Below are 72,089 nucleotides of genomic sequence, written 5' to 3' on the forward strand. Positions count from 1 at the left end.
CTGACAATATCCACCCAAGATTTTCTAGATTCGAGAGTGTAAATCCCATTTGTTTGATCATAGATACCTATAAGAGGTCCACTGAGCTACCCAGATCGACCAAGATTCGTCTTACATCAAAGTCATTGATTCCCAATGTAAGGATAAAGGCATCTTGGTGTGGTTGTAATATTCGGTTGGGATCTACTAGGGGAAAAGTGATTACCCCGTCTATTGGGCGCGTGCTTTCGCTGGTCAATCCAGGTCGGATGGAGCTAACATGCTCCCATATAGATGCAACTCGAAGCATCATTTTTCTCTTTTGTTTGGAGCTATATTCTTCATCGAGGGGTCCACCGTGGATATAGTTGATCACGGCTCTAGGAGCAACTGAAGTCGTGGGAGCCACAACGGCTGGACCCTAGGATGTTTCTCCACCTTTGCCTTCTGAGCGGACATACTGTTTCAAATGTCCAGCTTTTACAAGTTTTTCCACTAAGTAGTGGAGACTCTTACATTGCTTTGTGGTATGTTCGTGCTCTTTGTGGTAGGCACATTTTTTATTACGATCCCTCTTGGCTGCGTCCATTTTTAGGGGCTCTGGCCACCTAAAGTCGAACAACTTGCAAATCATGGGGAAGAGTTTCTCATACGATACATTAAAGGGAGTGAGACTGAACTGGTCCGGCTGGTGCTGTTCGCCTTACCCCCTACTTGATCGCCTTCGCGTCGTTCTTGGCCGGTTGGCCAATGACCAAGATTTGTTGTGTGGCTACGCGGACATCGTCCTTGAGCATAGAATATTTGTTCGTCCGTCTGAACAAGTCATCCATAGTCACGAGGGACTTTTTAGCGAGGGACTTGAAGAATGGCGTGCTCGGGCAAATACTTCGCTTGAAGATTTGGAGGACAACGTCCATGCTGCAAGATTCTACCTGAAGTACAGCTTGTCCGAATCGTTTTACGAATTCTCGCAGTGATTCATGCTCCTGTATTTTTATATTTTGCAAGGTGTTGATATTTTGCTTATGCCTTGCTGAGCATAGATATTGTCCCACCAAGGCCTCTAATAGATTCTGAAAACTATCGACGGAATTCATCGGGAGGCGGTGGAACCATGAGAAAGCTTGACCTTGGAGGCTGGCTGGAAAGACTTTGCATAACAATGCGTCATTCCCTATGTCGAGGGTCATGAGTTGTCTGTAGTGCATGATATGATCGATAGGATCGTTGGATCTGTCGTACGAGGAGAATTTTGGCACGATGAACCCTCTTGGGGGCTCGTAATTGACAATGCGAGAGCTGAAAGGCGTGGGGAGCATGTCATCCAGTCGCCTGCTGATAGAGCCGGGAGGCCTCCACTTGCCACATCCCCTCTGATTTGTTGTAGTGGTGGGTGTGGAGGATAGTCTGGTATGATGGGTGCAACTGAGGGACCAGGATACACCTTCTAGGCTGTAGTTGCACGTGGTTTCTCCATACCGGGTGTTTGTGGTCCCAACCTTGCGCACATCGCATCCGATAACTGGGATTTCCCATCGCGTCGTAGTTTTTATGAGACACGAGTGGAGTCCGAGCTTTCATCCTATGGCGCGTGATAGGCTGGCAGGGGCCTTTCATCAGGCCATACACCGTGCACATCAGGGAGGGGCTCTATGCTTCTAAGGTGCGTTGTCTCCTAGTTCTACCTGGAATTCGTTCATTGGCTTCTTGGTTGCCGGTCACGAGGAGGGCCTGATGAAGACGCCTGAATCCTTAACACGTCATTCTCCTCCTTGAGCCTCCTTGTTTCTTAGAGTAGGGCCTGTACTTGTCGCTCGCTTTCTAGGTATTATTTGTGTTGGTGTTGGAATTGCTTATAGAAGTAAGAAAAAGTTGCCATGGTTGGGTATCACCTGCTCTGATACCAAAATGGGATTTAGGTTGAAAAAAAAAATCAGAGAAAAAAAATGAAAAAAGAATCAACTAAAAAAAAAACAATGTATGGGTAACACTTTATTTAGATGAAAGTTTGTGGTAAAAAATTGTACAGGTGGTAGCAGCAAGGCAACTAAAAAAAAAAAAAAAACCTAACTAATTACACATTAATAAAGGTGGACCACTGAAGCAATGTTTTATCAATAAAAAATATAAAAGAAAGTCAAATATAATTAAGATGATCAGTAAAAAAAAATTTATATTTTAAATTATTTATTCTTTATAGAGAATGATTAAAAAGTTTGAAGTAATATATAAAAATAATTTATTGATTCTAATTCTTTTATTTATTTTCTTTCATTTTTTTTTCGTTCTCTTTTTTCAGCCCATTTTCTCCCTTAGCATTTTCCTTCAAACTTTAGCCGTAGGAAATATCTTGGGTATTTCAAAACTTAACTATATCAATAAAATATTTAAAATAAATAAAATATAAAAAATAACTACATTTCAAGCACCACAAAAAGAAATTTAAATAAAAAAAATGTTATAAATTTAAAAAAAAAATTATTTTATAAAGTTAATTCAACTCACCTCCCATGAGGTTTAGATTGAATATGCTTAATTAATATTAGTTTGAAATTTGATGGAATGTCTTCCCTTATTTAATTTATTTGTTAATTTCACTTGTTTTCATTTTTCACTCAAGATAAAAGAGTATTATTGAGTATATTTAATTCAAACCTCAAGGGATTTAATATATTTAATCCAAATGAGTAAAATTATGCTTTATTTCATTAAGTTAAATAAAATTAAAAGAAAATAGAATATTTTACAAAATCTACTTAATATCATCACTTATTGTTTCATTTTATACTATTTTTATCATTTTTTTTTCTCTTATCTTGATTTTTTTTCCTAACTAATAAATTTTTTAAAATAAAATTAATTTATTTTTATCATTTTGTATTTTATATTTTGTTAAATAATTTTCTCCTGGTATATACTCTACCATCATTTGAAAATTTAAAATTTATTCACATTAATTGAATTTATATTTTGTCTTAGTCCTTCAAGATAATGTAACTAATAAAATACTTTAAACCATATATAAATGATAATGAATATCAAATTCTTAGTAACTACTTATACTTTTAAGTTAATATGTTAGAGATATTATTATATAATAGATAATTTCTAATTAAAAGATTTCATCACTTTCAAAATTTAATTGATTTTACACTTATTTTATTAAAAATTTATTGGAAAAAAAAATTAATAGATTTTTTTATGAAAAAAATTGAAAATTTTCTAATCGGACTTCTAATCACTTTAAAATTCTTAATTTTGAGGTTTTTTTTATTATTTTTTTGCAACTTTTATTTTTTGGCCAACATTTTTGGTTAAACGATAAAGAGAATATTATATTTTATCACGGTCGGGCTCCGCCATTGTTTGTGTTATTTATGCTTTTGAGGAGTTTTTAATAGAGATTCAAGTAGAGAAAGAAAGGAATACAAGAAGAAAAAACGTAGAATATAACAGTAAATTAGAAGATGATCAAGAACACTTGATATTGGAAAATGAATAAATAAATAATTGTACATGAATGGTTATTTATGTTGACATGGAACAAGTGGTATGTTTTCCCACCATATCCTTTGCCTTGGAACAACGAGTCCCAAACAAGAAAAGAAAAGAAAGTGTATCATAGGGTTTACAGTTGATATATGAATCTCCATTTGGAGCTAACTAATCCATCAGCTACATCTACTACATGCACCTTCCCACAAGGAGCACTGCTTCCTCCACCGTCTCTAGCAACTGATTCCTTTAGAAGATGATCAAGAGCTGGAGTTTTAAACGTGATCATTAGGCTCAGGAAAAGCAGGTGGCGCACGAGCAACACCCATTTGATCAGGATCAGGATCAGCCAAAGTGCATCGTCCGTGGTTACGTTCCGGGATGTAAGTGCATGGGGAGCTGCCAGAGGGTGGCACTGGGCCTCTCTGAAGGGACTGAATTTCCATTACATCTGAAGCATATCCCCCTATTAATGGCCTTATTGCCACAAGCCGTTGAATATTGTCTGAGACGGCAAAAAGAAGAACAAGGATGAGCATTATTGTTGTGGAGTTGGAGTTGGAGTTGTTTCTGTGAAAACCCATCTGGGAAATTAATGGACTAATAAAAGGATTATGGATTTGGAGGAGATGAGGGCTGTGTTTGAAGATTGAAGAGGGAGAAAGGGTGGTGGGGTTTGAGAATGATGTGAGGATTTGGTAGTAACATTATGCCTATATTTATAAGCCATAATTTCTTCTTCATCCGTGTTTCCGTGCCTTTGAAATCAAAGACTTGAAGCTCGAGAGGACCCCGTGACCAAGGTAGTCCTTATTTTCACTACTTTGGAATAAGTCCATATGTGGGTTTTTACGTACTTTTTACCTACTCAAGTATATACATAATTTTTAAAAATATTTAAAAATAATAATAATAATTTATCCCTTTTTAATAAGTTAAAATAATAAAAAATTACTTTATCATAAAAATAAATTATAAAATTTATTTAAAATATAAAATTCATAAATAAAAAATTAAGCTTGTGGATTTAAATAGTAATGGGTTAAAAGACAAAATAATCTTATATTTATAAATCAACCCTTCATATTTTTTTGTAGCTTACAAATACTTATTTTGACAAAAATTACTTTATTTTTTTTATAAAATTAAATTCCCTTCTAAAATTTAACATACCAAAAATTAAATTTACAAATTTAATGTCATTTTATCCATTTTAATCAAATAATATTTTAGCATAATTGGGGTTTGATAAATAATATATCATTATCAATCAATGTGTGGACTTATTCCAAAGTAATGAAAAATGAAAATAGAGACCATTTTTTCCTAACCTCTATAGTTTAGCTATTCAAAAAAAGTGTTGGCAGCAGACTTGTGGCAGGAAGGTAAGGGAACTCCAGTAATTTGTTGCCTAAGTTTAGAAAGAACTTTCAGGATTAGGAGTTGGTCTCTAAGTCTTTGCTGCACGTGGACTTATTCCAAAGTAATGAAAAATGAAAATAGAGACCATTTTGTGGTTGAAGGGTTGGTGTCTTTGATATCAAGAAGCGGTCAATTGATTCTTTTCAACGGTTGAAAGGGCAAATTCAATTATTATTATTATTTTTCACTTTCTTTTTATTTTATTTTTCTCCGTATTTTCCTTCAAACTTTTCAGAACTAAACATAGTCTATATTTCAAAGCCATATAGAAAATACCCGAGAATAAGTTTAAGCCGCTATAAAACCAATTAATTAGTTGAATCTTAATCCACTGAATTAATTGGGGGCAGACCAAAGAAAAAATATCCAAAAGGACAAAGGCATCTCCCTCATTACATAGACTTATTCCAGAGCGAAAATATGGACCCAGTAATTGGTGGTTCAACTTCAAAGTTCCGAGTCATTAATTTCAAACCACATGGCTCGTCAACTCAATGCCCTTTTAACTAAGAGTCATGGTTTGAGCAGGTCTAGGGTTGGGTGGGTGATTCAAACCAGGTTGGCCAATTGACCGCCGTGAGGGCTCGCACCCACCCCTTGGGTTTTACTTTTCAATGTTTCAAAACCAATCTTGATTGCCAATTTTTTATGATTTGAATAACATGAATTATTCAAACCATACCCTCTGTGGTACTATAGAATTGACCCAGGAGACCATAACACGTATAGTCCACATGACTAAGCCCAGGATGTCACAAATGTTTCTAGGCCTTTTTCTCTTGTAGCTGGGCCTCGCTCGGCCTGGCACGTGCCCAACATGAATTCTTCCCTAATTAAAATATATATTTTGATTACACATATTTGCAAGGATTAGTCTATCATTTTTAATTAAGTTTAAGGGGAAATTTTTAAATTTAATTATATTATATACTTTTAATTTTAGACATGGTGGGAAGTAGCTGTTAAACGACACGTGTCTCATTACATGGGACCAAGATGCTATGAAAGGGCATGATGTACGAAATCAACGAGTGCCTAACCATGATAAAAATAATTAAGGGAACTAATAAAGGAAAATAAAATGACAATAATATTTATCAAAACTATCAGTGTGTTTGGAAAAACGTAATATTTATTATTTAATTACTTAAATTGACTTTAAATTAAATTATACTTAAGTTATTGACTCAAAATTCATTACTTAATTTTATTTTAAGTATAAAAGTTATTTGATAAATTTAACTTAAAATTTTTCCTAAATCATCAAATTGATATATTTATCTTCATAAATTATAAATACGGTAAAGGAGGTCAAGTAATTTTAAGTCTTGGAATAGTAAATTAAGTCGTAGAGATAATTACAATAAATAAGAGTAAAAAAATAAAATAAAGATATAAACTTAAAAATACATTAATTGTTTTTACTTATTACTTAAAATCGTGTTTTACTTTAAATTATATCAATAAATTATTTTACCAGATATATTTAATTTACTAAATAAATTAAATTAAATCATTAAGTCATTTTAATGATTATTAAGTCGATTTATCAAATCTCAACTAAGAAAGGAAATAAGAGAACTTATAAAACATATAAATACATGGAAATCCATTGGCATAGAGCAAAAGTCAAAGAAGTGATGTCCTACGTTTATGCACCACCTGCCAAGATGTTATTATGGGACTCATTTCACTATAGCATAATAAATGCAATTAAACCACCACCATCATCATACCATAGAAGGGGTGGACCCCCTTGGCTTGCAAATTTTGATCTCACATAGGGGACGGTTCAATTTTTTAATCACAAAATAGTCACAACCCTTACACTAATCATATAGAGGCCAGAACTTTAAGGTTTATTCCATATTAATTACATAATGGCTAGAGCCTTCGCGATTGATGTGATAGAAATCATTCTAAGTAGCGTATGGCCGACACCTTCATTTATTACCTTCCCGTAAACGATCCTCTAAAAGCAAATGATAAAAAAAAGGGTATCAAGTCCATAACAAACTACAAAAAATAATTCATCGATTACCTATTGTCTTTTCTCTATGGTTAACTTGATTATCAAATAAGGGTCCACCTAATGGATCTATACCTTTTCATATTTTTTTTGTTCTTATTGATATGCATGAGGAAAAGGTCACCCAATTTGACCCAAATTGAAGGAATATGTAACAAATTGATGTCGTCAATGGGAATTCAATGTACCAGTTATTGCCTAATAAATTTAGCCATACTCCAACTTCGAACTAATAGTAGATACTCTTGTGGTGACTCTATACTGTTATGAATCAAAAAACTGGTAAATAAAATGGAACATATATTTCAATGAGAAAACGAAGAGACAATGTGCTAATTTGAAAAGTTAAACAAATATAATGAAAAGTTCATTCATTACAATAATGTCCACTAGATCAATGGGCGTCCAAGCCCCCAATCAATCAATTGATATGATTTTAGTATAATAATAAAGAATTAAGAGAATGCTCGCATAATTATCTTTAAAATTGAATTTCAACACAAACTGTAACGATTCGCTCCCAACCATATAGATATTGTCTGTTTTAAACCTAATGGGTCCTCACGGCTTTAAAACGCGTTTACAGGATTAAAAGAAGCCTCTATATATATAGTGTCACCTGTAGACGCGTTTTAAAACCGTGAGGACCCCTTGAGTTTAAAGCGGACAATATCTATACAGTTGAAAATGGATTGTTACACAAACATTTTGAAAGTTGAATTTATAGCACTAACATATATTATTTTGGTTAAATCTAACATTCTAAATCAGATATATGATATAGATAATGTTAGTTTATAAATATATGAAAAAAGAAAAAAGAAAAACGAAAAACGAAAATGTAATAATAAATGATTAACCCTCTCAGAATAAGTTGGAGCAACAAAATGTTTTCCAAATCAATAGTATCCCACGTAAGGAAAGTGAAGATGAGCATATGAATGAGTTCATGGCTTGGGCATGAAAATGTGAAAGGAGTGGGCCAACACACACCAAGAGGTTCACATGGCAAGTGCAGAATAAGCAGAGGCATAATTACAATATAGAGAGAGAGATGACCAAGGCAAAGGCATATAACATGAAAATGGAATGTGGGTGTGACATTTCACACCCAAAAATACATGTGAAGGGTGTCATAAAAATCATAATTCACCATAGACTTAGCTGTCATTTTTTGACTGCAAACCTAGTCATATATATATATAATTTTTCATAAGGGTTTTGGGTTTTGGCACCCACTTCAATGTCCTACATTGGGACCCATCATCCTCAAAATAATAACTTTAGTACCAAAAAAAAATATGAACCTTCCTATTCATCTCACATTCCAAGCATAGATTAGATGCTTTCATATTTTACCCTTTTCATTTTCAGCCATTCACCAATTTTGCCTTTCCATCACCACAAGTTTGAATTCATTGAAGATTGAAGTTTAGTTGTACTTGTTCCAAGATTTCCATGCCAATCTTTTTGGGTGAGGAAAGTTGTGGGCATGGACATAGATTCGGTTCCCCACCCCAACTACTTCCATTTTTTTTAATTAATTAATATTTTCCTTTTATTTTTATGGAGAAAGTAATAAATATAATTTAAATTTTTATTTAAAAAAAACATTTTAGTGTTTGAGAGAAAAAAAAAAATCAGTATTTGGTCGGTTTAAAAGTGATTGGATTTTTAAAAATATCTCTAAAATAATTTTTGTGCAATTATATTTTTCTATTGCAAAACATTAAGACATGGTTGTTACTAAAAATAATTTTTTTATTTTTTAGATTTAAAAATAATTTTTTGCAAAGTGCTTCAAGCAAAAATTGAAGATAGAAAATATTTTAAAAACTTAAGCATACTCTATTTTCATATAAAATAATTTCTATATTAAAAAAATTATTTTTCATTCCTAAAATTAATAGAGAACTAATGTTTGAAAATTATTACCAATTAAGTCCTAATATTTTCTTTTGAGCTTCTATTTAATCAAATCGGGTTGGAATTGAAATTGGGTTGTATAGTTATACTTTAATTGACCCTCAAGTATACCCCATTGATCTAATGTTGCCTTAAGTGCGAGTAAATCTATTATAGTTAGGAAATTAAAATTTGAAAAAAATTATTTTATGTATGCACAATCAAATTAGATTTTTAATGGTTTGAAGAAGGATATTGGTACAATCTTTATTTTATCCTCTAAGTTTTTTCTTTTCTAACTATTATTGGAGGGCTTAAAGATGATCTTAAATAACTTAAGTTAATCTCTTGCTTAATTTAGTTTAAGCATTGATTTGGGTTTTAGTGTAATTGAAATTTTGGTTTGAGTTGATCTTAGCATCACTCAAAAGTTAGTATGACTTAGACCTTGTTGTGACTTAACTTTGATATGATTTAGGTCTTGACATGACTTAATTGGTTTGAGTGTCACTTGAACATTAGTTTGACTTGGATTTTGGTGTGATATAAACCTTGACTTGACTTAGGTTTTGATGTAAATTGAGTTATGTTATGTGACTTGAGTTTTAAATTGATTTAGACTTTAATTTGATTTAGTCATTCACATGACTCGAACTTTAATTTCACTTGGGTCGTGATCTGATTTGAACGGTTTGATTTTAAGTAACTTGATTTTAAATTAAAGAAATCTTTTGTAGATTTCAATTTTAAAGTTTTTTTTTATTTAAAAAAAAATTAAAGACTTGTTGAAGTCTTTTTTTTTTAAACAAAAAATAAAAAATTTGAAGAAGTTTTGGATTTCCCTTGAAAAGCTTTCCTCCAACTCATATTTTGAAATGTTTTCTCACTTGTCTTTTGACTTATCTTAAGAGGTTTAGAATTAGTTATATAATATTTAGATAGTTTTATAATTTCTTAGAAATATTATTTATTTAAAGATACTTGAAAGATTGTATTTGATAATTAATTCTTTAAAATATTATTCTTGAATTAAAATTAACATTTAAGAAAATTTTGAAAGAGTAGATTAGATAGTGTTTAATTTTTTCTTAACAAGAATTAACAAAGAATCTTAGATAGAAAGTGTGCTTAATATTTGGACATGGTTTAATGTAGCCTATCATAAAAGAAAAACTTTAAGACTAAATTAAGACAAGCATAAAATGAGAAAGATAATTTATATAATTTATTTTAAATATTTTTAAGAAATTGTGGTAGATACACGTGCACTTGTTATACTCTTTTACCATCTTTTTCTATCTCAACTTGCTCTAATATCTCTCCTTATAACTTAATAAATAGATGTTGAACATGAAATTCAACCCCATCAATCAAATATATGACCTAAAATCAATCTTGAGGGGGTAGCTCAATTAGTTTGATCTTGGGTTTGCTTCCTAAGATCACCAGTTTCAGTCTTCTCTGGACCACTAAAGATTTACCAAATCATTAACTTTAAGCCCGGATTATAAAAAAAAAATAAAAATATATGACCCAAAATTAGCCAACTTTGATAACGTTTTTCATATATACACATTTTTTCCTTTTCACATGGGAAGAAATTAATTAAATTCTCATAGGATATGACAAAAATATTGACCCATGCATGCCTTCACAAAGATATTTAGGATATAGTAAAAGAATTCAGGGATACATCACCCACTATATACAATACAATTATTTGGTTAGTGAAAAGGTCCAAAAAGGAGGGGCCCAAAGGATGAGAAATGAGTAGAGAAATCAAAGAGACACCCCAACCACCCATCATGTTATGGTAGCTGGGAGCATCACCTACCTTTCATGATTTCATTCCACTTTTGACCTTTTCTTTTTCTTTCCAAAGTCTTTTTGGGTGGGGGAATCCACTATAATTAGGGGACCCCCACCCCCCTCCCCTAAAAAGTAAGACACCCAACCCCCTAACCATGCCATGTTGTTCCATTCAATTTACATCAGACCTCCATAGGAGACAGGAGATAGCTAGGAGAAAGGACATAGCTCCTCCTCCCCCCAACCTTATTGGGTAACAGCTATGCCTATATTCAATGATATGTCTGTGTCATCACTTTGGCCTGATATATGAATCAAGCATGGGAACATGGATAGGTCACACCAAGTCTAGGGCACTATCATTAGCTCTTGGGACCAATGGGGTTTTAAAAACATAATATATATGTATATGAAGTTACACTAAATGAATCTGATTAATATCATTATATTATATTTATTATTTTTAGTCAATATTTTGTTGTAGTGGATTTTGAAAAGTTATTCTTCTTTCTTCTGTTTGAACAGAAGAAGTGGTCAGGTGCAGCAAGACAAGAGTAAAAAGCTCTTCTCACTTTATACCATTAATTAATTAATATTTTATTTTCTTTATTATTGATGTAAATGGTAGGAAATGATTTTTTTTGTATGAAGGATTGTTAAAGATAAAACAATTAATTAATATTGTTAATTTTTTTTTACTTCTTAGTTTATGATTTATTAAAAAAAAAAATCATATTACTTTTTGTAAAATTCTATTTTGAGTAATATAGAAAATTTATACAACTTTTATATCATAAACATTTTTTAAAATGATGACTTAGAACTTGTTTGATAATTATTTTTTAGAATAATTTTTTAGTTTTTAAAATAAAAAAATGGGAAAACAAGTTTGATAATAAAAAAACTGTTTTTATTTTTCTATTCTTAAGAATATAAAATATGGTGTTTTTAAATAATATTTTTAATTATTATTTTTAATTGTTTTCACCTATTTTTTATAATTGTTTTAAAAAATAATTACATAAATATGTAGAATAATTAAAAATAAAATATTAGATATAAAAATTAATTTTAAAACATACTTCAAAATATTAAAAACAAATTAAGAACATTTTAAGTTTCTAAATAGATTTATATAACAATTTTTAAATCTTTTTTTGAAAATCCGTTTTTTAATGATTTGTAAAGAAAAAGTCTATTTTGAAATTTAAAATATTTTTAACTTATTTTTAATGTTTTTAAAAATAATTTTTATGTCTAGAAAATTGTTCTACAATGATTTATAAAACAAAAGTTTGTTTTAAAATTTAGAATAGTTTTAATTTATTTTTAATATTTTTAAAAATAATTTTTATGTTTAGCGTTTTATTCCTAATCATTCTATATATTTGTATAATAGAAAACAATTGATAGATATGAGTTAATTTTTTTTTTTTTTTTTTTTCTGTTCTTAAGTACAAAAAAACAAAAAACGTTTGATTATCACACGTGTCTTCTCAAATTCTTGTTCTAAAAAACATAAAATTGTTTTAAAAAACAGCTCTCATGCTCTTTCATTTTAACTTTATTTTTTAATTTATTACTTTATTTTTTATCATAGGAAATCTCTACTAACACTTTTGCATTTTTTTTTTGAAAAAACAAAAGCATTAAAAGGCAATATAGATATATAATATAATAATTAATATGTCCGAAACAAAATTGAAAAAAATAATTTCCAAAATTGATGATTTTCAATAGGAAAAAAACGGGGAAATAATAAAAGTGGAGGATTTTGTCCTTGGATGTATTGTTGTGCTGGGTATGACTCAGAGGTTGTGTCTCTATCATCAATCACGTGACCCACTGCATACAGAGAGAAGAAAACCCCAAAAACCCACTGATCAGCTACAGAGAGTGTGGTATTTGGGGAGTGGGTGTGGTGGTGGAAGAGGAGGTGGTGGTGGAGGTGGTGGCAGTGTCATTTGTAAGTGTAAGTAAGTAGGGAAAAAGCGAAGGCATCTCTATCTCTCTTTTAGTCTTTTAGTCCTTTTAGTCTTTGTTCACTTTGCAGTTTGCAGCTGTTGTTTCTCGGCACCTCTGTTCTCTGCTCAACACTTAAGTGTGTGTGTAGAGAAAGCTAGAGTGAGAAAGTGATACATATAGAGGGATATAGAGAGAGAGAAATGCAGCAGCACCTGATGCAGATGCAGCCCATGATGGCAGCCTATTACCCCAGCAACGTCACCACTGATCACATTCAGCAGGTTCCTCTTCTCTTCTCTCTCTTTCTTCTCCTTCTCTCTCTTTTTTTTCTTGCCTTTTTTTGGGGGGAGGGTTCTTTGTTCCTGTTTTTCCCTTTCTTCCTGTTTGGTTGCTGAGAAAAAGGATATGGAGGAAAAGAGAAGAAAATGAAAACCTGGGTTTTGTATTTCTAGTTTGTTTGTTACTTCTTTGTTTTTGTTTTGTTTTGATTTTCCTGATGAGAAGCTAAACCCAACTGGGCTAAGTAGTCGTGTAGCTTCTGTTAGGGTCAGATGAGCGGGGGCAGTTATTTTCTTGGGTATATCCATCCTCAAATGTGAAAAACTTAGAACTTACCTAGTTCTGATTTCTTTTCGTTTCTTGCATTTTCTCAGCAACCAAACGTTGCCTTTGGCTTAACTTCTGGTTCGTTCTTGATTTTTCTCTATTTTTCTGAGTTTTGTCAATTATTGTTTAATGGGTATTTATAGTTTTGGTTCTTCCTCATGGCCCTGGAATGCCCTTTTCCAAGTTTTTGAAGTTTTCATGAGTGCTAATAAATGGGTATTGATGGTTTTGATGTTTGCTCATCATCCTTAGTTGTGATGTTTCGTCACCATCACCAAATGGGTTTCTTTTTCCCTTTTTCCAATTGGTGTTTATTGTTGAAAATTTTTGTTATTTGGTTTAATTTGGCGCTTCTTTCAGATCCTTGTCTCTTTCTTAGATTTTGGTTTGAGGGAGAGATTAGTAGCTCCTTTGGATTTTGCTCCTCTTTTGCCCACTGGTTACTGTATTTTGTTTTGGGTATGCGCTCTTTGTTAATTATTTTTTATTGTTGATGAATGTCATGAGCATTATCTCGATATTTTATGTCATCCCTCCTTTATCTTTTGTAGCTTATTTTAATAGGATGAACTTAATAATGTTATTGTCTCGACCAGCTTTTTTGCTTAGTGTCATTTTGATTCACTTCCTACTCATGTTTTTTGTTTTTAAAATCTGAAAATAGTAGTAACTTTTATATAAGATATACGAATTCTTAAAGGTTTATATTGAAAAAGTAATGGTTTTAAATGCTGTGTAAAAAAGTTGAGGTTACTACCTCAAATTTTAAAAGTGTAACGTAAATCCATACTTTTTGTACAAGAAGTTTTCCTTCCATATAGAATTTGTTAATACTTTTCATTTTTAAAAACAGAAAATAGGAAGTGTGTATATAGATAACTTGTAAGAAGTTCAAGCTTTTGAGTGAGCCAAAGTCTGATTTAGCTTGGTTCCAATCATTTAATCATTTGTTCTTGTTTTGCCTCTGTGCCATTTATCCTGTTTGCTTGATTGGTTTAACTTCACAAGGTTTTATACATATATTTAAGACTTTAATTTAGCTTAGGTCTAGAAGTCAGAGTTTTGAATTGCAACCATGAGCTGCAGGATAGATCCCAAATTACCAAAGGAGACTGCAAAACTGGGATTAAACCGGCAGCATATGCCATCCCACAGGGCCTATTAGGCAAACTCAAAAATCAGGCTTGCAGATTGTGAGCATGGATGAAATCAATCAAGGAAACTACCTATTGATTATCATTTTGTTGCTTCCTGCTGTATTTTCCAGCCAGATTTTGCTATATATTGGGCTGCCTCACCTCATTGTCATGGATTTCTCCAACTTTGCATTAGTTTTGTCAGGACCGTGTGCATGCCAATATGGAAATTTTGGGTACTTTGTTCTTGATAGTGTGGATCTCAGCTGTTATCGTTAGTCATAATTTGATGTCTCATATATGGTGTTATTACTTTTATCATCATAAGATGGTACCTAAAATCTCTTGTAGCATATATGGACAGTGTTAGGTTAACTCTCCTTCTCAACTTTTTCACATCAATGTTTCCACAATGAGAGAAATCTTTTTCTTTATTTCCATTTAAAAACAAAAGTATCACTTTTTCCTACTAACTGAGCTGGGAAGTGCTTTGTTTTAATAAATTAATTTTTTTTAGGCTCTTATTTTTACAATTTTCATAACAAAGCATTTTCCTTCCATTAATGAAAAAGACAAAAAAAGTGTCCTTTCCATGGATATTGTTTCGTTCATTGTCTTATGTAACATTTGAATCTACATGTTGGCACTTGGCAATACCTATCAAAAAAAAAAAAAACACATATTGGCACTTGGCTATGTATTGGCAACTCATTCCAATTATTAGATGAGAATAGATGAAGTTCATTTGTTGATATCCTAAGAATGCTCTTAATTTAAGCAAGTGTCATGGAAGTGGATTCATCTAAATGCAATAAACTGAAATACACAATGAAGTTGATTCAGATCCTGTGCTGCTCAATAGACACAATTTAATTTGTCATGGAATTTCCAGTCCCCATGAATGAATGCGTATACCATCAAACTCAAGCAGCACCTGCAGTTTCATGGCTTAAGCTTGATAGTTTATATAAGATTGTCCCTAGACTCTGGCATGGCTGATGAGGCATGTGTATGATGAGCCAAATAGATTTGAAAGTAAAAGTAGCCTGAGTTACAACTGTAAGCAAAGGTGTTTCTTGGTCTTGTTTGGTGAGATTCTGAGGCTTTTTGGAGGGATCAAATACTGACCTTGTGAACTGATTTGGACCTTCCTCTGGTCGAATGCTATTGTCAATTTTTTAATTTTTTTTCTTCATTACCATATGAAAATTTAGTGAAAACATAAATTAAATCTTCATTGCCTTGTGAATTACCCTTTTAACAACCTAAACTTCTTTCTACTTCCAGTGATGGATGAACACGTTTGCTAATGTGAAAATGGTCTTCTACCTCTTCATCTTTGTTCCTTTCCTAGGCTGGGACAACAATGGTTATTCCTCAGTTCCATGAGTTTGAATTGTGTACCACGAATAGAATAAGTATTCTTACCTGTCAACTGGTCTTCTCAAGACTCATGGTAGCCTTCTCTCCTGCTACCAGTTGGCCTACCAGGAATGTTGGATCATTTCTCAGTTGACAATTTAAGTAAAATAGTTTCATACTTTTTAATTCATAAAGTTAAGGCCAGATAGTCAGGATAAATTTGGTAGTTCTGGTTCTTCTAGTCAAGGATTTAAATGTGTTAAAAAGATTTTGGATTGTCAAATGTATATTAGATGTTGCAAAATCTATGAATAGAAGATTAGGTCATACAATTACCCTTCCCATCTAAGACATACCAATCAGGATGATTTCATGATTTTAGATCATTTGATTCTGTAAAAAAGCTCATCTGCTTTCAACCCTACACCATGCTGTGGGCCACATGCATGGTTAACAGTGCTTAGGACTTATGTTTTAGGTCTAATCTTAGATATGATATACTTTCTAAAAGATAAAACTAGAATTATAATTAATTTGATAAACATCTAGAATCATTAACATTTCTAAAAAGGTTTCATTTGGTATGCTTGTCCATAGTTTTCTGTATGTGACATTTATATCTGCCTCAGTTCAGTGAAGCTTGATGGAATTTTTTATGTTTTGTTATATCTGCAGTGGAAGCCTCACTTATACCCTTGTGTGATCCTAGCAATAGTAATCCACAGTTAGGCGGTTGTAAAATTGTCTTTTCTACTTTCCCTCAAATCACTTCCCTGTGTGTAAGCTCCCAAATCTCATCCAGATCCAAAATATTGTGTCTCAAGGAAAAATTTTGTCAATTTTAAAGCTGCAGTTTATCAAACAGAATCTCAAGATACCAAGGAGATATCATATATGTCTGATCTTCTCCTCTATTTCTCTCCTAGACAGCAATAATTGAAAATTTTGTGAATATATGGATGTGAAGGGCATGTTTCTCGTCCTTATTCAGCTGCTTTCCAACCCTTTTTCAGCGCTCTTTGGTAGCTCTTTCCTCTTGTTGTTTCCTCTATTTGAGGAAATGGATATTATGTAATATTTTAGTGCTAATTCATATGGTACTTTTTATTGATTGATTTCTATATATGCTTGTTGGCATAAATTTTGACTGTTTCCATTTTTTTTTTCAAAGGCAGCATCAATTTTTGACTCTAAATAATGCACTATTATCTCTATTAACACTTCCTGAAATTTTATTAGATATTGTGATACTAATTTTTGTCAACTTTTTCCAATTCAATCACTATCAAGAAATTGTCATTCCTCTCGTGCTATCTCCATGCTTGAGATCCTGATACCTCTTTAAATATGAGATTTAAGTCTTTTCCTTGGTCCTAATTAATAAGCAGGCTATAGCAATTGATTGGGTCTTGTAAAATAAGTTAACGTAAAAGTGCATATCTTAAACTAACAACTGCCTTTTTGTGAAGCCTCAGTCATCGCTATGCATGATTCAATTCACCCTTTGATTCCTTGTACATGCTGAGAATAACTGTAAATGCTACTAAAGTTTAGGTGTGATGAATGACCTAGCATTGAAATAGGCATTTCTCTACTGTTACCTCATGTTTCCTGGAGGCTATCTTTTAGAGAAGTTTGAGCCATAGTAGGTGTTTCCTTTAAAAGACTAATTGAGGCTTATGCTTTGATGCTCACCTCTAGATGAGACACTATTAATTACCCGGAGGCTGTAGCCTCACAACTGGGTAATTGAGGCTTAAGCTTTAACACCCTGTTGAGGCTTAGGCATCAACACCCTGTTGCGACTGATAGCATTGAGGCTATAGCCTTGAGGCTGTTAAGACTTAAGCCTCAAATATTCAATGAATTTTAACAGGTGTTGAGCTTTTGTGGGCCTTTGGTATATCTTTTATAAAAGACTTAATGTCTTAACCTTCTATTTTTAAGTGATTTTAAGCTTTTATTCTATAGCTCTTGGGTCTTGGTTCTAGGATTTGGGTAACTTTTTATGAAATAAGGGCTTAGTTAGCCCACCTTTGAAAAAAAAGGAAAAATTCAGAATAAGAAATAGAGGAGTTGTTAGGTGTTGTAGTGGATCGATTAATATGTAATCTTTGTCTTACTATTGATATAAAACAATAACAGAAATTAAATTAAAAACTATTGAAAATGATAAAAAAAATTTCTTACTATGAATTTTATGGTTTTCTTATTATTCTATTTTATGTGGTTTTATAAGTATTTTTCTGATTTTTTGAGGGCTTTTTTTTTTTTTTTTTTTTTTTTTTGCGTTTTCTTTGTTTAAGTTGAGGCTTATGCCTTGTTCTGTCTCAAGACTTACGCTTTACCTCATTTGGGCAAAATGTGTGGAAGATGTCTTTAGCCTTTTAAAACATTGCTTGGAAGTGGAAGTTGATAAAGGTATCATTCACTAATGATTATAGCATTTTATGAAAATGAGGATACTTCTTTTTTTTGATAAGTAAAAGACATAAAATTGTATTGAAAAGAGCCGCCAAAACAGCGACTCAAAATCAAGATACTAATATGCAAACAGGGAAGAAAATCAGGATACTAATATGCAAACAGGGAAGAAAATATTGCCGAAATTAGGCGATATATCGCCGAAAGGGTGTTGATACGATATTTCATGGAGAAATATCGGCGAAATTTCGGGAGAAATCCCTGAAAATTGGCGATATCTCGCGATAAATCGCCGATTTTCCCCGATATATCACCTAGTCAACGCGGGTCAATGGGTCAAATGCACTACAGTGAAGTCAAAGCTACAGTCCCCCCAAAATGGCCTTTCTCTTGATGAGGGGAGGGGAATCGAACCCCAAACCAAAAGGTTTGGGGTTCACACCAATTACCATCCGGGCAAACTTGCCCTTGTTAAATAATATGGACTAAACCTATATATAATTAAACTCATTATATAAAGAAAATATTAAAAAAATATTTTAAAGAGCAAATTAATTATAATTATTTTATAATTGAATGCAAAATTTTCTTTTAATTGATTACCAAAAATATAAAAATTATATAATTTTCTTGATAGTGTTTTTAATATCATTAATAATTAATTAAATATTAAAAAATTGTACATATATCATAATTTATTTATATTATTTAATACAATTGAATTAAATGGATCATAATTTTAATATTAATATATATTTTAAAATTATACATATTATAATCAAATATCATAATATTAGATGTAATTTAATAATAAATGTACACTTATAAAATTCATATTTTTATCGATGTATACAATATTATTATCAAATATGATAAATCATATTATACATATATCAAATTATTTAATAAAACAACTTAAAAATATCATTATACTTCTAATTACATTTTTATGAAGTTTTTTTTTATATTTTTATAAATTTTGGTCAATTTTAAGCTTATCGATATTTTTTTCCAAAATATCCACCGATATATCTCCGATATATCCGTAAAATCGAAGTATCGATATATTCATCATTGTATGCAAAACAATTTAATTACACTAGTTTGTTTGATGAAACATCCAACTTCTTAGGGGATTAGTATTCCTTTTCTCTTTAAATACATTTAAAATTATTATCGTGTCAAAATGCAAGGTTAAATGCATTATTGTAAAATCCATCAATGTTGTGGTTAAATGCATTTTTGTGAAATTCATAACTATTCAGATAAACATGAGAAAATTGACATGAACGATTTCATTTTTCTTCACTTAGCAAAGTGAGCTATGTAAAAGAACCAATATTTCTGTTCCAAAGGGATAGACTACTCTGGTACATGTCTTTCTGAATGAAGTTCTGTTGAAAACTCATCTTATTAGAGTGATACGTTGTAACACAATCCAGCCACTTGCATGTGTTGCTGTAGTTTGTGAGGAATTATTGAGTTCATCCAGTTATGAAATCAATTCTGATGCTTTGATCCTTTACTGCTTGTTTGATATTGTTGGTGGAGTTCCATCAGGGTTTTCTTAGGGTCCTTTTGAAGTGCCTTGGCCTGGGCTTTGTCATGTGTAAATTGTTTCATTGTGGTTTACCACTTCATATCTTTGTAACTTGGTTGCATAATTGAAGTTAATAACTAGAATCTATCCCTCTATCCATATTCTGCAAAATTAAACTAATTAGCTGCATAACAAAATAAGGAACTTCATTTTTTAACAGTTCTGGGAATAAAATTAACCAACTAGGGACATCTACTCAATGAATGATTCTGGCTAATATGTTAGAAATGCTGCTGTGTGGTTTGGGCAGTCCCTTGCTTCAAGATCTTAAGGTGGCTGATAAGACTGCTACCTCACTAATGCTTTTCCTAATCCACCATTTTATCTATTGAAAAATATGATTGAGATAATTTTCTTTTACAGGTATGGCAGGACAATAGCAATTAGATTACTTACAAAATGGAATAGCTAGTGGCAGATGTGCTTCTTCTCTTTGTTGAAAAACAATTGTTGGAAACACCTTGTGTCCTCTTTCTTAGGAAAAAGTTCCTCCAAGTTGATGGACAATTGGCCTTCTTTTGTAAATTTTATGTTATTTTTCAGGCAAAACGCTCTGAAAATTTCCCATCAAATTTTCCATAGCAGCTGAGCATAAGCAATAAAACATGTTATAGAATTTACATTTTTTGTAATTTCATATACCTGCTGTTATATTGAGTTGAACACTATGATTTGCCTGAGTAGAATAATGACCTGAGTGTTTAAACTATTGAAGTTAAGGCATGGACTAAGGTAAATCATTCAATTTTACTAAGGGATTTGTGAGTTTACATGTTTTGCACTATTAATTTAAGATTTCCAGTTTTAATATTTTGTTAACATGGAGAAGAAAAAAATATTAGCTCTATTGCTGCATTTGTATGATTGATGTTTTGGGGGATTTTTCAGTTAGTTCTAATAGTCACATCTTTCCTCTAAAGATAAATATCTGTCTAAATCTTTTCTGCCACATAACACCCATTTAATCCATTATTAACTCTACCATTGTATATGTCTTCTAGCCTCATTTTAATTTTTTTTTAATATTGGCTTGCAATTTTATTTTATTTATTTATTTATTTATTTATTATTTATTTATTTTTGGGTGTAGTATCTTGATGAAAACAAGTCATTGATTCTGAAGATTGTTGAGAGCCAGAATTCAGGAAAATTGACTGAATGTGCAGAGTAAGTATGCCTTCTTGGTTTTCATTTCCTTGTATGTTATAGTTTACTTACCTCAAAAAAGATTGTAGGTTTGCATAAATAATCAATCTTTTTCTCTTGGCTTGCAATTTTTCAGTGGCACAATGTCAAGTAGGCTCCAATGTTGTATTACCCTGTCTTTTGATTTGAATCTTCCTTGCGAATTCTCTGGTCAAAGGCATGACTATTGGTGAAGTAGCAGACTTGACATAGCCTGAAAAAATAACAAAGAAACAAACTTGTAACCACATTATTTATGCTTTCAAAGAGAGGGAAGTTGTCCTCTTAATCTTTCTCCTAAGATATAAAGTATGACCCTATACCTACACTACAATCCTTGTTGATTTGAGATTTGGATCCCTATGGCTCCCATTGATCCAGGATTTCCATATTCTCCTAAAAAATCCCTCCCACTCACCATGTTTATAAAAGAAAAAAAAATATAATTAAAAAATAAAGGACCAATAACACATAGCTGTCCAGCATCAGGCACAAAGCATTTTGACATGATAACATCCACAAGTAATTATAAAGTCTCCAACAACTCAAGTCCCCATTGTAATCAAGAAGAAAATATCCCAAATACAACTACTTTAAACCATAGAATCCAGGTACAAGAACACAGTTAAATATCCTGAGATTCTATTCCATCAGTTCTTGCTTGAGCTATCTATGCTTGAAAGGTGTTCAACAAAGGATTAAACTGGAAAGGCTCATAAGAGAGTAGTAATATAGTGCATAAATAAATAGAATCAAGTGTTTAAATTAAAATTTGAATGTCAGGAAATATCCTTCTTGAGATCATAACATATCAAAATGTTCAAAACATGCAATGTATTTCATGTAAGAAATTCTTGATTTTAGAAAAATAAGAATCATATACATATTAAATTTGAAAATATGCAAATTATTGCTCTGATTTATGATGATGCCAAAGTTAAGGTGTAAGCTAGCTTTATCATATTGCAGCTGGAGCCAACAATACTAGTACTAGTAGCCTTCATCTTAACTTTGTTGAGGCTGGGATCTAATTCATCGTATCTCCCATTAAAGGGACATGGAGGTGAACATTTTAACTCTTGTCAACCAAGGCCCTAACTAACTGGAGTTTAGAAAGCAGTTTTTAGATAGAACATGCTTGGTTTTAAACATTTCATTTGATAATTTCATTTCTTTTCAAAGTGTCTACTACAAAAATATTACGAATCATGTAACTCACTTGATCCAAGTAAAATGAATGAGGATTCATATCAAATTACTTTGGCTCTTTAAGGCCTTCATTCAAAGGAGGTTTTTAGGTGCAGCTTCAATGCCACTTTCCTGGCTCTCATTCCTAAGAAGGGAGGGGTGGATGAAATTAAGGATTTTAAGATAAAATCTGGTGGGTATATCTATAAGCTTGTTACTAAGGTGCTGGAAAATAGGATAAAGAGGATGCTTAGGAAGGTGGTGCCAATTTTTCAAAATGTCTTTGTGGGAGGTAGACAGATCCTTAATGCAGCTTTGATTGCTAATGTGATGGTTGATTCAAGGAAGAGAAGCTCTAGGGTTGGGTTAGTTTGCAAATTGGATATAGAAGAGGCTTACGAACATGTGGATTGGAATTTTCTCCTTTTGTTGATGGAAAAAATGGGTTTTGGTGTTAAATGGAGAAATTGGAGTCAGTTTTGTGTCTCTTTTGTAAAGATGGCTGTTTTAGTTAATGGTTCCCTTAGAGTTCTTCCAGACTGAAGGAGGCTTGCGCCAGGGTGATCCTCTCTCATCTTATCTTTTCATGTTAGTTATGGAAGCTTTGAGTTGTCTAATCTCGAGGATTGAGTAGTGAGGGTTTATACATGGCTTCAAGGCTGTGGATAGTTGGGAAGAAGGTTTCCAAGTCTCCTACCTCCTATTTGGGGATGATATTCTTCTTTTTGTGAGCCCAGTTTGAATCAACTAAGATAATGAAGATGGATTATTATTGGCTTTGAGGTCATGTCAAGTTTGAAAAGTAACCTTCAAAAGAATGTGCTCATTCTAGTGGGGGATATGGAGGAAGTGGATAGTTTGGCTTCTTTGCTTAGGTGCAAGGTTGGGCGGTTTCTCACTTCTTATCCCCATGAGCCCTTGGGAGTGCCTCACAAGTTGTGGGATGTTGTTGAGGAAAGATTTAGTAGAAGATTGGCCTCTTGGAAGAAACAGTATTTGTCTAAGGGTGATAGCTCAACACTAATTAAGAGTACCCTCTTGAGCTAACCGATCTACTTTATGTCATTTGCTATTTCTAAGAAGGAGAAACATATTAGGAAAGATTCAAAGAGATTTTTTATGTGGAAATCCTTGGAAAGGCAACAAGATGCACTTAGTGAGTTGGTTTAAAGTTTGCAAGGAGAAAAAGTTTGGAGGTCCGGGTATTAGAAGATTGGAGATTCTTGATTGAGTCTTACTTGGAAAATGGTTACAGTGGTTTGCTCAAACTGGTTATGGAGGTTTTCTCTTGAGCGGGGGAGCTTATGGATGAAGATCATTAAAGGGAAATTTAGGGAAATGGAAGGTGAGTGGATCTCTTGTGAGGTGAGGGAGTATTTTGTTATGAGTATATTGAAAGACATTAAAAAAGGTTGGAAGGATTTTAGCCACATAATAGTCATTTCGGTTAAAAATGGTGGAAGAACAAAATTTTAGAGGGACAACTGGGTGGGGGAGATCAATCTGAAAGAAGCTTTTCCTCTACTGTTTAGCTTAGCTTGTCATAAGAATGCCACAATTGCAAACATATGGGAAGGAGGCAAAGGTTAGTGGTTGTTGCAGTTTAGAAGATCTTTCCATGATTAGGAAATGGAGGGGGTCTCCCAATTTATGAAGCTTATTTATATAACAAAAGTCCAAGATGTAGGAGAAGATATCTTGATTTGGAAAGAGGTTAGGAAGGGCTTTTTTACTGTAAAGTGGTACTACAATTCTTTGTGTGTTGAATCTAGAGTGGAGTTCCTTGTTAAGGAAATATGGGGTTCTCATGCTCCTTGGAGATCCTGTTTTTGCACTTGGGAAGCTGTTTAGGGAAAGATTTTAGCTATTGACATGTTAATGAAGATGGGGGATCGATGGCTAAAAGATGTGATCTTTGCAAAGAGAGAGCAAAGTTTGCTAATCATCATATCTTGATTCATTGTGAGAGGACAAAGAGGTTATGGATGTTATATATATATATATGTATATGATTTCAATTTTGGTTTGAAATGGGTATTTCTAGCGCTTTTGAGGAATTTGCTTCTTGAGTTGAAATTTATGGGATTGGATAAGAAGAGATGCCACGTTTGATAGATGGCTACCCTATATTTATTTTATTACATTTGGAGAGAGCATAATTGAGGAATCTTTAATGGTGGGGCTCTTAGATTACAGGTTGAAGGAGAACCTCATTAGAGCTTGAGGTGGTCATAATGAAATATTCCCCATTTTGGTACCATGATCATCATTATCAGATATTGACATGAGCCACTCGTCTAGAAAGATACCCCTGATAGCCGTGTTATCACCTACATGAACCATTCGTTTAGATTGATACACATGGATGCCTTGTTTGCGATAACATGACCATGCAAGCCCAAAGAGCATCTTTTCTATTATGGGTAGTTGTCAATCAATCCAATGAGAAGACGACACGTGGAAAATTTATGAAATATAAATGTTTGGGAATATTCTAGAAGGGGATTAATTGGAAATTCAGTGTACTTACAAAGCCCTCTTAGAATGAACAAATGTTTCACTAGATTTGGAAGTTTTGTCAATGCTTGGCTTTTTAGATAGTCTTGGCTATGGGTAGCTGTGATTTTTTTATTTTTTTTTTGGCTATTTTTGGTTGTTACCTGTTGGTTCTTTGTTTGATTTTTTTATGTATACTTTCTATATACATGGGGTATGCCTTCTTTTTTTTGGTGCTCTTTTAATAGATTTACTCTGTTTGCTTATAAAAAACAAAATATCGAATTGCTTTCAAAATTAGAGGAAAAAGATGATGCATTATTCTCCTCTTGAATATAAACAAATAAAGGCTAAAAAATAAGGAAAATTAAAAAAGGATTCAAATCCACCAATGGAAAGATCAAACAAATCAGATAAACTTTAATTGTCCTTGGATTAATGTAAATTTTATTTCTTGTCACTTAATATGTTCATCTAAGGTCTAAAGTCTTTAGTAGTGGTCATTGAAATCTAAATCCAATGTTTTGGAGTTAAGAGAACAAAGTGGAACAAAAAATTTCTCTTTCTGATCGATTGAGTGGGACGATCAAGCTTTTTGTTGGCGAATGGATCCACATGTAGGCTCGGGGATCAAGTTAGGCCTTTTCAACCTAATTGATTCATTCAAACTCTTTCCCATCTTTGTTTTCCATCGCTGCCTCTAAAGATGCTTGGGTTTGGGATGTGTGGGAGGACTCAAATGGGGTAGGGCCTTGAGACCCTTGCTTCCTAAGGCAATTTCATGATTGGGAGTTGAAAAGGTCAAGACTCTCCTCAAAAGGCTTCAAGAGGGATCAATTATGAGAATTGGTGGGGATATGTTGTGGTTTGGAAGGGTTCCAAAAAAGGGAAGTTTTCTTATTTTGCTTATTTTGGTGTATTTGGGGAGAGTGCAACCAAAGGATCTTCAAAGACGAAGAATTGTCAGACCAAAGGCTGAGGGTTCTCTTTTTTAGATCCCTTGTGGAGTGGTCCAAACAGTTGTTGAATTTGGAGATCCCCTCTCATCTGATTTTTCTGTTGTCTCTTTATTGTGACTAGTTTTGCATTTTCTAGGTTTCTTCTTTCTTTTTTGGTGCTTGGGTTGTTTTTTTTGTGTATACTACTTGTATACGTTGGGTGCACCCCCTTTTTTTGGCACTTCTTAATACAAGCTTTTGTCTATCAAAAAAAAAAAAGGGAAGTTTTTAGTCAAAGCTTTCCAAAATTGGAAGACATGTTTGGCAATTGCTCTTCGTGTGTTCTGAAATTGGTGTTTTTAGAGAACAACTTGAAGTTGTTTTCCCATGTTTTCTACACTATTTACGGAGAAAAAAATATGGAGAACAATGAAGCCATTAGTGTGATGTGAAGATTTGAAAATTGAAAAGATGAGACTTGTTTTTTAAAAAATAGGGAGAAAGGGGGGGATTTTTGGCTGTGTTTCTTTGAGTGAGACGAAGAAGAAGGGATAGTCTTTGATGGCTCTGATTACTTTTTCAATGGGGTTAAGAGCTATAGGCGGTGGTAGATCTAAGGAGTGGGATGATGGATGTGGGAGGACTCCTAGGTTTTCTCGCTCGGATGGGTCTCTTTTATGGTTTATCAAATGAAAGGAGAACTTGTGCGAAGTGAATGAGCCACATGGACAATAGGATTGGGTGCCTAATGGTGTAAATTTTTTTGAGATGAACAAAAATATGAATTGAAGATAAAGGTAGAAATGACATAAGATAAAAATAAAATTTATTTTCCTTTTGCAAAGTAGTGTTAGTGGGTTTCCATATTAAAAAGAAAAAAAGAAAAAATGTCTTCACTTTCTCATTTGGCTCATTCTCTAGAGAAATTAAGGGTTTGTTTGGTAACTATTTTCGAAAACAGTTTTTTGTTACGAAAAAATAGGAAAACACGTTTGACAATAAAAAAACAAAAAACAGTTTTTTGTTCTTAAAAACAAAAAATAGAGTGTTTTAGATGATATATTTTAGTTGTTTTCTCTTGTTTTGTGAGGGCCGTTTTAAAAATAATAATTATACAAATATGAAGAATGATTAAAAATTAAGTACTACGTTTAAAAGTTATTTTTAAAACATATTTAAAAACATAGAAAACAAGTTAAAAATATTTTATGTTCCCAAACAAACATTTGTTCTCCAAAAAATCATATTTGTTTTTGAAAACAATTATCAAAGAGGGCCTAAGCCGGTTTCCTCAATTGATCTGCCTTGTGCATTTCACATGTCCTTGCCTGTAAAGCTTCTCGCCTGTGCAAAAGAAGGGAATAAACTTAAGCTAGATATATGAAGCATTGATTTCTTTTGTTATAATCACAGCTGTTAACTTATCTTAATTATAACCTGAAATTCCTCTCTTGTGTGTATTTTGTGGATTAGATCTGTCTACTCTTTGGGTCTTTTTGTCTCACACAAGTAGTAATTGAGAGCAACTGTGCCTTTTCAGTCCTCATGTCCAATTTTATATTTCACATAATTTGTAAGATTTTTGTTACTCGAGTTCTCTTAGTAAAGCTTCTCATTCTCTCAGGTCCCATGAATGATCTATACTCTATGGATGATGATGCTTGTGTGCATTGTGGGTTCGTGATGTTATCTAAAGAGTTTTGTTGTAAATTTTGTTGTTCTTTATAGGCTGTGAAGAAAACAGGACAAAGAAAGAAGCTTTGGAGTTTTTTATATTGTGCTCTTAGCTTTCCAAACAGGGAATTCATGAACTTTCTTTAATAAAAACTCACTTCTAATTTTAGGGGAGAAAAATACACAGAATGATACTGGCAAGCATCAGCTCAATGTTGTTTGTCATCATTGAACAATCTAGATGCAAAAGAGGAAATTCAGTTCTTAAAAAAAATTTCATTATTGAAGACAGATTAAATAATAATCTTCACCTATATTAGGCTCCTTATCTCCTTAATAAACTAGGATGTAGTATAGAGCAATCTTCAAATACTGAGATCTATTCAACTTTCCCCTTTTCCTTACCAAATAGTTAAGCACTCAAATTAATTACCCGAAGAAAGTCTGAAATTGAAATTAAAAAAAAAAAAAAACACTGAAAACAAATTAAATTAATAAGTGAAAAAAAAAAGTTTCAGGGTTGGTGATATATAATTATATCGTGTCGCTAATTGTTTCATCATTTGGATCATAGAACCTAATAATTTTGATCAAATGACACTCATAATACTCTTTTGAGAGATTGTTTTTTATCTGTTGATGCCTGCTTCCTCAAACATGAGTTCTAATTGGTGTTGTACAGGTGCATCTAAGACTAGTTCCCAATCTGTCCGCATTTTGGATTAATTCATGTGGTGCAAATTTTCTTATGCCTTACTGCATTTGTGTTTCCTTTAAATCTGATGGTGGTCTTATTTTTAACTTCTAGGCAACACACGATGTATGATCTATCAATTTGCACATTGGCTAAAGAATGAAACAAAATAGTAGCTTTATGAATATAATTGAAATAGTGGAAATTCTATATGTAAAACTTTCGAGATTTATGATTTCCAGAACTGCATTAAAAATAGACTGCTTGTACTATTGCTTAGAGGCCCACCTGCCTAACTTTCCTGCAGATTGGGACAGAATTTAAAATGCATAGGTTGAACCTATTAGAAGAGTTGCTGAACCTTCTTACCTTTTTTCAGGAACCAGGCAAGACTACAGAGAAACCTCATGTACCTGGCTGCAATTGCTGATTCTCAACCCCAACCACCCACCATGCATGCTCAGGTACGTATTTCATTTCCGGAATGTAAACTTGTATATTTAATGAAGGCTGTTTGCCGCATGGTTAGTGAAAGGATGCTCAACCATATCAACTCAAATTTTATTTACAATTTTTTCATGTTCAAAACTGCCCTGGATGGATTTTCTAGTTTCCTCTGCACTTATGGACTGGATCATGGAGATTACACTGCTGGAAATTGTTTTTCAAACCATTCTGATAAACTTTTGTTCTCCTCTTTGCTAACATGTGAATCTGTTTCAGTGCAATTTTGAGTGAATGTTGGTAATCAAATTTTATTTCTTTTTATAATTTAATCATTTAAAAGCTTTTCATGATGATTCGCATGGATTTTATCTTTACTCCCAAATTGCTCATAATTCCATATTGTTCTGAGTAGTTCTGAAGAACAACTCATGCTTCCTTCTTTTAATATCAACTGCTTGTCCACTGTCGTACATTTCACTCTTCCAAAGTTATTCCTGAAATATGTGGTGGTTTTGTTCTGTCTTATTAATGACTTGGTTCTTATTTTGTCACCTGACTGGTTCCTAAATCATTGATGCTACTGTGCTCAAAACTATGAAATCCCTAAAACAATCCATTACTACCCTGCAGTTCCCTTCTAGTGGCATTGTTCAGCCAGGAGCTCACTACATGCAGCACCAACAAGCTCAACAAATGACACCACAGTCGCTCCTGGCTGCACGCTCCTCCATGCTGTACACCCAACAACCATTTTCGGCCCTGCAACAACAACAAGCCATCCATAGCCAGCTTGGCATGGGCTCTGGTGGAAGTGCAGGACTTCACATGCTGCAAAGCGAGGGGAGTAATCCAGGAGGCAATGGAACACTGGGGACTGGTGGGTTTCCTGATTTCAGCCGTGGAACTTCTGGAGAAGGCCTGCAGGCTGCAGGCAGGGGAATGGCTGGTGGGAGCAAGCAAGATATGGGAAATGCAGAAGGGCGAGGAGGGAACTCAGGAGGTCAGGGTGGGGATGGAGGTGAGACTCTTTACTTGAAAGCTGCTGAAGATGGGAATTGAGAGATAAGAAATGAAGCTAGTTGTCTGTTAACATCTGAACCTAGAAGAGTTTAGTAGGAAAAGACCAACTGATAAAAATGATGCTTGAACAACTTATGTGATGCAAAACAAGGTGGACACTTACCCTTTAGACCTTGGGTTTGATGTTTTTTTAAGTCGTGAGACAAATGCATCTTGTGGTAGTGCATCATGTAAATTGTAGGTTATATCCTTGATGTGCCTTGATTTTTGTTCAGCTGATTCCTTATGTGCCAAAGTTATCAAAAAATGCCAAGGAAAGGCGATCAATCGACCGATTGGCCGGTCGCCTGGTCGTCTGGCCTAGGTATATATATATAGTAACTACAAGAGATGGGTGATGCTATATTTTCTGACCAAATAAAACTAATTGTTTTCATAGTATAAATTACATTGCAGGTTGGGTAACTTGTTTAGATGTTTGAGTAGGGCTTTTGTTAGGGGAGGGGTTTTCTCCGATTCAATCAAACCCTAACAGGTTAGTGAAAATTATTCTTCTTAATTGTGATGAAACTCCACGTTTAGATGAATTTTTAATCTCTGTCCCTAATGATTAGATCATATATCATCTCCTTTGTTAGTCCATGTTATAACTTATGAACCATGGATGCCAATCTTAACAACTCTTCATAAGACAACTTGGATTTAAGCATGGCCTCAAAAAGAATGATCCTACCCTTTTTATCAACTCAAATCAAGTTTAAATTTGATCTTCCAATCCAATATTTAGGCATAAATCCCCTTTACTATTACTTTATACGGATTATGCCTAAAGAAATTATTGTTCAATATGAAATTTTTGTTAGACTCGTATCCATAAGTTGCGTGCTCTATAATGACAGTATTAACTTACAGAAAAGTTATCAATAATATATGAGTTGGGTAGAGCCTCGTAACCTGTGCATGTAAGCTCATGGGTTGAGAAAGGTTGGCTTAGAGAGCATCTCAATAGGAATGGCAACGGATGGGTCGTTCTGTTTATTCAAAATAATTCTCATCCCTATCACATTTAAAAAATTAAATGAAAAGCGAGGTGGGTATAATAAATTTCTCATACCTGTCCCGTTTAATTTTTTTTAAATTTTTTTAAATTACTTTTAAAATTTTTAATTACATTAAAATAGATATATTTTATAAATAATTAAATTATTATATTTTTTATAATTTATTTTATTAAAAATATTTTATTATTATCTATATATTAAAAATAGTAAAATAAAATTAAATTAAATTAATTTTAAAATTTAAATTAAATTAAATTTTATATATAATCGGATCGGGGTGGGGCGAGACAATACCCAAATCTGTCCCGGGTTTTAAAAAAAAAAAATCTTAAACCCGTTTATTAAAATTGAACCCTTTCCTATTAGGGGTAGATCGGGTATCTGAAAAAACCTGTCTTATTGCCATCCCTACCTCTAAGCATCGCACATACGCAAAAAGTTGAGGCCTAGAGGCCTTGTGTGTATGACGATAGCTTTACAAATGATGAGATTTGTTCTCACCTCCGTCATCCTTGTGTTTGGAACTATTTTTAATTTGCATAATATTTAAATACTATTTTTGTCCCCATATGGTATAAATCATTGATGTCTAAATAAATAAATAAAAAACAACAACAACGCTTGCCGTATCAAATCCCTTGATTACAAGATTGGGGAGAAAAGCAAACAGTAGGAGCTAAAGCAGATAAGTTGAAGCAAAGCAACATCAGAAATGCAAATAAAAGATCAGAATCAGATCATGCAAAAACACAAGGAAATTGAAATCCGGGGAAGCCATCCGAAGCTTCTCTCCAAATGAAACCTTGATCCAAGATGGGGGTGGGGCTGATGGGATTGATGGCTGAAGTTGAATGAGCTGCATCATCAACAATATTAACAACACTCCATGCATCCATGCTTTCAGGGTTGGAGTTACACCCAGTGAGCTCCTGAACGATTGCTCGAAACTCGGAAGCGCTGCTAGCTTTCACCTTCATTGGGCTCGAAATGTATGTTACCTTGATGCCCTTTTTCTTACCCCTGCTGCCTCTGTGGCTCCTGGGCTGGTTCTGAGGGTTTCCCATTTCCATAGATGTGGCTCTAGTGGCTCTGCTTTGGCATACAAGGAGTCTCTGCTCTGGAATTTATATACTTAACAGTGGTGGCCTTCCAAGAAACAATGCAAGGGAAGAAAAAGACAAACATGGAGAAAATTAGAAAGGAAGATGAGATGAAGCGACTGCATCCTAGGAACTTTGGACTAAATTTCTATAATGTCTGCGTGACCCCACCTATATATATATATATATATATATATATATATATATATATATATATATGTATATGCATGTGGTCCAGGTTGAAAGCTTCATTTAATCATAATATTGAAAATCAAAGTGATTTCTTACCGTTCACTTCAAAATCTGTAGTAAACAATCGTCTCTAGTTGTAGCAGCCCATCCCCACCTCTTATCTTTGCCGCTGACGAGGATGATAATGGCCAAAACCATTTCACTCCATTCTGCTTTAGACAAAGTCTCTGGAAGTAACCAGGAAATTTGAAATAGAATATAATTTTTATCCTACAAAATATCAAATCATGTACAACTTTTGAATTCTATATCACCAAAGTTTTCCATCGATCCTTATTTTCTTATTTTATTTTTACTATAAATGCGACTCGGTCAGATTGATTGATTGATTGGATTGATGACTAACTTGAACCTAATCAATATGAGTTTAACCAAATCTAAACTCCAACTCATAAACTCAACCTAAGTTTAACTCGACCTCACTTATCTAAATTTAGATTGAGTTCGGATTGGTTAGGTTACGCTTAGATTGGTTAAGTTGATCCAGTCATATCATTCAAAATCCATTTGTAATATGTTTTAAAAAACTTTTTTTTGTATATATTTATATAAAAATTTAAATAATAAATAAAACAAAATGTTAAAGATAACAAAAAAAATTATATATTTTTCTAGAAGAATTTAAAATATATGATATAATATAATTTCATATTTAAAAAAAAATTAAACAAAAAATGAGTATTATTATATAAGATGATATACCTTATAAAAACATTAAATCGAGTTTGAGTTAGACTTAAGTTATTCAGATCTTGGTTTGTACTTAAGTTAAATTCAACTTGGTTTAGAAAAATCTAATTCAAACCTAACTTTATTTTTTAAAATGATTATTTGCCTAAACGTTAAATTAGGTTGGACCAGCGTGCCTAAATTACACATCTAATTTTTAATATGTTCTTCACGCGTCACATGTTGATGTGACATGGAATAGAAGCATTCAATATGATACCCAAAATAAAATTAACTTGTGACATTTATCTTGTAATTAATTCCAATAATATGGACGTAGTGGAAATGAAGAAAATTCAAATTAGAGAGGGTATGGACTCCAAGTCAATGAAGTTGCAGCTTCACTAAAAAAGTAAAAACTAAAAAGCACGTGCTAGAAGCTACAGTGGTCAAGGGTCCTGGGTCCAAGCTGTCCCCGTCACTTTCTCTAGAAAATGGTGACTGGAAATTGGTAACTAACAAACACAAACATCACTGATGCCAGCAAGTGCCCACCAACTATGAAGAAGAATCCCAGAAAATTAGATATAGAAAAAGTTCTCTCTTTATGCATATAACCTTTCTAGGCAGCTCTAGACTCTATATTATATTAGACTACCATCCAAATTTTATAATTATATAACTTAGTGTCGGTAAACATTTGAATACACTTCTTATTTTTTATTTTCAAAATAAAAAATAATAATTAATTTTATATAAAATGCAAAACTTTGGTACACTTATATAAAACAAAAATTAATGTCAGTGATTTTAAAATAATTCTATACTTTTTGTATATGTTCAAATTTATATAGAAGTTCTTTATTTAAAAAAAAAAAATCGAGCCACTGTATTCAAAGGATTGTTTAGATTTATTTTTATTTTTTTATTTAAAATAAAAATAAAAGTAACTTTTATATAAAATATATAAATTTTTAAAGGCTTTATAGATTTAGGTAATTCAATAAAGACTGTAATACACCACCTTCTAATTAGAGGGATGATTTATCCTAAATGTTGGGATAAGTTTCTCATATTGAGTTCATTAGTATATGTGATGCATACTCGACTAGATCTATGATAAATCATGATGCAAGACTACCAAATATCACAATTTATTTATCAAGCTCCTATACTTCATGCATTCTATATATATTGTAAGGATATTAAGTATGTGCTGAAATTAATAAGAGATTTTAACTTCTAGGTGAATCCTAAAATGGTCATATATCCCAATAAATTAGATTGTTATTAATGAAGGTTGGTAACAATAAACATTTTTAATAGAGGCATCATGGTATTTCTTGGGATTGAGACAGTGTATTCATTTAAATAATCCAAAAGTACATATGATTTATTAAAATAATTAAGGTATTAAAAAAATTCTTACGGTAAGTATATACTTTTTATATAGAAGTTTTTAATTTTAAAAATAAAAAAGAATATATTTGGACAAAGTCTTGCCGTCGGTTTTGGATATAGAAAATAATAATAATTTTTATAGAAAATATATAAAATATAAAATATATAATAATAATAATTGTTATTTGGTTTAATTTGGCGCTTCTTTCAAATCCTCGTCTCTTTCTTAGATTTTGGTTTGAGGGAGAGATTAGTAGCTCCTTTGGATTTTGCTCCTCTTTTGCCCACTGGTTACTGTATTTTGTTTTGGGTATGCACTCTTTGTTAATTATTTTTTATTGTTCATGAATGTCATGAGCATTATCTCGATATTTTATGTCATCCCTCCTTTATCTTTTGTAGCTTATTTTAATAGGATGAACTTAATAATGTTATTGTCTCGACCAGCTTTTTTGCTTAGTGTCATTTTGATTCACTTCCTACTCATGTTTTTTGTTTTTAAAATCTGAAAATAGTAGTAACTTTTATATAAGATATACGAATTCTTAAAGGTTTATATTGAAAAAGTAATGGTTTTAAATACTGTGTAAAAAAGTTGAGGTTACTACAAGGGTCTCCAAAAAGCCCGCGGCCCGCTTTAGGCCCGGCCCGGCCCAAGCCCGCCGGGCCTGAGCCCGTTTTTGGGCGGGCTAGGCCGCGGGCCTAATTTTAGGCCCGCCCCTTTAAAAAAAAACTACAAAAATAAAAAGTATTAAAAAAAATATTCATTTCAAAATTTTATTCATTGAATGTATAATTACATTTGAAAATGTGGGAAAAGTTTACATCACTACAAAATAAATACATCCCAACTAGGTTGACATCTATTTATTTATTAATCATTTGTATTTTTCAACCACAAAAAATAAAAATATAATATACATTTACTCATTATTTTCTGGCGGTGATGGCGAACTATCATGCATCCATGAAGATCTTGATAATTTTAAAGATTCCATATCGGCAAGCATCTCTGTTTCTCGAATGGAATCGTACATCCTTTTATCTGCTATTTCCCAATCTTTCACACATATCCCTGCTTCAATAACATCTGGCGCTAAGTTGCATCATTTTTTACTAACTACTCTTTCACCTGCACTAAAAGCAGCTTCTGATGCAACTGTACTCACAGGAACTATTAGTACATCATGAGCAATTATAGAAAACACAGGATATTTGTGTTAATATGATTTCCACCATATTAAAATATCAAAATCTTCTTGATCTTCAAATGAAATTGTATCAGTATTAAGATATTTATCTAAATCAGATGTATTATTTGGAGAACTATTTGTTGTCTTTTTTCGACTTTTCAACATTTCTAGAGCTCTTTTATAAAAAGATGAGGAGTTTGTAGATGTAGGTGGTAATTTAATAGTATTAATATCATTACCATATTTTTCTTTATAATAGTTATATAAATTATATAATAATGAATTTATTTCATTTTTAATTTCTTCAATTTTTATTTGGTCATTAAAATAAATAATTGTTAACCATTCATCCAAAGCTTCAAATTTCAATCTAGGGTCCACAATTAAAGCAATATAAAAAATTAAAGGTATTTCTCCCCAATATTTTCTAAATTTTTCTATCATTGCAAATATTGTATCATTAAATATTTCAAAACTTAAATATTTTTGAAGTACAATAAAAATATTAGTTATTTGCGTAATAACTCGATTTGAAGTTGGATAATATACACCACAAAAAATGTTTGTTAAAGTATCAAAAATTTCAAAAAGATCTCTTAAAAGATCCGCAATATGCCAATCATAATCATTTAATGCATAAATATCTACTTCACAATCATTGTTAATTAATTGTATTTTATATAATTCGACTACTTTTCTATATTTTGTAATATTTTGTAAAAGTTTATATGTGGAATTCCATCTAATGGCCATATCCAAATTTATATTTTTTCTTTTCATATTTAACATTTTGCAACAATAAAAAAATAATTCATGTTTTGCTTGAGAACTATTAATACTATATGCAATGCCTCTAATTTTTTCCAATATACTATCAACATTTTTTAATCCATCCTTTACAATTAAATTTAAAATATGTGCACAACAACGCACATGAAATATTTTAGCATGATCTTCTTTTACTTGCCAATATAGTTTTAGTCTATATATTGCTGCATCATTATTAGCAGCATTATCTAATGTTATTGTCAATATTTTATCACGAATGCCTAAATCTATAATTTCATCATTTATTAAAGATGCTATATTTTTACCACTATGTGGAGCATTTATTAATTTAAATGAAATTATTCTTTTATTTAATTTCCATTCATTATCAATGTAGTGAGCAGTTATACATAAAAAACCAGTGTGAGTTAAAGATGTCCAAATATCAGATGTTAAACAAATATTTCCTTCAAAATTTGCAAAATTTTTTTTAAAAATTTCTTTTTGTGTATAAAATTTTTTCATAATATCTCTTTTAACTGTATTTCCAGACCAACCTTTAAATTGAGGATTAATACCTCGTTGAATTGTTCCTACAAAATCATGAGTTTCCATCATGTTGAAAGGTTGTTATACTCTTATTATATAATCAATCATTTCTTCACGACAGTTAGATTCATCATAAGAAAATGTTTTTAAATTTCCACTTTCATTTTTACCTAATTGCATATAATTTCTAATATCTACATTATTTTTAGTTTTACAATTTTCATGATGTCTTTTTAAATGACTTGTGCCTGCATTTGAGCCACCAGTAAGAAATTTATTACAAATTTTACAATTTACTTTTATTTCTTTTTTATTATTTTCTAAAATTATTTCTATTCTATCAGAAAAATTTCATATATTTGAAGTAAATTTTTTGTTTGATGATATTTCATCACATGGACTAGATGAAGAAGCACTTGTCATATTATAATTATTGATAAAATATTATGCCAAAAATAATAAAGTAATAAATAAATAAAAAATGTAACAAAAAAATAAAGTAGTAGGGGTGAAGTATGTTGCTCAATTAGAGAATCGATGCAGAAATTCCTAGCAAATTTGAACTCTTGGAGCCACCAATGCTTGTTTTGCACTACCAACAATATTGTATAATTTGAGGGAAAAATAAAAGAATTTGAAATATTGTAGAATGTGAGAGAAATAGAGAGAGAAATAGAGAGAATTTGATGAAAAAATGAAAAGGAAGAAAATGTATTTATAGGAAGGTTAAAAAAAAAAAAAAATCAAAATAATTGGCCATGTGCCTTCAATGGTCACATGGGCTGGAGCTAGGCTCCAACGGTCACATGACCGTTGGAGCCTTTAATTTTTTTTTAAAAAATAATATACTTTATTTTTATATACATATAACTAACTCAATTAATAAACATAAAAAGAATGTAGTTTAGTTGGTTAGAGCCTTAAGGTTTAAGCATGAGGGGAGGGGTTTAAATTCCCCCCTCTCCCTTCCCTTGGTTTCATTTTGGCTTAAATAAAAAAGCCCGCGTTGCCCGGCCTGGCCCGCCCGTCAGCCCGCCAACCCGCGGGCTCATAGGCCGGGCCGCGGGCCTAGCATTTTGGCATGGCCCGGCCTGGCCCGGCCCGTTGACAGTCAACGGGCCCATAGGCCCGGCCCGAGCTGGGCCGCGGGCCTCTTATTTATGGCCCGGCCCGTCCGTTGGAGACCCCTAGATTACTACCTCAAATTTTAAAAGTGTAACGTAAATCCATACTTTTTGTACAAGAAGTTTTCCTTTCACATAGAATTTGTTAATACTTTTCATTTTTAAAAACAGAAAATAGGAAGTGTGTATATAGATAACTTGTAAGAAGTTCAAGCTTTTGAGTGAGCCAAAGTCTGATTTAGCTTGGTTCCAATCATTTAATCTCTTGTTTTGCCTCTGTGCCATTTATCCTGTTTGCTTGATTGGTTTAACTTCACAAGGTTTTATACATATATTTAAGACTTTAATTTAGCTTAGGTCTAGAAGTCGGAGTTTTGAATTGCAACCATGAGCTGCAGGATAGATACCAAATTACCCAAGGAGACTGCAAAACTGGGATTAAATCGGCAGCATATGCCATCCCACAGGGCCTATTAGGCAATCTCAAAAATCAGGCTTGCAGATTGTGAGCATGGATGAAATCAATCAAGGAAACTACCAATTGATTATCATTTTGTTTGATTATCATTTTGTTGCTTCCTGCTGTATTATCCAGCCAGATTTTGCTATAAATTGGGCTGCCTCACCTCATTGTCATGGATTTCCCAACTTTGCATTACTTTTGTCAGGACCGTGTGCATGTCAATATGGAAATTTTGGGTACTTTGTTGTTGATGGTGTGGATCTCAGCTGTTATTGTTAGTCATAATTTGATGTCTCATATATGGTGTTATTACTTTTATCATCATAAGATGGTACCTAAAATCTCTTGTAGCATATATGGACAGTGTTAGGTTAACTCTCCTTCTCAACTTTTCCACATCAATGTTTCCACAATGAGAGAAATCTTTTTCTTTATTTCCATTTAAAAACAAAAGTATCACTTTTTCCTACTAACTGAGCTGGGAAGTGCTTTGTTTTAATAAATTAATTTTTTAGGCTCTTATGTTTACAATTTTCATAACAAAGCATTTTCCTTCCATTAATGAAAAAGACAAAAAAAGTGGCCTTTCCATGGATATTGTTTCGTTCATTGTCTTACGTAACATTTGAATCTACATGTTGGCACTTGGCAATACCTATCAAAAAAAAAAAAAAACATGTTGGCACTTGGCTATGTATTGGCAACTCATTCCAATTATTAGATGAGAATAGATGAAGTTCATTTGTTGATATCCTAAGAATGCTCTTAATTTAAGCAAGTGTCATGGAGGTGGATTCATCTAAATGCAATAAACTGAAATACACAATGAAGTTGATTCAGATCCTGTGCTACTCAATAGACACAATTTAATTTGTCATGGAATTTCCAGTCCCCATGAATGAATGCGTATACCATCAAACTCAAGCAGCACCTGCAGTTTCATGGCTTAAGCTTGATAGTTTATATAAGATTGTCCCTAGACTCTGGCATGGCTGATGAGGCATGTGTATGATGAGCCAAATAGATTTGAAAGTAAAAGTAGCCTGAGTTACAACTGTAAGCAAAGGTGTTTCTTGGTCTTGTTTGGTGAGATTCTGAGGCTTTTTGGAGGGATCAAATGCTGACCTTGTGAACTGATTTGGACCTTCCACTGGTCGAACGCTATTGTCAATTTTTTAATTTTTTTTCTTCATTACCATATGAAAATTTAGTGAAAACATAAATTAAATCTTCATTGCCTTGTGAATTACCTTTTAACAACCTAAACTTCTTTCTACTTCCAGTGATGGATGAACACGTTTGCTAATGTGAAAATGGTCTTCTACCTCTTCGTCTTTGTTCCTTTCCTAGGCTGGGACAACAATGGTTATTCCTCAGTTCCATGAGTTTGAATTGTGTACCACGAATAGAATAAGTATTCTTACCTGTCAACTAGTCTTCTCAAGACTCATGGTAGCCTTCTCTCCTGCTACCAGTTGGCCTACCAGGAATGTTGGATCATTTCTCAGGTGACAATTTAAGTAAAATAGTTTCATACTTTTTAATTCATAAAGTTAAGGCCAGATAGTCAGGATAAATTTGGTAGTTCTGGTTCTTCTAGTCAAGGATTTAAATGTGTTAAAAAGATTTTGGATTGTCAAATGTATATTAGATGTTGCAAAATCTATGAATAGAAGATTAGGTCATACCAATTACCCTTCCCATCTAAGACATACCAATCAGGATGATTTCATGATTTTAGATCATTTGATTCTGTAAAAAAGCTCATCTGCTTTCAACCCTACACCATGCTGTGGGCCACATGCATGGTTAAGAGTGCTTAGGACTTATGTTTTAGGTCTAATCTTAGATATGATATACTTTCTAAAAGATAAAACTAGAATTATAATTAATTTGATAAACATCTAGAATCATTAACATTTCTAAAAAGGTTTCATTTGGTATGCTTGTCCATAGTTTTCTGTATGTGACATTTATATCTGCCTCAAAGTTCAGTGAAGCTTGATGGAATTTTTTATGTTTTGTTATATCTGCAGTGGAAGCCTCACTTATACCCTTGTGTGATCCTAGCAATAGTAATCCACAGTTAGGCGGTTGTAAAATTGTCTTTTCTACTTTCCCTCAAATCACTTCCCTGTGTGTAAGCTCCCAAATCTCATCCAGATCCAAAATATTGTGTCTCAAGGAAAAATTTTGTCAATTTTAAAGCTGCAGTTTATCAAACAGAATCTCAAGCTACCAAGGAGATATCATATATGTCTGATCTTCTCCTCTATTTCTCTCCTAGACAGCAATAATTGAAAATTTTGTGAATATATGGATGTGAAGGACATGTTTCTCGTCCTTATTCAGCTTCTTTCCAACCCTTTTTCAGCGCTCTTTGGTAGCTCTTTCCTCTTGTTGTTTCCTCTATTTGAGGAAATGGATATTATGTAATATTTTAGTGCTAATTCATATGGTACTTTTTATTGATTGATTTCTATATATGCTAGTTGGCATAAATTTGGACCGTTTCCATTTTTTTTTTTCAAAGGCAGCATCAATTTTTGACTCTAAATAATGCACTGTTGTCTCTATTAACACTTCCTGAAATTTTATTAGATATTGTGATACTAATTTTTGTCAACTTTTTCCAATTCAATCACTATCAAGAAATTGTCATTCCTCTCGTGCTATCTCCATGCTTGAGATCCTGATACCTCTTTAAATATGAGATTTAAGTCTTTTCCTTGGTCCTAATTAATAAGCAGGCTATAGCAATTGATTGGGTCTTGTAAAATAAGTTAACATAAAAGTGCATATCTTAAACTAACACTGCCTTTTTGCGAAGCCTCAATCATCGCTATGCATGATTCAATTCACCCTTTGATTCCTTGTACATGCTGAGAATAACTGTAAATGCTACTACAGTTTAGGTGTGATGAATGACCTAGCATTGAAATAGGCATTTCTCTACTGTTACCTCATGTTTCCTGGAGGCTATCTTTTAGAGAAGTTTGAGCCATAGTAGGTGTTTCCTTTAAAAGACTAATTGAGGCTTATGCTCTGATGCTCACCTCTAGATGAGATACTATTAATTACCCGGAGGCTGTAGCCTCACAACTGGGTAATTGAGGCTTAAGCTTTAACACCCTGTTGAGGCTTAGGCATCAACACCCTGTTGAGGCTTAGGCATCAACACCCTGTTGCGACTGACAGCATTGAGGCTATAGCCTTGAGGCTGTTAAGACTTAAGCCTCAAATATGCAATGAATTTTAACAGGTGTTGAGCTTTTGTGGGCCTTTGGTATATCTTTTATAAAAGACTTAATGTAAGACCTTCTATTTTTAACTGATTTTAAGCTTTTATTCTATAGCTCTTGGGTCTTGGTTCTAGGATTTGGGTAAACTTTTTATGAAATAAGGGCTTAGTTAGCCCACCTTTGAAAAAAAAAGGAAAAGTTCAGAATAAGAAATAGAGGAGTTGTTAGCTGTTGTAGTGGATTGATTAATATGTAATCTTTGTCTTACTATTGATATAAAACAATAACAGATATTAAATTAAAAACTATTGAAAATGATAAAAAAATTAATTTTCTTTCTATGAATTTTATGGTTTTCTTATTGTTTATTTTATGTGGTTTTATAAGTATTTTTCTGATTTTTTGAGGGCTTTTTTTCTTTTTTTGGGTTTTGTTTCTTTAAGTTGAGGCTCTTATGCCTTGTTCTGTCTCAAGACTTACGCTTTACCTCATTTGGGCAAAATGTGTGGAAGATGTCTTTAGCCTTTTAAAACATTGCTTGGAAGTGGAAGTTGATAAAGGTATCATTCACTAATGATTATAGCATTTTATGAAAATCAGGATACTTCTTTTTTTTTATATAAGTAAAAGACATAAAATTGTATTGAAAAGAGCCACCAAAACAGCGACTCAAAATCAGGATACTAATATGCAAACAGGGAAAATAGTCGATTTTCCCCGATATATCATCTGGTCAATGGGTCAAATGCGCTACAGTGAAGTCAAAGCTACAGTCTCCCCAAAGAGCCGCCAAAACAGCAATTTTCCCTGATATATCACCTGGTCAACGGGTCAAATGCGCTACAGTGAAGTCAAAGCTACAGTGCCCCCAAAATGGCCATTCTCCTGCTGATGAGGGGAATCGAACCCCAAACCAAAAGGTTTGGGGTTCACACCAATTACCATCCAGGCAAACTTGCCCTTGTTAAATAATATGGACTAAACCTATATATAGTTAAACTCATTATATAAAGAAAATATTAAAAAATATTTTAAAGAGCAAATTAATTATAATTATTTTATAATTGAATGCAAAATTTTCTTTTAATTGATTACCAAAAATATAAAAATTATAGAATTTTATTGATAGTGTTTTTAATATCATTAATAATTAATTAAATATTAAAAATTGTACATATATCATAATTTATTTTATATTATTTAATATAATTGAATTAAATGGATCATAATTTTAATATTAATATATATTTTAAAATTATACATATTATAATCAAATATCATAATATTAGATGTAATTTAATAATAAATGTACACTTATAAAATTCATATTTTTATCGATGCATACAATATTATTATCAAATATGATAAATCATATTATACATATATCAAATTATTTAATAAAACAACTTAAAAGTATCATTATACTTCTAATTATATTTTTATGAAGTTTTTTTTTTTTTATATTTTTATAAATTTTTGTCAATTTTAAACTTATCGATATTTTTTTCCAAAATATCTCTCGATATATTTCCGATATATCCAATATATCCGTAAAATCGAAGTATTGATATATCCGTGATTACCGATATTTTCATCCTTGTATGCAAAACAATTTAACTACACCAATTTGTTTGATGAAACATCCAACTTCTTGGGGGATTAGTATTCCTTTTCTCTTTAAATACATTTAAAAATATTATCGTGTCAAAATGCAAGGTTAAATGCATTATTGTAAAATCCATCAATGTTGTGGTTAAATGCATTTTTGTGAAATTCATAACTATTCAGATAAACATGAGAAAATTGACATGAACGGTTTCATTCTTCTTCACTTAGCAAAGTGAGCTATGTAGGTCAACAATTTCTGGTGGTTTTATTGGGAAAAGAACCAATATTTCTGTTCCAAAGGGATAGACTACTCTGGTACATGTCTTTCTGAATGAAGTTCTGTTGAAAACTCATCTTATTAGAGTGATACGTTGTAACACAATCCAGCCACTTGCATGTGTTGCTGTAGTTTGTGAGGAATTATTGAGTTCATCCAGTTATGAAATCAATTCTGATGCTTTGATCCTTTACTGCTTGTTTGATATTGTTGGTGGAGTTCCATCAGGGTTTTCTTAGAGTCCTTTTGAAGTGCCTTGGCCTGGGCTTTGTCATGTGTAAATTGTTTCATTGTGGTTTACCACTTCATATCTTTGTAACTTGGTTGCATAATTGAAGTTAATAACTAGAATCTATCCCTCTATCCATATTCTGCAAAATTAAACTAATTAGCTGCATAACAAAATAAGGAACTTCATTTTTTAACAGTTCTGGGAATAAAATTAACCAACTAGGGACATCTACTCAATGAATGATTCTGGCTAATATGTTAGAAATGCTGCTGTGTGGTTTGGGCAGTCCCTTGCTTCAAGATCTTAAGGTGGCTGATAAGACTGCTAACTCACTAATGCTTTTCCTAATCCACCATTTTATCTATTGAAAAATATGATTAAGATAATTTTCTTTTTCAGGTATGGCAGGACAATAGCAATTAGATTACTTACAAAATAGAATAGCTAGTGGCTGATGTGCTTCTTCTCTTTGTTGAAAAACAATTGTTGGAAACACCTTGTGTCCTCTTTCTTAGGAAAAAGTTCCTCCAAGTTGATGGACAATTGGCCTTCTTTTGTAAATTTTATGTTATTTTTCAGGCAAAACGCTCTGAAAATTTCCCATCAAATTTTCCATAGCAGCTGAGCATAAGCAATAAAACATGTTATAGAATTTACATTTTTTGTAATTTCATATACCTTAGTCCATGCCTTAACTTCAATAGTTTAAACACTCAGGTCATTATTCTACTCAGGTAAATCATTCAATTTTACTAAGGGATTTGTGAGTTTACATGTTTTGCACTATTAATTTAAGATTTCCAGTTTTAATATTTTGTTAACATGGAGAAGAAAAAAAAATTAGCTTTATTGCTGCATTTGTATGATTGATGTTTTGGGGATTTTTCAGTTAGTTCTACTAGTCACATCTTTCCTCTAAAGATAAATATCTGTCTAAATCTTTTCTGCCACATAACACCCATTTAATCCATTATTAACTCTACCATTGTATAGATCTTCTAGCCTCATTTTAATTTTTTTTAATATTGGCTTGCAATTTTATTTTGTTTATTTATTTATTTATTTTTGGGTGTAGTATCTTGATGAAAACAAGTCATTGATTCTGAAGATTGTTGAGAGCCAGAATTCAGGAAAATTGACTGAATGTGCAGAGTAAGTATGTCTTCTTGGTTTTCATTTCCTTGTATGTTATAGTTTACTTACCTCAAAAAAGATTGTAGCTTTGCATAAATAATCAATCTTTTTCTCTTGGCTTGCAATTTTTCAGTGGCACAATGTCAAGTAGGCTCCAATATTGTATTACCCTGTCTTTTGATTTGAATCTTCCTTGCGAATTCTCTGGTCAAAGGCATGACTATTGGTGAAGTAGCAGACTTGATATAGCCTGAAAAAATAACAAAGAAACAAACTTGTAACCACATTATTTATGCTTTCAAAGAGAGGGAAGTTGTCCTCTTAATCTTTCTCCTAAGATATAAAGTATGACCCTAGACCTACACTACTATCCTTGTTGATTTAAGATTTGGATCCCTATGGCTCCCATTGATCCAGGATTTCCATATTCTCCTAAAAAATCCCTCCCACCCACCATGTTTATAAAAGAAAAAAAAAATATAATTAAAAAATAAAGGACCAATAACACATAGCTGTCTAGCATCAGGCACAAAGCATTTTGACATGGTAACATCCACAAGTAATTATAAAGTCTCCAACAACTCAAGTCCCCATTGTAATCAAGAAGAAAATATCCCAAATACAACTACTTTAAACCATAGAATCCAGGTACAAGAACACAGTTAAATATCCTGAGATTCTATTCCATCAATTCTTGCTCAAGCTATCTATGCTTGAAAGGTGTTCAACAAAGGATTAAACTGGAAAGGCTCATAAGAGAGTAGTAATATAGTGCATAAATAAATAGAATCAAGTGTTTAAATTAAAATTTGAATGTCAGGAAATATCCTTCTTGAGATTATAACATATCAAAATGTTCAAAACATGCAATGTATTTCATGTAAGAAATTCTTGATTTTAGAAAAATAAGAATCATATACATATTAAATTTGAAAATATGCAAATTATTGCTCTGATTTATGATGATGCCAAAGTTGAGGTGTAAGCTAGCTTTATCATATTGCAGCTGGAGCCAACAATACTAGTACTAGTAGCCTTCATCTTAACTTTGTTGAGGCTGGGATCTAATTCATCGTATCTCCCATTAAAGGGACATGGAGGTCAACCAAGGCCCTAACTAACTGGAGTTTAGAAAGCAGTTTTTAGATAGAACATGCTTGGTTTTAAACATTTCATTTGATAATTTCATTTCTTTTCAAAGTGTCTTCTACAAAAATATTACGAATCATGTAACTCACTTGATCCAAGTAAAATGAATGAGGATTCATATCAAATTACTTTGGTTCTTTATGGCCTTCATTCAAAGGAGGTTTTTAGGCGTAGCTTCAATGCCACTTTCCTGGCTCTCATTCCTAAGAAGGGAGGGGTGGATGAAATTAAGGATTTTAAGATAAAATCTGGTGGGTATATCTATAAGCTTGTTACTAAGGTGCTGGAAAATAGGATAAAGAGGATGCTTAGGAAGGTGGTGTCAATTTTTCAAAATGTCTTTGTGGGAGGTAGGCAGATCCTTAATGCAGCTTTGATTGCTAATGTGATGGTTGATTCAAGGAAGAGAAGCTCTAGGGTTGGGTCATTTTGCAAATTGGATATAGAAGAGGCTTACGAACATGTGGATTGGAATTTTCTCCTTTTGTTGATGGAAAAAATGGGTTTTGGTGTTAAATGGAGAAATTGGAGTCGGTTTTGTGTCTCTTTTGTAAGGATGGCTGTTTTATTTAATGGTTCCATTAGAGTTCTTCCAGACTGTAAGAGGCTTGCACCAGGGTAATCCTCTCTCATCTTATCTTTTTATGTTAGTTACGGAAGCTTTGAGTTGTCTAATCTCGAGGATTGAGTAGTGAGGGTTTATACATGGCTTCAAGGCTGGGGATAGTTGGGAAGAAGGTTTCCAGGTCTCCTACCTCCTATTTGGGGATGATATTCTTCTTTTTGTGAGCCCATTTTGAATCAACTAAGATAATGAAGGTGGATTATTTTTGGCTTTGAGGTCATGTCAAGTTTGAAAAGTAACCTTCAAAAGAATGTGCTCATTCTAGTGGGGGATATGGAGGAAGTGGATAGTTTGGCTTCTTTGCTTAGGTGCAAGGTTGGGCGTTTCTCACTTCTTATCTCCGTTTGCCCTTGGGAGTAACTCACAAGTTGTGGGATGTTGTTGAGGAAAGATTTAGTAGAAGATTGGCCTCTTGGAAGAAACAGTACTTGTCTAAGGGTGATAGTTCAACACTAATTAAGAGTACCCTCTTGAGCTAACCGATCTACTTTATGTCATTTGCTATTTCTAAGAAGGAGAAACATATTAGGAAAGAGTCAAAGAGATTTTATGTGGAAATCCTTGGAAAGGCAACAAGATGCACTTAGTGAGTTGGTTTAAAGTTTGGAGGTCTGGGTATTAGAAGATTGGAGATTCTCGATTGAGTCTTACTTGGAAAATGGTTACAGTGGTTTGCTCAAACTGGTTATGGAGGTTTTCTCTTGAGCGGGGGAGCTTATGGGTGAAGATCATTAAAGGGAAATTTAGGGAAATGGAAGGTGAGTGGATCTCTTGTGAGGTGAGGGAGTATTTTGTTATGAGTATATTGAAAGACATTAAAAAAGGTTGGAAGGATTTTAGCCACATAATAGTCATTTAGGTTAAAAATGGTGGAAGAACAAAATTTTAGAGGGACAATTGGGTGGGGGAGATCAATCTGAAAGAAGCTTTTCCTCTACTGTTTAGCTTAGCTTGTTATAAGAATGTCACAATTGCAAACCTATGGGAAGGAGGCAAAGGTTAGTGGTTGTTGCAGTTTAGAAGATCTTTCCATGATTAGGAAATGGAGGGGGTCTCCCAATTTATGAAGCTTATTTATATAACAAAAGTCCAAGATGTAGGAGAAGATATCTTGATTTGGAAAGAGGTTAGGAAGGGCTTTTTTAGTGTAAAGTGGTACTACAATTCTTTGTGTGTTGAATCTAGAGTGGAGTTCCTTGTTAAGGAAATATGGGGTTCTCATGCTCCTTGGAGATCTTGTTTTTGCACTTAGGAAGTTGTTTAGGGAAAGATTTTAGCTATTGACATGTTAATGAAGATGGGGGATCAATGGCTAAAAGATGTGATCTTTGCAAAGAGAGAGCAAAGTTTGGTAATCATCATATCTTGATTCATTGTGAGAGGACAAAGAGGTTATGGATGTTATATATATGTATATGATTTCAATTTTGGTTTGAAATGGGTATTTCTAGCGCTTTTGAGGAATTTGCTTCTTGAGTAGAAATTTATGGGATTGGATAAGAAGAGATGCCACATTTGATAGATGGCTACCCTATATTTATTTGATTACATTTGGAGAGAGCATAATTGAGGAATCTTTAATGGTAGGGCTCTTAGATTACAGGTTGAAGGAGAACCTCATTAGAGCTTGAGGTGGTCATAATGAAATATTCCCCATTTTGGTACCATGATCATCATTATCAGATATTGACATGAGCCACTCATCTAGAAAGATACCCTTGATAGCCGTGTTATCACCTACATGAACCATTCGTTTAGATTGATACACATGGATGCCTTGTTTGCGATAACATGACCATGCAAGCCCAAAGAGCATCTTTTCTATTATGGGTAGTTGTCAATCAATCCAACGAGAAGACGACACATGGAAAATTTATGAAATATAAATGTTTGGGAATATTCTAGAAGGGGATTAATTGGAAATTCAGTGTACTTACAAAAGCCCTCTTAGAATGAACAAATGTTTCACTAGATTTGGAAGTTTTGTCAATGCTTGGCTTCTTAGATAGTCTTGGCTATGGGTAGCTGTGATTTTATTTTTTTTGGCTATTTTTGGTTGTTACCTATTGGTTCTTTGTTTGATTTTTTTATGTATACTTTCTATATACATGGAGCATGCCTTCTTTTTTTTGGTGCTCTTTTAATAGATTTACTCTGTTTGCTTATAAAAAACAAAATATCAATTTGCTTTCAAAATTAGAGGAAAAAGATGATGCATTATTCTCCTCTTGAATATGAACAAATAAAGGCTAAAAAATAAGGAAAATTAAAAAAGGATTAAAATCTACCAATGGAAAGATTAAACAAATCAGATAAACTTTAATTGTCCTTGGATTAATTTAAATTTTATTTCTTGTCACTTAATATGTTCATCTAAGGTCTAAAGTCTTTAGTAGTGGTCATTGAAATCTAAATCCAATGTTTTGGAGTTAAGAGAACAAAGCGGAACAAAAATTTTCTCTTTCTGATTGATTGAATGGGACGATCAAGCTTTTTGTTGGCGAATGGATCCACATGTAGGCTCGGGGATCAGGTTAGGCCTTTTCAACTTAATTGATTCATTCAAACTCTTTCCCATCTTTGTTTTCCATCGCTGCCTCTAAAGATGCTTGGGTTTGGGATGTGTGGGAGGACTCAAATGGGGTAGGGCCTTGAGACCCTTGCTTCCTAAGGCAATTTCATGATTGGGAGTTGAAAAGGTCAAGACTCTCCTCAAAAGGCTTCAAGAGGGATCAATTATGAGAATTGGTGGGGACATGTTGTGGTTTGGAAAGATTCCAAAAAAGGGAAGTTTTCTTATTTTGCTTATTTTGGTGTATTTGGGGAGAGTGCAACCAAAGGATCTTCAAAGATGAAGAATTGTCGGACCAAAGGCTGAGGGTTCTCTTTTTTAGATCCCTTGTGGAGTGGTCCAAACAGTTGTTGAATTTGGAGATCCCCTTTCATCTGATTTTTCTGTTGTCTCTTTATTGTGACTAGTTTTGCTTTTTTCTAGGTTTCTTCTTTCTTTTTTGGTGCTTGGGTTGTTTTTTTGTGTATACTACTTGTATACGTTGGGTGCACCCCTTTTTTTGGCAATTCTTAATACAAGCTTTTGTCTATCAAAAAAAAAAAAGGGAAGTTTTTAGTCAAAGCTTTCCAAAATTGGAAGACATGTTTGGCAATTGCTCTTCGTGTGTTCTGAAATTGGTGTTTTTAGAGAACAACTTGAAGTTGTTTTCTACACTATTTACGGAGAAAAAAATATGGAGAACAATGAAGCCATTAGTGTGATGTGAAGATTTGAAAATTGAAAAGATGAGACTTGTTTCTAAAAAAATAGGGAGAAAGGGAGGGATTTTTGGTTGTGTTTCTATGAGTGAGACGAAGAAGAAGGGATAGTCTTTGATGGCTCTGATTACTTTTTCAATGGGGTTAAGACCTATAGACGGTGGTAGATCTAAGGAGTGGGATGATGGATGTGGGAGGACTCCTAGGTTTTCTCGCTCGGATGGGTCTCTTTTATGGTTTATCAAATGAAAGGAGAACTTGCGCGAAGTGAATGAGCCACATGGACAATAGGATTGGGTGCCTGATGGTGTAAATTTTTTTTGAGATGAACAAAAATATGAATTGAAGATAAAGGTAGAAATGACAGAAGATAAAAATAAAATTTATTTTCATTTTGCAAAGCAGTGTTACTGGGTTTCCATATTAAAAAGAAAAAAAGAAAAAATGTCTTCACTTTCTCATTTGGCTCATTCTCTAGAGAAATTAAGGGTTTGTTTGGTAACTATTTTTTAAAACAGTTTTTTGTTACGAAAAAATAGGAAAACATGTTTGACAATAAAAAAACAAAAAACAGTTTTTTGTTCTTAAAAACAAAAAATAGTGTTTTAGATGATATATTTTAGTTGTTTTCTCTTGTTTTGTGAGGGCCGTCTTAAAAAAATAATTATACAAATATGAAGAATGATTAAAAATTAAGTACTACGTTTAAAAGTTATTTTTAAAACATATTTAAAAACATAGAAAACAAGTTAAAAATATTTTATGTTCCCAAACAAACATTTGTTCTCCAAAAAATCCTAATTGTTTTTGAAAACAATTATCAAAGAGGGCCTAAAACGGTTTCCTCGATCTGCCTTGTGCATTTCACATGTCCTTGCCTGTAAAGCTTCTCGCCTGTGCAAAAGAAGGAAATAAACTTAAGCTAGATATATGAAGCATTGATTTCTTTTGTTATAATCACAGCTGTTAACTTATCTTAATTATAACCGGAAATTCCTCTCTTGTGTGTATTTTGTGGATTAGATCTGCCTACTCTTTGGGTCTTTTTGTCTCACACAAGTAGTAATTGAGAGCAACTGTGCCTTTTCAGTCCTCATGTCCAATTTTATATTTCACATAATTTGTAAGATTTTTGTTACTCGAGTTCTCTTAGTAAAGCTTCTCATTCTCTCAGGTCCCATGAATGATCTATACTCTATGGATGATGATGCTTGTGTGCATTGTGGGTTCGTGATATTATCTAAAGAGTTTTGTTGTAAATTTTGTTGTTCTTTATAGGCTGTGAAGAAAACATGACAAAGAAAGAAGCTTTGGAGTTTTTTATATTGTGCTCTTAGATTTCCAAACAGGGAATTCATGAACTTTCTTTAATAAAAACTCACTTCTAAATTCAGGGGAGAAAAATACACAGAATGATACTGGCAAGCATCAGCTCAATGTTGTTTGTCATCATTGAACAATCTAGATGCAAAAGAGGAAATTCAGTTCTTAAAAAAAATTTCATTATTGAAGACAGATTAAATAATAATCTTCACCTATATTAGGCTCCTATCTCCTTAATAAACTAGGATGTAATATAGAGCAATCTTCAAATACTGAGATCTATTCAACTTTCCCCTTTTCCTTACCAAATAGTTAAGCACTCAAATTAATTACCCAAAGAAAGTCTGAAATTGAAATTAAAAAAAAAAAAAAAACACTGAAAACAAATCAAATTAATAAGTGAAAAAAAAAAAAAAGTTTCAGGGTTGGTGATATATAAATATATCGTGTCGCTAATTGTTTCATCATTTGGATCATAGGACCTAATAATTTTGATCAAATGACACTCATAATACTCTTTTGAGAGATTGTTTTTTATCTGTTGATGCTTGCTTCCTCAAACATGAGTTCTAATTGGTGTTGTACAGGTGCATCCAAGACTAGTTCCCAATCTGTCCGCATTTTGGATTAATTCATGTGTGGTGCAAATTTTCTTATGCCTTACTGCATTTGTGTTTCCTTTAAATCTGATGGTGGTCTTATTTTTAACTTCTAGGCAACACACCATGTATGATCTATCAATTTGCACATTGGCTAAAAAATGAAACAAAATAGTAGCTTTATGAATATAATTGAAATAGTGGAAATTCTATATATAAAACTTTCGAGATTTATGATTTTCAGAACTGCATTAAAAATATGGACTGCTTGTACTATTGCTTAGAGGCCCACCTGCCTAACTTTCCTGCAGATTGGGACAGAATTTAAAATGCATAGGTTGAACCTATTAGAAGAGTTGCTGAACTTTCTTACCTTTTTTCAGGAACCAGGCAAGACTACAGAGAAACCTCATGTACCTGGCTGCAATTGCTGATTCTCAACCCCAACCACCCACCATGCATGCTCAGGTACGTATTTCATTTCCGGAATGTAAACTTGTATATTTAATGATGGCTGTTTGCCGCATGGTTAGTGAAAGGATGATCAACCATATCAACTCAAATTTTATTTACAATTTTTTCATGTTCAAAACTGCCCTGGATGGATTTTCTAGTTTCCTCTGCACTTATGGACTGGATCATGGAGATTACACTGCTGGAAATTGTTTTTCAAACCATTTTGATAAACTTTTGTTCTCCTCTTTGCTAACATGTGAATCTGTTTCAGTGCAATTTTGAGTGAACGTTGGTAATCAAATTTTATTTCTTTTTATAATTTAATCATTTAAAAGCTTTTCATGATGATTCGCATGGATTTTATCTTTACTCCCAAATTGCTCATAATTCCATATTGTTCTGAGTAGTTCTGAAGAACAACTCATGCTTCCTTTTAATATCAACTGCTTGTCCACTGTCGTACATTTCACTATTCCAAAGTTATTCCTGAAATATGTGGTGGGTTTGTTCTGTCTTATTAATGACTCGGTTCTTATTTTGTCACCTGACTGGTTCCTAAATCATTGATGCTACTGTGCTCAAAACTATGAAATCCCTAAAACAATCCATTACTACCCTGCAGTTCCCTCCTAGTGGCATTGTTCAGCCAGGAGCTCACTACATGCAGCACCAACAAGCTCAACAAATGACACCACAGTCGCTCCTGGCTGCACGCTCCTCCATGCTGTACACCCAACAACCATTTTCGGCCCTGCAACAACAACAAGCCATCCATAGCCAGCTTGGCATGGGCTCTGGTGGAAGTGCAGGACTTCACATGCTGCAAAGCGAGGGGAGTAATCCAGGAGGCAATGGAACACTGGGGACTGGTGGGTTTCCTGATTTCAGCCGTGGAACTTCTGGAGAAGGCCTGCAGGCTGCAGGCAGGGGAATGGCTGGTGGGAGCAAGCAAGATATGGGAAATGCGGAAGGGCGAGGAGGAAACTCAGGAGGTCAGGGTGGGGATGGAGGTGAGACTCTTTACTTGAAAGCTGCTGAAGATGGGAATTGAGAGATAAGAAATGAAGCTAGTTGTCTGTTAACATCTGAACCTAGAAGAGTTTAGTAGGAAAAGACCAACTGATAAAAATGATGCTTGAACAACTTATGTGATGCAAAACAAGGTGGACACTTACCCTTTAGACCTTGGGTTTGATGTTTTTTTAAGTCGTGAGACAAATGCATCTTGTGGTAGTGCATCATGTAAATTGTAGGTTATATCCTTATGTGCCTTGATTTTTGTTCAGCTGATTCCTTATGTGCCAAAGTTATCAAAAAATGCCAAGGAAAGGCAATCAATCGACCGATTGGCCGGTCGCCTAGTCGACTGGCCTAGGTATATATATAGAAACTACAAGAGATGGGTGATGCTATATTTTCTGACCAAATAAAACTAATGGTTTTCATAGTATAAATTACATTGCAGGTTGGGTAACTTGTTTAGATGTTTGAGTAGGGCTTTTGTTAGGGGGAGGGGTTTTCTCCGATTCAATCAAACCCTAACAGGTTAGTGAAAAATTTTCTTCTTAATTTTGATGAAACTCCACGTTTAGATGAATTTTTAATCTCTGTCCCTAATGATTAGATCATATATCATCTCCTTTGTTAGTCCATGTTATAACTTATGAACCATGGATGCCAATCTTAACAACTCTTCATAAGACAACTTGGATTTAAGCATGGCCTCAAAAAGAATGATCCTACCCTTTTCATCAACTTAAATCAAGTTTAAATTTGATCTGCCAATCCAATATTTAGGCATAAATCCCCTTTACTATAACTTTATATGGATTATGCCTAAAGAAATTATTGTTCAATATGAAATTTTTGTAAGACTCGTATCCATAAGTTGCGTGCCATATAATGACAGTATTAACTTACAGAAAAGTTATCAATAATATATGAGTTGGGCAGAGCCTCGAAACCTGTGTGTGTAAGCTCATGGGTTGAGAAAGGTTGGCTTAGAGAGCATCAAGTAGGAATGGCAACGGGATAGGTCATCCCATTCCGTCTTGTTTATTCAAAACAATTCTTATCCCTATCCCATTTAAAAAATCAAATAGGACGGGGCGGGATGAGTATGATAAATTTTCATATTCGTCTCGTTTAATTTTTTTTGAATTTTTTTAAATTACTTTTAAAATTTTTAATTAAATTATTATATTTTTTATAACTTATTTTATTAAAAATATTTTATTATTATCTATATATTAAAAATAGTAAAATAAAAATTAAATTAAATTAATTTTATATATAATTGGGTCGGGGCGGGGCAGGGCAATACCCAAACCAGTCCTGGGTTTTTAAAAAAAAAAAATCTTAAACCCATTTATTAAAATTGAACCCCGTCCTAAGGGTAAATCGGGTATCTGAAAAAACATGTCCCACTGCCATCCCTACATCTAAGCGTCGCACATACGCAAAAAGTTGAGACCTAGAGGCCTAGATTTGTGTGTATGACGATAGCTTTACAAATGATGAGATTTGTTCTCACCTCCGTCATCCTAGTGTTTGGAACTATTTTTAATTTGCATAATATTTAAATACTATTTTTGTCCCCATATGGTATATATCATTGATGTCTAAATAAAAAAAACAAAAAAAAAAACAACGCTTGCCGTATCAAATCCCTTGATTACAAGATTGGGGAGAAAAGCAAACAGTAGGAGCTAAAGCAGATAAGTTGAAGCAAAGCAACATCAGAAATGCAAATAAAAGATCAGAATCAGATCATGCAAAAACACAAGGAAATTGAAATCCGGGGAAGCCATCCGAAGCTTCTCTCCAAATGAAACCTTGATCCAACATGGGGGTGGGGCTGATGGGATTGATGGCTGAAGTTGAATGAGCTGCATCATCAACATTAATTATTAACAGCACTCCATGCATCCATGCTTTGAGGGTTGGAGTTACACCCAGTGAGCTCCTGAACGATTGCTCGAAACTCGGAAGCGCTGCTAGCTTTCACCTTCATTGGGCTCGAAATGTATGTTACCTTGATACCCTTTTTCTTACCCCTGCTGCCTCTGTGGCTCCTGGGCTGGTTCTGAGGGTTTCCCATTTCCATAGATGTGGCTCTAGTGGCTCTACTTTGGCATACAAGGAGTCTCTGCTCTGGAATTTATATACTTGAACAGTGGTGGCCTTCCAAGAAACAATGCAAGGGAAGAAAAAGACAAACATGGAGAAAATTAGAAAGGAAGATGAGATGAAGCGTCTGCATCCTAGGAACTTAGGACTAAATTTCTATAATGTCTGCGTGACCCCACGGTCCCCACCTATATATATATATATATATATATATATATGCATGTGGTCCAGGTTGAAAGCTTCATTTAATCATAATATTGAAAATCAAAGTGATTTCTTACTGTTCACTTCAAAATCTGTGGTAAACAATCGTCTCTAGTCTTAGCAGCCTATCCCCACCACTCATCTTTGCGCGGATGATAATGGCCAAAGCCATGTCACTCCATTCTGCTTTAGACAAAGTCTCTGGAAGTAACCAGGAAATTTGAAATAGAAAATAATTTTAATCCTACAAAATATCAAATCATGTACAACTTTTGAATTCTATATCACCAAAGTTATCCATCTTGACCAATCTTTATTTTCTTATTTTATTTTTACTGTAAATGCAACTCGATTAGATTGATTGAATTGATGGTTAACTTAAACCTAATCAATCTGAGTTTAACCAGATCTAAACTTCAACTCATAAACTCAACCTAAGTTTAACCTAACCTCACTTATCTAAATTTAGGTTGAGTTCGGATTGGTTAGGTTACGCTTGAATTGGTTAAATTGATCCTATCACATCATTCAAAATCTATTTGTAATATGTTTTAAAAAACTTTTTTTACATATATATTTATATAAAAATTTAAATAGTAAATAAAACAAAATGTTAAAGATAACAAAAAAAAATTATATATTTTTCTAGAAGAATTTAAAATATATGATATAATATAATTTCATATTTAAAAAAAAATAAACAAAAAATGAGTATTAATATAGGATGATATATCTTGTAAAAACATTAAATCGAGTTTGAATTAGACTCGAGTTATTCAGATCTTGATTTGTGCTTAAGTTAAATTGAACTTGGTTTAAAAAAATCTAATTCAAACCTAACTTTATTTTTGAAAATGATTATCTAAATCTGCCTAAACATTAAATTGGGTTGGACCAGCCTACCTAAATTACACATCTAATTTTTAATATGTTCTTCACACGTCACATGTTGATGTGACATGGAATAGAAGCATTCAATGTGAAACCAAAATATATTTTTGGGTATCATATAAAATTAACATGTGACATTTATCTTGTAATTAATTCCAATAATATGGACGTAGTGGAAAATTGGAAATCAAGAAAATTCAAATTAGAGAGGGTATGGACTCCAAGTCAATGAAGTTGCAGCTTCACTAAAAAAGTAAAAACTAAAAAGCACGCGCTAGAAGCTACAGTGGTCAAGGGTCCTGGGTCCAAGCTGTCCCCGTCACTTTCTCTAGAAAATGGTGACTGGAAATTGGTAACTAACAAACACAAACATCACTGAGGCCAGCAAGTGCCCACCAACTATGAAGAAGAATCCCAGAAAATTAGATATAGAAAAAGTTCTCTCTTTATGCATATAACCTTTCTAGGCAGCTCTAGACTGTATATTATATTAGACTACCATCCAAATTTTATAATTATATAACTTAGTGTCGGTAAACATTTGAATACACTTCTTATTTTTTATTTTGAAAATAAAAATTAATAATTAATTTTATATAAAATACAAAACTTTGGTTATAAAACAAAAATAATTTTAAAATTAATGTCAGTGATTTTAAAATAATTCTATACTTTTTGTATATGTTCAAATTTATATAGAAGTTTTTTATTTTAAAAATAAAAGAAAAAAAATCGAGCCACTGTATTCAAAGGATTGTTTAGATTTATTTTTATTTTTTGTTTTTTTGTTTTTAAAAAAAGAAAATAAAAGTAACTTTTATATAAAATATATAAATTTTTAAAGGCTTCATAGATTTAGGTAATTTAATAAAGACTGTAATGCACCACCTCCTAATTAGAGGGATGATTTATCCTAGATGTTGGGATAAGTTTCTGCTTCTATACTTCATTCATTTTATATATATTGAGAGGATATTAAGTATGTGTTGAAATTAATATGAGACTTTAACTTCTAGGTGAATCCTAAAATGGTCATATATCCCTATAAATTAGATCATTATCAACGAAGGTCAATAGCAATAAACATTTTTAATAGAGACATCATGAAATCTCATGGATTGAGACAGTGTGTTCATTTAAATAATTCAAAAGTATATATAATTTATTAAAATAATTAAGGTATTTAGGTATTAAAAAACTTCTTGCTGTAAGTATGTACTTTTTATATAGAAGTTTCTAATTTTAAAAATAAAAAAGAATATATTTGGACAAAGCCTTGCCATCGGTTTTGGATATAGAAAATAATAATAATTTTTATAAAATATATAAAACTCTTAAAGACCAACATAAAAAATGTAAAATTTTTAACATCTGATTAAAATAATTAAGGTATTAAAATATTTTTACTATTAAAAAAAATGTACAAGAAAATAAAAAATAAGTTTAAAGGTAATAAGTTATTTTATATACTATTTTAAACTTTTTTTTTACTTATTTAACATTTTTATATAAAAATTAAATAATTTAAAAATATAATTTTTTTAATAATTTTAATTATATTTAACTTTTTTTTAATTAATTTTTATAATACAATCAAATGCGATAAAATTATATTTTTTTAACTTTTTTTTTTCCTTCCCCGTTACTTTCGAGGAACCAAGTATGACCGATTATTGCATGGATTCAATATCAAAAAAAGATTAAAGGAAGAGGGAAAAAAAAATGACATGATTTTTAAATTATTAAAAAAGGACAAGTCAGAAGTCGGCACCAAACAAACAGGCTGAGATGAGCTGCTGCCACGCCACGGTGCCACCAAAGGAGACTGATAGCCTTTTTGAGAGATTTTTTTTTTTTGCCCCCTGAAAATACGTGAAAAAATAGAAAATAAAATTTTTAATTAATAAATTATTTTGATATATTATTATATATTTATTTCACTATAAAAGTTAAATAAGCTAAAAATATATAATTTTTTAAACTAATTTTTATTATTTTTATGATAAAATCAAACATGAAAAAAATTATTATCATATTTTACTTTAATTCTAACTCTTTCTCTCATCTATGCAAAACCTAAAAGAAAACTTTTTGTTTTTTGTTTTTATTTTTTTTGTTTTTGTTTTTAAGGTGTTTTTAGTATTTGGGAACATGAATAGAAATAGAATAAGAAACAAAGTAAAAAAAAAATTGGGGAATCATAATCCTAATAAGAGTGAGATTTAGGTGATGTTTGGTAACTGTTATTAGAAATAGTTTTTTAGATCAATTTTTTAAAACTATTGTTGTACGATGTTTTGTAAAATAAAAATCTATTTGGGAACTTAAAATATTTTTAACATATCTTTAATATTTTAAAAAATAATTTTTATGTCTATTTTTAATCATTATATATATTTGTATAATTTTTTTAAATAGTTAAAAAATAGATTAAAACAATTAAAAATTATTTTTTGAAAACATCTTGTTTTTTGTTTTTGAGAATAGAAAATAAAAAATAGTTTTCTAATTATTTAATCGTATTTTTTAGTTTTTTTATTTTAAAAAATAAAAAATTATTCTTGAAAACAATTACCAAACACATCGTTAGTTTTCATATTAATACATTTTTTATCCTCGTTTTCATTATAAAAAATAATTCTAACATATTGATAAATAAAAATAAAATTAATTTTTTATTTAACACCTATAAATATTTGTTTTAATTGAACATAAGTCCATAATCAATAGGAGGATTTGAAGAGTTAAATTAGAGGCATTTGGAAAGGTGAATGGATAAGTGGATATTGGTAGTCAAAATTAATTTAATATGAAGTATAAATTATATTATTATTTAGATTTGAATGTCAATCACTTTCTTTTGAATGTTGGTGTTCAAAAGGCTTCCAGTCTATTGAGTGGTGCTGGGCTTCTAGTAGATCTACAGAAATTTCAAAGTTTCAATTAGAAAAAAAAAGTCATTAAGATGTGATTGATTGCTTGTAATAAAAGAAATATCTACATAAGAAATTATTTTTAAGTAATATCCTTTTTTTCTTTTTTTCTTTTTTTGAAAATGTTTAGTGGGAAAAAATTTATCTCTTGAAGGGATAATATTGATTAAAATGATAAATTTGCACTTGACTTGACTAATTAAATTATCATTATTATTAAAAGCAGCCCAAAGGCTTAATAAATTCAAATTAATGAAATAAATTGCTCATTGCCTTTGAGATATTTTTTTAGTCCGTGCTCATATGAGATATTGTAAGGAGATATTTTTATAAGTCCAACATAAAGTCAAAGGTCTATTCTTTTGTTGAATGGAAGAGAAATAAATTTGGTTGGGAAGATTATCTAGAAGAATATTTTTGTTGAATGGAAGAGAAATAAATTTGGTTGGGAAGAATTTGGTTGGGAAGATTATCTAGAAGAATATTTTTGTTGAATGGAAGAGAAATAAATTTGGTTGGGAAGATTATCTAGAAGAATATTTTTGTGTTGGGAAGATTATCTAGAAGAATATTTTTAAAATAGAAACAATCTTGGGAAACTTATGTTTTGAGCGGTTGATCCCAAAATAATAGAGATTTTAAACTCCAATTTTTCCAATTTCAAGAAACGTATATTAATGTGAAAAATTATTATATCTTTATGCACTTTGTGCTGAATGGGATTTTTATACCTAATATGACCTTCCTTATCCTCCAGGTCAGTTTCCATATCTGAAAAGGTAAGAAAAAAAAAAAAAACCTATCTCCCACCCGACAGAAAAACAAACAAATTGCTTTATCTCCCATGGACACTGAACCTTGAAACTAAATCTTAATCTTCCTTGTTATCCTCTTATTTTGGAAAACCAAAACACCCTAACCTTTTTTATCTTCCTCTCATCTAGGAAAACCGAAAAACCCCTAACATTTTCCTCTCATTACAAAACCTCTCTGCCTCATTTTGCTCTGATTTCGAAAACCCAAAAAGCCCTAACCAATTACTCTCATTCGGAAAAATGAAAACCCAGTGTTGGCGACGACTCCTATCTCACCCTCCGAAAAAGCAAATGAGGTTAGGCTTTCAAGGATTTGGGTTTTCAAGATGAAGAGAAAGATGAGGCAGGGTTAGGGTTCCAGGAACAAATGGAGTTTTGGGTTTCTGTTGAGAGAGTTGGCGTCGGGGTGAAAAATGTGACTTTTTTTTTTTTTTTGGAGGGTGGGGGGGCTTTTAAGGTTTTTTGGGTATTCAGATGTGGAGGTTGAGCTGGACAAATGAGGAGGGCATTTTGGGAATGAAAGCACACCTCGGTGCAGAGTGCATGGAATTGCCAATATTTTTTACATCAACGCAGATTTCTTGATTTTCCCAAAGTCGGGGATTGAAAATCCTAATATTTTGGGATCAACAACCCATAACCAAGTTTTCCCAAGAATGGAAAACTTATGTTTTGAGCGGTTGATCCCAAAATAATAGAGATTTTAAACTCCAATTTTTCCAATTTCAAGAAACGTATATTAATGTGAAAAATTATTAGATCTTTATGCACTTTGTGCTGAATGGGATTTTTATACCTAATATGCCCTTCCTTATCCTCCAGGTCAGTTTCCATATCTGAAAAGGTAAGAAAAAAAAAAAAAAAAACTATCTCCCACCCGACACCCTACCAGAACAGAAAAACAAACAAATTACTTTATCTCCCATGGATACTGAACCTTGAAACTAAACCGTAATCTTCCTTGTTATCCTCTTATTTTGGAAAACTAAAACACCCTAACCTTTTTTATCTTCCTCTCATTTAGGAAAACCGAAAACCCCTAACATTTTCCTCTCATTACAAAACCTGTTTGCCTCATTTTGCTCTGATTCCGAAAACCCAAAAAGCCCTAACCTATTACTCACATTCGGAAAAAATGAAAATCCAGTGTTGGCGACGACTCCTATCTCACCCTCTGAAAACGCAAATGAGGTTAGGCTTTCAAGGATTTGGGTTTTCAAGATCAAGAGAAAGACGAGGCAGAAGTTAGGTTTCCAAAATTTTAGGGTTCTAGGAACAAATGGAGTTTTGGGTTTTCGTTGAGAGAGTTGGTGTCGGGGTGAAAATTGTGAGACGTTTTTTTTTTTTTGTTTTTTTTTTAGGGTGGGGGGACTTTTAAGGTTTTTTGGGTATTCAGATGTGGAGGCTGAGTTGGACGAATGGGGAGGGCATTTTGGGAATGAAAGCACACCTCAGTGCAGAGTGCATGGAATTACCAATATTTTTTACATCAACGCAGATTTCTTGATTTTCCCACAGTCGGGGGTTGAAAATCCTAACATTTTGGGATCAACAGCCCATAACCAAGTTTTCCCAAGAATGGGAAACTTATGTTTTGACCGGTTGATCCCAAAATAATAGAGATTTTAAACTCCAATTTTTCCAATTTCAAGAAACGTATATTAATGTGAAAAATTATTAGATTTTTATGCATTTTGTGTTGAATGGGATTTTTATACCTAATATGCCCTTCATTATCCTCCAGGTCAGTTTCCATATGTGAAAAGGCAAGAAAAAAAAAAAAAAACTATCTCCCACCTGACACCCTACCAGAATAGAAAAGCAAACAAATTGCTTCATCTCCCATGGACACTAAACCTTGAAACTAAACCGTAATCTTCCTTGTTATCCTCTTATTTTGGAAAACCAAAACACCCTAACCTTTTCTATCTTCTTCTCATCTAGGAAAACCAAAAACCCCTAAAATTTTACTCTCATTACAAAACCTCTCTGCCTCATTTTGCTCTTATTCTGAAAACCCAAAAGGTCCTAACCTATTACTCTCATTTGAAAAAATGAAAATCCAGTGTTGGCGACGACTCCTATCTCACCCTCTGAAAAGGCAAATGAGGTTAGGCTTTCAAGGATTTGGGTTTTTAAGATGAAGAGAAAGACAAGACAGAGGTTAGGGTTCTAGGAACAAATGGAGTTTTGGGTTTCCGTTGAGAGAGTTGGCGTCGGGGTGAAAAATGTGACACTTCTACTTTTTTTTTTTTTTTTTTTTTGGAGGGTGGGGGGGCTTTTAAGGTTTTTTAGGTATTCAGATGTGGAGGCTGAGCTGGACGAATGGGGAGGGCATTTTGGGAATGAAAGCACACCTCGGTGTAGAGTGCATGGAATTGCCAATATTTTTGACATCAACGTAGATTTCTTGATTTTCCCAAAGTCGGGGGTTGAAAATCCTAATATTTTGGGATCAACAGCCCATAACCAAGTTTTCCCAAGAATGGGAAACTTATGTTTTGAGTGGTTGATCACAAAATAATAGAGATTTTAAACTCCAATTTTTCCAATTTCAAGAAACGTATATTAATGTGAAAAATTATTAGATCTTTATGCACTTTGTGCTGAATAGGATTTTTATACCTAATATGCCCTTCCTTATCCTCTAGGTCAGTTTCCATATGTGAAAAGGCAAGGAAAAAAAAACTAACTCCCACCCGACACCCTACCAGAATAGAAAAGCAAACAAATTGCTTTATCTCCCATGGACATTGAACCTTGAAACTAAACCGTAATCTTCCTTGTTATCCCCTTATTTTGGAAAATCAAAACACCCTAACCTTTTTTATCTTCCTCTCAACTAGGAAAATCGAAAACCCTTAACATTTTCCTCTCATTACAAAACCTCTCAGCCTCATTTTTCTCTGATTCCGAAAACCCAAAAAGCCCTAACCTATTACTCTCATTCGGAAAAATGAAAATCCAGTGTTGGTGACGACTCCTATCTCACAATTTGAAAACGCAAATGAGGTTAGGCTTTCAAGGATTTGGGTTTTCAAGATGAAGTGAAAGACAAGACAGAGGTTAGGGTTCCAAAATTTTAGGGTTCCAGGAACAAATGGAGTTTTGGGTTTCCTTTGAGAGAGTTGGCGTCGGGGTGAAAAATGTGAGACTTTTTTTTTATTTTTTTTTTAGGAGGGTGGGGGGGACTTTTAAGGTTTTTTGGGTATTCAAATGTGGAGGTTGGGCTGGACGAATGAGGAGGGCATTTTGGGAATGAAAGCACACCTCGGTGCAGAGTGCATGGAATTGTCAATATTTTTTACATCAACGCAGATTTCTTGATTTTTCCAAAGTCGGGGGTTGAAAATCCTAATATTTTAGGATCAACAGCCCATAACCAAGTTTTCCCAAGAATGAGAAACATATGTTTTGAGCGGTTGATCCCAAAATAATAGAGATTTTAAACTCTAATTTTTCTAATTTCAAGAAACGTATATTAATGTGAAAAATTATTAGATTTTTATGCACTTTGTGCTGAATGAGATTTTTATACCTAATATGCCCTTCATTATCCTCCAGGTCAGTTTCCATATCTGAAAAGGTAAGAAAAAAAAAACTATCTCCCACCCGACACCCTACCAGAACAAAAAAGCAAACAAATTGCTTTATCTCCCATGGACACTGAACCATTAAACTAAACCGTAATCTTCCTTGTTATCCTCTTATTTTGGAAAACCAAAACACCCTAACCTTTTTTATCTTCCTCTCATCTAGGAAAACCGAAAACCCCTAACATTTTCCTCTCATTACAAAACCTCTCTGCCTCATTTTGCTATGATTCCAAAAACCCAAAAAGCCTTAACCTATTACTCTCATTCAGAAAAATGAAAATCCAGTGTTGGCGACGACTCCTATCTCACCCTTTGAAAACGCAAATGAGGTTAGGCTTTCAAGGATTTGGGTTTTCAAGATGAAGAGAAAGACGAAGCAGAGGTTAGGGTTCCAAAATTTTAGGGTTCTAGGAACAAATGGAGTTTTGGGTTTCCGTTGAAAGAGTTGGCGTCGGGGTGAAAAATATGAGACGTTTTTTTTTTTTTTTTTTCGTTTTTTGGGATGGTGGGAGGGCTTTTAAGGTTTTTTGGGTATTCAGATGTGGAGGCTGAGCAGGACAAATGGGGAGGGCATTTTGGGAATGAAAGCACACCTTGGTACAAAGTGCATGGAATTGCCAATATTTTTTACATCAATGCAGATTTCTTGATTTTCCCAAAGTCAGGGGTTGAAAATCCTAATATTTTGGGATCAATAGCCCATAACCATGTTTTCCCTAAAAAATATTGGCAATTCCATGCACTGTGCACCGAGGTGTGCTTTCATTCCCAAAATGCCCTCCCCATTCATCCAGCTCAGCCTCCACATCTAAACACCCAAAAGACCTTAAAAGTCCCCCCCCCCCCCTTAAAAAAAAAAAAAAAACGTCTCACATTTTTCACCCCGACGCCAACTCTCTCAACGGAAACCCAAAACTTCATTTGTTCCTGGAACCCTAACCTTTGCCTCGTCTTTCTCTTCATCTTGAAAACCCAAATCCTTGAAAGCCTAACCTCATTTGCGTTTTAAGAGGGTGAGATAGGAGTTGTTACCAACACTGGATTTTCATTTTTCTGAATGAGAGTAATAGGTTAGGGCTTTTTGGGTTTTCGAAATTATAGCAAAATGAGGCAGAGAGGTTTTGTAATGAGAGGAAAATGTTAAGGGTTTCGGTTTTCCTAGATGAGAGGAAGATAAAAAAAGGTTATGGTGTTTTGGTTTTCCAAAATAAGAGGATAACAAGGAAGATTACGGTTTAGTTTCAAGGTTCAGTGTCCATGGGAGATAAAGCAATTTGTTTGCTTTTCTGTTCTAGTAGGGTGTCGGGTGGGAGATAGTTTTTTTTTTCTTACCTTTTCAAATATGGAAACTGACCTGGAGGATAAGGAAGGGCATATTAGGTATAAAAATCTCATTCAGCATAAAGTGCATAAAGATCTAATAATTTTTCACATTAATATACGTTTCTTGAAATTGGAAAAAATGGAGTCTAAAATCTCTATTATTTTGGGATCAACCGCTCAAAACATAAGTTTCCCTATTTTTTACATCAATGCAGATTTCTTGATTTTCCCAAAGTTGGGGGTTGAAAATCCTAATATTTTGGGATCAACAATCTATAACTAAGTTTTCCCAAGAATGGGAAACTTATGTTTTGAGCGGTTGATCCCAAAATAATAGAGATTTTAAACTCCAATTTTTTTTTATTTCAAGAAACGTATATTAATGTGAAAAATTATTAGATCTTTATGCACTTTGTGCTAAATGAGATTTTTATACCTAATGTGCCCTTCCTTATCCTCCAGGTCAGTTTCCATATTTGAAAAGGCAAGAAAAAAAAAAACTATCTCCCACCCGACACCCTACCAGAACAGAAAAGCAAACAAATTGCTTTATCTCCCATGGACACTGAACTTTGAAACTAAACCCTAATCTTCCTTGTTATCCTCTTATTTTGGAAAACCAAAACACCATAACCTTTTTTATCTTCCTCTCATCTAGGAAAACCGAAAACCCCTAACATTTTCCTCTCATTACAAAACCCCTCTACCTTATTTTGCTCTTATTCCGAAAACCCAAAAAGCCCTAACCTATTACTCTCATTCGGAAAAATGAAAATTCAGTGTTGGCGATGACTCCTGTCTCACCCTCTGAAAGCGCAAATGACGTTAGGCTTTCGAGGATTTGGGTTTTCAAGATGAAGAGAAAGACGAGGCAGAGGTTAGGGTTCCAGGAACAAATGGAGTTTTGGGTTTCCGTTGAGAGTTGGCGTCGGGGTGAAAAATGTGAGACTTTTTTTTTTTTTTTTTGAGGGTGAGGGGGCTTTTAAGGTTTTTTGGGTATTCAAATGTGGAGGCTGAGCTGGATGAATGGGGAGGCCATTTTGGGAATGGAAGCACACCTCGGTGCAGAGTGCATGGAATTGCCAATATTTTTTATATCAACGCAGATTTCTTGATTTTCCCAAAGTCAGGGGTTGAAAATCCTAATATTTTGAGATCAACAACCCATAACCAAGTTTTCCCAAGAATCTTCATACATAAATAATAAATGTCACCGGTAAAAATACATATCTAGGTGATAACAATGCATGAACCACCCTCATTCTCAACTCATTTAGAGTTGTCCAATGGATTGTGTCTGTTGACACAACCAATTTAAAAATCGTGCTAGGTCGATCCGACCCATGCAAACTAAATAGATGACCCAATACGACCTATATGCGGGCCAATCATGTTGTGTTGTGTCGACGAGATGTGCTAACAGCCCATGGCCCATGGGCTACTTTGTGAAAAAATTTAATTTAATTTTTTAAGTCATTGTCTTAATTTTTTTTATTAAATGAAATTTCTTTTTATTACTTTAAACACCTTTAATAATTATACCTTTTATTTTTTATACATCTCTATTAATTATATTTTTTATTTTTTATATTTATATTTATCAAATTTGTATTATAAAATTTATAGAAATGTTAATTTTTTGTTTTTAAAAATGATTTAAAAAATTATATTTGAATTTTTTTAAAATCAAAATAACAATAAATTTAAAGTTATGGAATACAAAAGGAAATAAAACATAAATATATTTTTTTCAATATTTCAACAAATTACATGAAAAAATAGAGAGAGAAAAATGTGAGAATTGCATTGCTATAATTTGAGTACATCCTAACTAAGTTGGCATGCACCCAACTATCAATCATATGCATTACTCAACCTTTAAAAATTCGCTACATTTAATATATTTAAAGGAAACGAACAACATATAATTCTTCAATTATCATATTCACTTTTGTCTTCTTATTCAATCTTCATTATTCTTTTTTCATCTTCATTCTTCATCTTCAATCGTCATCAATCTCTTTAACATCATCATTTGTATTGAGATCAAATTTCTTGAGGTTTTTTTTTAAGTTCATCTTTCAAAGTTTGGAGTCCTATGTGTCCATTTTCACAATCCTTCAAACATGTAATGTAACGCCCAAGTTTTCTTTTTAAAGGGTAATTTAGGAAATTCTTAATAATGATATTAAATTAATTAATTAATTAATTTAATAAAATGGAAGAGGGGTGAAAAAGTAATTTTACGAATGATACCCTAGGTATAAATAGAAAATTCTCTTCTTCCTGTTCTTTTTTTGAATCGTATTCCTGTTCGCAGAGAGTTTCCAGAGAACGTGAAGTTGAGGTCAGATTTCAAGGTTTGAAGAACAAACCTCTATAGGTAAGTTTCTAACCCCTAGATTATTATTTTAGATTCATTAGTTAATTTCAAGTACATTAGATATATTTTTTTTTGGAAAACCCCAAATCTAAATTAGGGTTAGATTATTTTTTTTTTTTTTAATTCGTTTTAATATCAAATAGTGAAAATTTAAGATTTTGATTTATTATTGGAATTGGGGAGATCTTAAGTTTTTATTAAAAAAAAAATTCCTGTGAAGATTTCGATTTAGATTAGGGTTAGTTTATTATTATTATTATTATTATTATTTCGTTTTAATATCAAAATAGTGAAAATTTAAGATTTTGATTTATTGTTGGAAATTGGAAATTCTTAAGCTTTTAGGAAAAAATAAAAATAAAAATTGGAAGACGCATGTGCACGTGTGGAATTGGAGAATGGCTTAAGGATAAAAAAAAAAAAAAAATTAGAGGACGCGTGTGCACACTTGGAGAATGGAAATATATATATATATATATAGGGTGTGGGTGTGTGTACGGATGGAGGGATGAATGGTGTTTGGTAGTTAATGTATATATATGTATATATATTATTATATTGACAATAATGGATAAAGTTTATGTTTGAAAAAAAAAATTATGAATAGATTAAATTGTCTTTCATAATTAAAAATATTAATTTGAATGCCTAAAATTTTAGGATTGACAAACCTGTAATTTTAGATAAATAGTAATGGTTATTTCTCTTATATTTGTTAGGAGAAGAGTAAATTTTCAGGATTATTTTTCTCCAAAGTTTTTGAGGACTTCTTTTGAGGTAAGGGAAGTTAATGCAATATTTATAAAATTAAATTATCTTATATGTTATTTTGAATTGTGGAAAAGAAAATGATATTTTGTTACCATGCATGGATCAAACTGTTTTGCACTAAATATTATGTTGGAATATTTTGTTTTATTTATGACACAAAATATGGAGATATTATGTTGTGTAAATTTGAATACTTGAACAAAAACATCACTCTGGTTAATTTGGTCCTTGTCAACGGGATATAATAGTTGACTATTCGGCCCTGTTAACGAGATATAATAGTTGACCTTTACATTTCATGGTGGGAATGTAATTGATTTGGACCCCAACCTCTAGGGGTTTGGTTAGAGGTTACTAGTACTAGTAGTGTTTGGTTCCGTCCACCAGGAACAATTTGAGGCTAGCCACCCATTTGAAAAGTCCCACCTAACTGGGCATTTGATATTTGATAACCAGAATAATGAAAAATTGAATGGATTTGATTGAATCTTATGTGAAAGTGTTTGAATTTGATATGAAATTGGTTGGTTGAATTTTGAATATATTGGTATTTTTGAAACTCTGATATTTGATGAGAAAAGAAAATGATATCTCCTATTTGAAATGAAAATATTTGATCCATGAACTGCATTAATATTCCTTATTGGGCTGTGAGCTCATTCCCAATTGTTGAAAAATTTTCAGGTACTCTTAGTTCAGGTGAGGAGTGATGGCTAGGCTGAGGAATGGTCATCATTAGGATTTGACTTAGGATTTTATGTTGGATTTTGTTTTAACTGTTAGTTATGTTCATTTGGATCATTTGGTATTTGGAAATTGAATTTTGAGGATTTTAGATTTTGTTCCGCTACTCTGAACAGGTATTTGGTAATTGGTAACATCCAGTTACAATATGATTGTTTGGGTCAGATTATACTTTAAGCCTTCGGGTTTGAGGTGTGAAATGACCGTCACGCCCTTGGAGTGGGTCTTGGGGCGTGACAGAGTGGTATCAAAGCTTTAGGTTGTGATCTTGATGGGAACTTGTTTAGTTTACCTTTGGGAATAGATGAGTGACGCATTAGTTTAAGTTTCAACTTCATCTAGTCTGATTCATTTTATTCCTTACAGTTCTAATTTGCTTATTTGACTTCTTAGTGACTAATTTAGTTATACCTGGTTCTTTATAGGACACCATGCCACCAAGGAGACCTACATCTTCCCAAAACAGTCAGGCTAATGATGATATACCTCCTCCACATGAGGCTTTGCCCCCTATGAGTACTGAAGGACTTTATAGATATTTAGGGACTTTGGCTGGCTTGGTTGAGCGTCAGGCTAGAGCTACTGGAAGTAATGGTCAAGGACAATCCTCATCTACTAGGAGTAGCTCCTTTGACGACTTTAAGAAGTTGGGTCCCCCTTACTTTTCTGGTACTTCAGATCCAATAGAGGCAGAGGCTTGGATTATGAAAATAGAGAAATTCTTTGATGTCATTGATTGTTCTGAGGAGCAAAAAGCCTCTTATGCAGCTTTTATGTTAGATAAAGAGGCAGATCATTGGTGGCGTATGACTAGGAGACTTTTGGAGGATCAGGGACCCATAACATGGAGACAATTTAGGGAGGCTTTCTACAAGAAGTATTTCCCTGACAGTGTTAGACGACAGAAGGTGGGAGAGTTTATTCGTTTGGAACAGGGGGATATGACTGTGGCTCAGTATGAGGCCAAATTTACAGAGTTATCACGTTTTTCCCCACAGTTGATTGCTATAGAGGAGGAAAAGGCATTAAAGTTTCAGGATGGATTGAAGCCTTATTTGAAGAACAAGATATCTATTCTGAAGCTTGGTGTCTATTCAGAGGTTGTTGACAGAGCCCTTATAGCAGAGAAAGATAATGAGGAGCTTCATCAGTATAGGGAACAGCAAAGGAAGCGAAATAGGAGTGATGGTGCTCATGGTAATCAAGCACAGCGAAGGTCTACATCAGGAAGAAATCAGAATAAAGGGAAGGCAGCGTAGAATTTAGATGGGGCTTGTTCTACTTGTGGTAAGAAGCATGGGGGTAGGCCATGTTATAGAGAGACTGGAGCTTGCTTTGGTTGTGGGAAGCAAGGACATTTGATCAGAGATTGTCCAGAGAATAGGAAGTTCATCACTGGAAAGCCTAAAGAGGAAAATAAGGAGGATAAACAGAAACCCAAAGCCCAAGGACGGGTGTTTGCTATGACTCATCGAGATGCTCAGGCCACTTCTGATATGGTGACAGGTACTCTCCGAATCCACACCTTATTTGCTAAAGTCTTGATTGATCCTGGATCAACACACTCTTTTGTTTCAGTATCTTTTGCTGGTTTGTTGGGTTTGCCTATTGCTAGCATGGACTTTGATTTGATTGTTGCTACTCCTGTGGGAGATTCTGTTGTGGCCAGTAGAATGCTTAGAAATTGTATTGTGATGATTGGTTATAGGGAAATGCCAGTTGACTTAGTACTCCTTGACCTTCAGGATTTTGATGTGATTTTGGGGATGGATTAGTTAGCTTCCTACCATGCCTCTGTTGACTGTTTTGAGAAAAGGGTGACGTTTAGTATTCCTGGACAGCTTAAGTTTAGTTTTGAAGGGAAGCATGTGGACAGACCACTACGTATGATCTCAGCCTTGCGAGCTAGTAGCTTGCTCAAGAAGGGTTGCCAAGGATTTTTGGCTAGTGTGATGAGTAATGAAAGTGATTTGAAGTTGGAAGACATACCCATAGTAAGGAAGTATCCTGATGTCTTTCCAGAGGATTTGCCTGGCTTGCCACCAGAGAGAGAGGTGGAGTTCACCATTGATCTGGTACCAGGAACAGGTCCTATGTCTAAGGCCCCATACAGGATGGCACCTGTGGAGCTTAAGGAGTTGAAAGTTCAGCTTCAGGAGTTATTAGACAATGGTTTTATCAGGCCCAGTGTTTCACCTTGGGGAGCTCCTGTTCTATTTGTGAAAAAGAAGGATGGCTCAATGAGACTTTGCATTGACTATAGGGAGTTGAATAAGGTGACAGTGAGGAACAAGTATCCCCTTCCTCGGATTGATGATTTGTTTGATCAGCTACAAGGTGCTTGTGTGTTCTCTAAGATTGATCTTCGGTCTGGTTATCATCAGTTAAGGGTTAGAAGTGAAGATGTACCCAAGACTGCTTTTCGAACTAAATACGGGCATTATGAGTTTTTGGTTATGCCTTTTGGTTTGACTAATGCACCTGCTGCTTTTATAGACTTAATGAATATGGTATTCAAGTCCTATCTAGATCAGTTTGTGGTGGTTTTTATAGATGACATCTTGGTATACTCAAGAAGTAGAGAGGAGCATGAGGGCCATTTGAGTATTGTATTACAGACCCTCAGAGATAAGCAGTTGTATGCTAAATTGAAGAAGTGTGAGTTTTGGTTAGACCGAATTTCTTTCCTTGGCATGTGGTAAGCAATGATGGCATCTCAGTTGACCCTGGAAAAGTAGATGTTGTAGCTAATTGGAGAAGACCTAGTACTGTGACTGAGATTCGAAGTTTCTTGGGACTTGCTAGTTACTATAGGCGGTTTATAGAAAGGTTCTCTAAGATTGCCCTACCTTTAACTAAGTTGACACAGAAGGGAGTTAAGTTTGAGTGGTTTGATGATTGTGAATGTAGCTTCCAAGAGTTGAAGAATAGATTAGTGTCAGCTCCTATTTTGACTATCCCTTCAGGTTCAGGAGGATTTGTGGTGTATAGTGATGCCTCTCATCAGGGTTTAGGTTGTGTTCTTATGCAGCATGGGAGAGTTGTAGCTTATGCTTCTAGACAGTTGAAGCCTTATGAAAGGAACTACCCTGCTCATGATTTGGAGTTAGCTGCTATGGTTTTTGCACTTAAGATTTGGAGACATTTTCTTTTTGGTGAAACTTGTGAGATATTCACAGATCATAAGAGTTTGAAGTATCTATTTTCCCAAAAGGAGTTGAACATGAGACAGAGAAAATGGATAGAACTACTTAAGGACTATGATTGTATTATTCAGTATCATCCTGGAAAGGCGAATTTTGTAGCTAATGCCTTGAGTAGGAAGTTAGTTGGTTCTCTAGCAGCTATTAGAGGCTGTCAAAAGCAGTTACTTGAAGAGTTGAGGAGTCTACAAGTCCACTTTCGAGTTATGGGCTTAAGAGCACTTG

The 72,089-nt window shown here is 33.0% G+C and overlaps 2 protein-coding genes and 1 long non-coding RNA gene across 3 annotated transcripts; 2 read left to right on the plus strand and 1 right to left on the minus strand.

Annotated features, from left to right (window-relative positions):
- The first annotated feature begins 12,587 nt into the window (after positions 1–12,587).
- Positions 12,588–29,629, plus strand: LOC117930260 (GRF1-interacting factor 1-like). The gene is made up of 4 exons (XM_034850827.1): positions 12,588–12,888; positions 20,826–20,902; positions 28,290–28,374; positions 28,988–29,629. The coding sequence occupies exons 1-4, from the start codon at positions 12,808–12,810 to the stop codon at positions 29,414–29,416; spliced, it is 672 nt and encodes a 223-aa protein (XP_034706718.1). The 5' UTR covers positions 12,588–12,807; the 3' UTR covers positions 29,417–29,629.
- A 1,379-nt stretch (positions 29,630–31,008) lies between these two features.
- On the minus strand, positions 31,009–31,978 carry LOC117930262. The gene is made up of 2 exons (XR_004653887.1): positions 31,827–31,978; positions 31,009–31,584 (listed from the first exon to the last, which is right to left on the minus strand). It is a non-coding gene; the product is annotated as an uncharacterized LOC117930262 (long non-coding RNA).
- Positions 31,979–44,361: 12,383 nt separating this feature from the next.
- LOC117930261 (GRF1-interacting factor 1-like) lies at positions 44,362–53,162 on the plus strand. The gene is made up of 3 exons (XM_034850828.1): positions 44,362–44,468; positions 51,800–51,884; positions 52,495–53,162. Exons 2-3 carry the CDS (start codon positions 51,828–51,830, stop codon positions 52,921–52,923), a joined length of 486 nt encoding a protein of 161 aa, XP_034706719.1. The 5' UTR covers positions 44,362–44,468; positions 51,800–51,827; the 3' UTR covers positions 52,924–53,162.
- The last annotated feature ends 18,927 nt before the right edge of the window (positions 53,163–72,089 follow it).

Source organism: Vitis riparia, chromosome 14 (genome assembly GCF_004353265.1).
Source record: "Vitis riparia cultivar Riparia Gloire de Montpellier isolate 1030 chromosome 14, EGFV_Vit.rip_1.0, whole genome shotgun sequence".
Classification (NCBI taxonomy): domain Eukaryota; kingdom Viridiplantae; phylum Streptophyta; class Magnoliopsida; order Vitales; family Vitaceae; genus Vitis; species Vitis riparia.

Coding starts and splice junctions, on each gene's coding strand:
- LOC117930260 (XM_034850827.1), top strand. CDS start 12,808: ATGCAGCAGCACCTGATGCAGATGCAGCCCATGATGGCAGCCTATTAC. Junction 12,889..20,825: donor CCACTGATCACATTCAGCAG/GTTCCTCTTCTC, acceptor TTTTGGGTGTAG/TATCTTGATGAAAACAAGTC. Junction 28,375..28,987: donor CACCCACCATGCATGCTCAG/GTACGTATTTCA, acceptor ACTACCCTGCAG/TTCCCTTCTAGTGGCATTGT.
- LOC117930261 (XM_034850828.1), top strand. CDS start 51,828: ATGTACCTGGCTGCAATTGCTGATTCTCAACCCCAACCACCCACCATG. Junction 51,885..52,494: donor CACCCACCATGCATGCTCAG/GTACGTATTTCA, acceptor ACTACCCTGCAG/TTCCCTCCTAGTGGCATTGT.